At 36.0% G+C, this 70,726-nt stretch overlaps 7 protein-coding genes across 22 annotated transcripts in view; 2 read left to right on the top strand and 5 right to left on the bottom strand.

Moving 5' to 3' along the window:
- Positions 1–4,999, top strand: part of LOC130985965 (uncharacterized) — a 16,536-nt gene extending 11,537 nt beyond the window's left edge. For 6 of the 11 annotated variants that reach the window (XM_057909208.1, XM_057909210.1, XM_057909211.1 and 3 more), the window contains 10 exons: positions 800–926; positions 1,005–1,099; positions 1,580–1,703; positions 2,438–2,518; positions 2,692–2,790; positions 2,876–3,061; positions 3,801–3,935; positions 4,072–4,137; positions 4,226–4,357; positions 4,603–4,999. In XM_057909208.1, the coding sequence (XP_057765191.1) occupies positions 800–926; positions 1,005–1,099; positions 1,580–1,703; positions 2,438–2,518; positions 2,692–2,790; positions 2,876–3,061; positions 3,801–3,935; positions 4,072–4,137; positions 4,226–4,357; positions 4,603–4,821 (1,264 nt within the window). In that variant the 3' untranslated portion in view covers positions 4,822–4,999. Of the gene's footprint in view, positions 1–799; positions 927–1,004; positions 1,100–1,579; positions 1,704–2,437; positions 2,519–2,691; positions 2,791–2,875; positions 3,062–3,800; positions 3,936–4,071; positions 4,138–4,225 lie in introns of all 11 variants that reach the window. The other 5 variants (XM_057909207.1, XM_057909206.1, XM_057909204.1 and 2 more) reach the window with 1 other exon arrangement.
- A 74-nt stretch (positions 5,000–5,073) lies between these two features.
- Positions 5,074–9,386, bottom strand: LOC130985967 (myb family transcription factor PHL7-like). 2 transcript variants are annotated; one of them, XM_057909216.1, is made up of 7 exons: positions 8,927–9,386; positions 7,509–7,739; positions 6,897–6,973; positions 6,759–6,801; positions 6,564–6,621; positions 6,265–6,334; positions 5,074–5,839 (listed from the first exon to the last, which is right to left on the bottom strand). In XM_057909216.1, exons 2-7 carry the CDS (start codon positions 7,726–7,728, stop codon positions 5,300–5,302), a joined length of 1,008 nt encoding a protein of 335 aa, XP_057765199.1. In that variant the 5' UTR covers positions 7,729–7,739; positions 8,927–9,386; the 3' UTR covers positions 5,074–5,299. The 2 variants fall into 2 exon arrangements, with proteins under 2 accessions (XP_057765199.1, XP_057765200.1); XM_057909217.1 differs by having other exon boundaries at positions 7,342–7,739; positions 8,927–9,249.
- A 25,490-nt stretch (positions 9,387–34,876) lies between these two features.
- LOC130985968 (protein PHR1-LIKE 3-like) lies at positions 34,877–38,713 on the bottom strand. The gene is made up of 6 exons (XM_057909218.1): positions 38,194–38,713; positions 36,635–36,711; positions 36,464–36,518; positions 35,819–35,888; positions 35,632–35,701; positions 34,877–35,494 (listed from the first exon to the last, which is right to left on the bottom strand). Exons 1-6 carry the CDS (start codon positions 38,393–38,395, stop codon positions 35,030–35,032), a joined length of 939 nt encoding a protein of 312 aa, XP_057765201.1. The 5' UTR covers positions 38,396–38,713; the 3' UTR covers positions 34,877–35,029.
- A 2,885-nt stretch (positions 38,714–41,598) lies between these two features.
- On the bottom strand, positions 41,599–44,343 carry LOC130985964 (probable E3 ubiquitin-protein ligase EDA40). Its single transcript, XM_057909203.1, has 3 exons — positions 43,741–44,343; positions 43,507–43,620; positions 41,599–43,024 (listed from the first exon to the last, which is right to left on the bottom strand). Exons 1-3 carry the CDS (start codon positions 43,864–43,866, stop codon positions 41,759–41,761), a joined length of 1,506 nt encoding a protein of 501 aa, XP_057765186.1. The 5' UTR covers positions 43,867–44,343; the 3' UTR covers positions 41,599–41,758.
- Positions 44,344–57,056: 12,713 nt separating this feature from the next.
- LOC130985963 (cell wall / vacuolar inhibitor of fructosidase 2-like) lies at positions 57,057–57,818 on the bottom strand. Its single transcript, XM_057909202.1, has one exon. It carries the CDS (start codon positions 57,717–57,719, stop codon positions 57,219–57,221), a length of 501 nt encoding a protein of 166 aa, XP_057765185.1. The 5' UTR covers positions 57,720–57,818; the 3' UTR covers positions 57,057–57,218.
- A 3,824-nt stretch (positions 57,819–61,642) lies between these two features.
- LOC130985962 (glucose-1-phosphate adenylyltransferase small subunit, chloroplastic/amyloplastic-like) lies at positions 61,643–65,080 on the top strand. The gene is made up of 9 exons (XM_057909200.1): positions 61,643–62,128; positions 62,803–63,099; positions 63,401–63,670; positions 63,788–63,967; positions 64,103–64,206; positions 64,283–64,394; positions 64,470–64,568; positions 64,647–64,766; positions 64,839–65,080. The coding sequence occupies exons 1-9, from the start codon at positions 61,883–61,885 to the stop codon at positions 64,953–64,955; spliced, it is 1,545 nt and encodes a 514-aa protein (XP_057765183.1). The 5' UTR covers positions 61,643–61,882; the 3' UTR covers positions 64,956–65,080.
- A 1,823-nt stretch (positions 65,081–66,903) lies between these two features.
- Positions 66,904–70,726, bottom strand: part of LOC130985960 (probable galacturonosyltransferase 4) — a 4,249-nt gene continuing 426 nt past the window's right edge. For 2 of the 5 annotated variants that reach the window (XM_057909195.1, XM_057909196.1), the window contains exons 2-10: positions 70,477–70,661; positions 70,304–70,338; positions 70,162–70,203; positions 69,921–70,047; positions 69,604–69,824; positions 68,943–69,175; positions 68,443–68,800; positions 67,735–68,310; positions 66,904–67,414 (exon numbers count right to left, since the gene is read on the bottom strand). In XM_057909195.1, the coding sequence (XP_057765178.1) occupies positions 67,139–67,414; positions 67,735–68,310; positions 68,443–68,800; positions 68,943–69,175; positions 69,604–69,824; positions 69,921–70,047; positions 70,162–70,203; positions 70,304–70,338; positions 70,477–70,585 (1,977 nt within the window). In that variant the 5' untranslated portion in view covers positions 70,586–70,661 and the 3' untranslated portion in view covers positions 66,904–67,138. Of the gene's footprint in view, positions 67,415–67,734; positions 68,311–68,442; positions 68,801–68,942; positions 69,176–69,603; positions 69,825–69,920; positions 70,048–70,161; positions 70,204–70,303; positions 70,339–70,476 lie in introns of all 5 variants that reach the window. The other 3 variants (XM_057909198.1, XM_057909199.1, XM_057909197.1) reach the window with 2 other exon arrangements.

Genomic DNA, 70,726 nt, shown 5'->3' with positions numbered 1-70,726 from the left:
ATCTGTTGAGGATGACCAACATGAATTTAGTTGTGTTTTATGGATAGCAAAGTATGAGAAAATCATTCAATAGTAGGGTATATTATGAATTCCAGCTGGATGTTTGATTTTACTACACATACCCCTGGTTGTTTGCAGAATCAAATCTTCACTTATCAACATCTTGCTTCTTTTGAGGAATCAAAATGGTCTATAACAGAATCACTTTACTCATTAGAAATGAGTTAATAGAAATCACAACATCAACAGAATAACTTCCCAACTACTTCCATCCCTAAAATAGCCAAAAAATTCCAAGACTTTGTGACAATTTTCTGTTTGGCCAATTCTTTTAAAATTATCAATGTTCCCATGATTCTGACAATTAAGTGCGATCTGGCCGATTTCTCACACTAGAAAATCAGCCGCTAATGCCAAAATGACTTGAAAGATGCGTGTGTGCACGCACATACGTCTCATTTAAGGTATAAGGGGTTGTATTAATGCTGGACTTCGTGAAGTGTTCCATCTTCCACGCCATTGCACATGTCAGATGATTTTGGCTAGCTTATCAAACCGGGCAAAATTTCACCGTCCAAATTATGGCTAAATTTGGTAATTTGAAAAGACTTCACCAAAATTCCAAAATTGTTAGGCCTCTTCCATCACATGTCGAATAAATATTCCCACAATTTAGTTAACCGACCAAACCAAAAATGAAGTTATTCCCAAATTTATGTGGATTAGAGAATGCAGAACGAGAGATTTCATCTCATTTGATGTAGTAAAAACTTATTGGTTTTTTTTTCTTATTGTGCAGTGGATGTCGGGCAGATGCAAATGAAGCAGCTGTAGTTCTTCTGCCTTCAAATATCACAGTGTTCACTCTTGATTTTTCAGGTTCTGGCTTGTCTGATGGAGATTATGTTAGTCTTGGTTGGCATGAGGTACCTTTCCTTGGTCATCTGTTATCTGCTTTACTATGCGTTCCATGACCGAAGTAAAAGTCCCTGCCTTAATTTCAGAAAAATGACCTCAAAGTTGTGATATCATATTTGAGGAGCAATGAGAAAGTATCTCGCATTGGCCTTTGGGGAAGATCAATGGGTGCAGTAACAAGGTTGGTGATTGATTGTCTCTCTGCCTCAGATCTATTGGGCTAACAAATCATCCATCAGGCCCCTAACTTTTTCAAGTTTGTACTTGTTTACCACCGGGGTGTCAAGTTCCCATTTCAAAAGTGAAACGTCCGGCGCCCAAAATATTTATTGTGGCAATCTCAAGTTTTTTCTTGATTCATTAGTTATTTAGACAGTTGTTTTCTAGAATGATATAACTGTCAGTATATACTGATTTGGTCTTTACTGGAAGAAAGGAGCAGAGCTCTGTCTAGCTTGCTTTTTGCTTTTTAATTCTTGCTCTTGACTTCTGATTATCATCTCAGATTAATGTTTTTTTTGTAGGAACTGCTTTTGTCAGATAACTTTGTCATGATTTTTGTTTTCTGTTCAGATATTCAATTCTTACCAGATTGCATTGGAGATGCTACTAAATAGATACTAGTTCTTACTTGTATAACCTTTCATCAAATGTATTGTAGCCTTCTCTATGGAGCAGAAGACCCTTCTATAGCTGGAATGGTGCTGGACAGTGCGTTCTCTAATTTGTTCAATCTGATGCTGGAACTTGCAGATGTGTACAAAATCCGGCTTCCTAAATTCACAGTATGGACTTCTGTTAACATTGTTTGCAATTAGTTGCCTCGCTGCCTGTGTCTGTAATCTGTATGTAGTATGTCAGGAAGTCTGGTCTTTTGCTTTAATCCATTTCTATTACATTGAGAGTTTGGATGTTTCCAGTTCAAACGTCTCAATTGTATCGTATAGTATACTCATATGTGAAGTTTGTGTAGCAACAAACAACTCCTGTAATTCCTTGGTATAGTAGTTAGCAAAGGACCAGACTTTATTATCCTATGTTATTCTTAAACAACCAGGACAGTCTAACTGACCGTCTTTGTTAGAGGCAGTTTAGCTGTGTAAAGTTCTAGAATTTTGTAAATAATTTGTAAGATTTTAAATACTCCCTCCGTCCCCAAAATAAGTTCCTCTTTGGGGACGGCACGAGTTTTAAGGAAAAGTGATAAAGTGTATTGATAGTGGAGAAAAATAGTATTGAGAGTTGTGAAAATGTGAAAAAGTGTTATAATTAGTATTGAGAGTGGTGAAAAAGTGAAAAGTAAGAATAAATAAAGTATTATTAGTGGTGTGGTAGTTGTCCAAAAATGGAAAGAAAGAAAGAGGAACTTATTTGGGGGACGTCCCAAAAAGGAAAAAGAGAAACTTATTTCAGGGACGGAGGGTGTATATTTTTTTTGACCAGGAGTAAGATTTTAAATATTGATTCTACTTGATTACTGATAGTGTGATACCACCTCGTCTCCCCATGCCATATACAGGTGAAGATGGCTCTTCAATACATGCGACGAGTAATACAGAAGAAGGCCAAATTTGATATCACACGGCTTGATTGCATACAGGTCTTTACTAATCTTTAGGAGTAGTGAGATTGTCATTTTTGGTCCTACCCTTGTTCTGTACTCTTCGAGAAATCTTGTTTTTATAAATCTCTTCTCTTTCTGTATTTATTGTGAGATATGGGGAGCCTTGATATAGTTTTGCTGCTAATGCATTATATTATCCAAACTGGCAGGTTGCTCCCAAGACATTTATTCCTGCTCTGTTTGGGCATGCAAAAGATGACAAATTTATTCAACCTCGGCATTCTGATGCTATCTTTAATTCGTATGCGGTGCGGAAACATTCTCTAGATCTTTATCTTTTTTTAATATTTTACCATTCTATGTGGACTGTTGTAAGTTTTTGGTTCTTTACAGGGTGACAAAAATATTATCAAATTTGACGGTGATCACAACTCATCGCGGCCTCAATTTTATTATGATTCTGTATCCATCTTTTTCTATAACGTCCTCCATCCTCCTCGGCCTCCATCTTCATATTCATCAAAGATTGAGAAATACTATGATCTGGGAGATGTTAAAGTTGGTGCTGGCGTGGAAGAGGTAGGTAGCTCGTGCTGTATATATATTCTTAGAATTATTTCTTTCACATAGTACATGGCAATGTTGAGCTAGAACTTGAGAAATTAATGTCCTCGCCCATGCTTATTGTGGAACTTTTATCTAACTTTGTGGTTTGTTTTTGTACCAAATTTTCAAAATGATATGGAAAGTTCTGTCTGAGAGACATGCTTTTCTGAAGCTGTAAAATGAAAAGATATGCTGTGTGTGTATATATGTATCTGCGCATGTGTATATATGTACATATTTCTGTGTTATCCCTTGCATTATGAAGTTGCAGATTCACTTATAAAATTGTTTTAAATATTAAGCCCGTGACAAGTATATATCTGAGAACTAATTTTTAATGTGCATGGCCTGTAGTTCAATTTGGATTTGACATCAAATTGCAGCTACATGAACATATTCTTTGTAGCTCATGTCTCCAGGCAGTATTCTTTCCAGCTTACATCGCGCCAATACTCTCTTGCTGAATTCATTCTATAATGTACTGAGTATAATTGAGATTACGTACGGCACATTCTGCTGATTATGACCTGATACTTGTTAAACTAGTTTCAGCCTTACACGTTATTTTCAATTAAATATCCTGAAATGAATCTGTAATATGCAACTTGGTAATAACACGTACTTGTATACTTTGCTTTGATGGCCATTACGCACTGTGTATTCTTGGATGCTTGTTTTTTGTATGTGCTGATGTAACTATTTTCATTTTCAGAATATTTTATATGAGATAATAGCTGGGCTTCGCAATGTAAGTGCTGATGCACCTAGTTCTTCTGCTGCACCTCGTAGCATTTCATCTACAAAATCTGTGGGGGAACTACTCTCTGACATAGCACCTGTCTGTAATGTAAATCTCTCCCCCTTCAATTGATCTGTCTTTGGAATTTTAGAAGTGTAAATTTCTGTTCAGATTTCCTGAAAAAATGTTCATTTCTTAAGATATAGAAAGCTGCATTTTCAATTTTATGTGATAATTATTGCAGGATGCTTTGACTTCTGAAGAAGCTGATCTAAAGATTCTCAGCGGCAGTAGCACATCACCTCAAGAGGTACTCACATTTGAACCTATTTCAAGTGAAGCATCATTACACTGAGCTACTTCTCCGAATCTAAAGCTCTTGAAATTCAATTTGTTAGGACAAGCAAACAGCCCAAAATGAAGAGTGTTGCTCCTACACGAGCTCAAACAGAGAAAGTTGGGGAAGATGCTCGTCTTTGGGCAGTGATGATCTACCTTCTATGGACACAAGCATCAGTAACTCCGACCAGGTGTCTTTTCATACCTCTATCATTTTCTCAACACCGGAAAGGCTAAAATGTGTGTGGCACATCTGCCACTCAGTGTTTTTGCAGTATCTCCTGTTAGTCTCTTCTCATTCGGTTTTAGTTCTTGAGATCAAGAACTTGCATTTTTATTTGGTAGCTCAAGCAAACATGTCTGAGTTTCGTTTAATTTTATTTGGTAGCTCAATTTCTTCATTTTTGCTGACAAGCAACTTTACTTCAATTTACAGACAACTATAAAGGTCCTTGCCACGCCTCTTCGAAATCCAGAACAAAATACATTAGACTCTCCAAAGGACGAGACAAAGAAGAAGAAGAAAAAGAACAAAGCTAGTTCAAGCACAAAGAAGTCGAAACGGGAGAAATTTGAGAAGCTGGAGGCTCTGAGCCAGCGCATTCGTCTCTGCATCTTGAAGAGAGTTAATCATAGGAGAAACTGCTCGACCTGACTAACCCTCATTGTAGAGTAGGATGTTGCATTCTTAGTTCTTCCATGTTCTACTTTGTATTCTCATGTTTGATATGTTGTTAGGAGGCTACCCGCTTTGCTTATTATTTTTCAACATGCTGCTGCCCGCCACCATTTTAACCACTGATTTTTCTATTACACCCTATTTCTTCTGCAAATTGAGTTCTGCTTTCATTACTTCTACAGCGAAAAAGGATACAAAAATACTTTAAAGGAAAAGTGGAGAGCAGACTTTCTAAAAGCTATATTAACAGAAAGATTAAACTGAACACTCTCATCCACTTAGAAGCAAAGTTTCAAGTGTGTAGTCCAACTGACACTTCTAAACCTAACTTTCTGCTTACAATCTAAATACTGGCGTGGTTCTTAATGCAGTTATATGTATATATATTAGACACTACAGATACATGGTGACGACTACGATGCCGAAAGATCCTAGTAATATGCAACTCTAGGAATTACATAATACCAGAGAGCTTTTCCAATTGGTTTTCATCGCCAATGGGTAGTTCTGATGAATGATCGAACTGCTCACTTGTTAAGAAAAGGGGATGTGGCTGTTGGTAAGGAGAGTTCAAGCTCGATTCCAGTATCGAATGGGAGAGAACCATCTCTTCTTTAGTAAATGCCACATCACTGCTCCCACGTTTCTTTTTCACTGGCCTCCCGTCAGGGCTCTCGACTGGTGAACTTGCATGACAGCCAGAATCAGGGGTTAGAGGCTCGTGATGAGAGGACATGGATTCATCCAGAGAAAAACTCTTCACAGAAGCATGTTCGTTGGCAGGCTTGTCCGCAAAAGGTGATTCAGATGTTGGAGCCGGGGTTGCAGGGTCAGTTTTATTATCAGATTCTGGGCAAACGTCATCAGTCTCAGGAGCAGAAGCTCCTGAGCCAGGCGCTTCTGAAACAACTCCACTGATGCGCTGCTGTTCTTCAATAATTTTTTTTAAGTACTTTCCTTGGGCTTCTATCCGTAACTGTAGCTGTCTTTGCACCTGCAAAAACCATCAGAAGTCTCATCAAAGAACAATTTTTCACAGCCAAAGAAGCTAGCATTCCCAAAAGACTTAGTAAATTCTCCCACAGCCTTCTCATGGTCTCATGTGGTAAAATAAAATGGTGCAAGTTGAATTCATATGAAGAACAGTTGCTGTGCCTACATCTCAGCATTTTTTGAATGAATTTCTAACAGTTCGGTGCTGTAACTAGTCGTCTAAATCCAGATTCATCTAAAGAGAATCATCTGTTGATGAATTAAGACAACCTTCATGGGGTTTAGAAATGTGAGTTATCAAGATATCTCTCATATACATTAAAAAAAAAAAAAAAAGATATCTCCCACATAATTAAATTAGCAAAAAAGAGTTTTAAAAAATAAAATAAAATAAAATAAAATAAAAAAAGAAATCAAAGAATATACCTCTAATTGCTCGTGCAGTCGCTTTTGGACCTCCATTTGCAATTTGAGCGCTTCAGTTATTTGCATTCCACTACAAACAAAAAGAACAACCTCTTGTTTAAGTGATTACTTTTTAATCATAGTACTAAAGTAGCACGTGGATTAGGGTAATAGAGTGTCCAGTTTAATCAACAATTCAACATATGAGAAAAAATAATCAATGAATTACCAGATGTCCTCTAATACTATAAAATAGTCATAAAAATTAAGACATGGTCCAAGAGGACAATGACAAAGACATGAAAGTGGACTCTACTTACGATGAACCATCCAAGCCGGAAAGCATATCGCCTGATTCTTTCTTATCAGCTTTTTTCCCTTATTATCAAATCAAGTAAAACTTATCAATAATGGAATACCAAAAATTCTCAAAAGCTGAAGAAGTTTCAAGAACTAAAATGACAATGGACTAACAGCTAGAGCATAGCATATAGAACCACATTATTATAACCTACCATCAGAAGAAGAATCTGGAAGATACTTAGCCAGCCGGTACTTCTGTTTGAGACAATAAAAGTTAGTCAAGCTGTGAAGGATCAAACATATCAGACACCAGCATGGTGAAAGCAGAAGGAATTTTATGGCATGGGTACCTGCAAGTGGCTTTTTACATGGTAAATTGTTAGCCCTTGAACTCCCATAACTCTGAGAACACCTTTAGGAGTAGCTCCTGAAGATAATAATAATAATAATAATAAAACATGAGAAGTTTTCCTACATGAATGAAGACTGCTATAAGCTTTTTCCATCAAATTCCTAGAATCCATTATTGCAGGAAATTTTTCACTTTTTCTAAAGAATTACATAAAGCAAACAAATTGAATGTCTTTCATGTATCAGGACAAGGGGAAACAATAACGGGTTGCTTCATGCATAAAACTCAGTGCTACGCGTTTCCCCAATTCAACATACTTATCGTCAACAAACCTACTCAATAGTAGAAGTGGCACGCTAAGCATTTTGTTATATCCACCATAAGCTCAAACTGTAACTTTACATAAGTAAACCATGGAAAATATTGTGAAGAAGCACTGCTACCTTTTAGTGAATGGGCAAACAAAGCTAAAGGAACATTTTTCTGTTTTAACTATCTCCAACCTTTACTACATCCTTTAAGTTGTTGAGTACTTATTACTTTTTCTTTTCTCTCCTCTTTGCCATTCGGATCAATGTGAAACTAATGTTATCAAGTAACAAGAACTCACGATCTGGCCCACCAAGCTGCGCAACAGCATCAACAAACCGTTCATGAAGCTCATGTGTCCAACGGAGCCGCTGCTTAGAGGCCAAACTTTGATTGTTGCTCCCACTGTTAGATCCACTGATAGGATCCATTGTGCTATCAACAGAGTCTAACGGCTGACTTCGAACAATTGGATTGCTGTGAACTAAACTTGAACTAGGAACACCCGTGGGCTGATACATATTTCATTAACCTATGGCAGGAAACAGATGTTGAAGTCAGTCTGATATAACTGAACAAGTGCATCAATCTTAAGATAAAAATTGATGATCTGACAAATACAAACACTAAAGAATAGCATCAATACATATAGTACGAATTTCTTGATTATCATTAGTTGGAAAGTAGTGCAACTATTCACTTCTTCTTTTCCCCTCCATGTGAACATAATGCAGAACAGGGAAATTATTGCAACCAAAACCAAATTCCATTCTTATGACTAAATCATGAAAATATGTTATGTCAGTAAGACAATTTTTTTTTAAAACAATTAATAAAACATCCTAACTTAACAAGCTTCAAAGAATTTAAATTTGCAAACCTGAAAATGTTGATAGAGCTCAGTCGTTTTCATGATAGGGAATTCAAAATGGTGAACAGACCTAAGTGGAATTACAGTTAACCTCTAGTTCCAACAGCATCACTTGAATTCAAATCTAAAGTAATCTAGATGACTAAGATGAGTTATAAACAAGCTGTACATGAGAGAAAATTGATGAAAGCAATCTACAACAGCCACATAGAAAACAGAGATGACATATATATATTCCTAGTTTCTATGACCTTTTATGAAGCAGTTGATATTGGTGGACCTGAAACATACCATCCATACAAAATGATGGGCCAGAAACCAGGAGAATGAGACAAAGCCACACAAAAAGAGAAACACTCAGTAAATTGCAACATCTGATTCCATTAAGTCCAAAGAATCTCTCTAAAAGCATGAAATAGAGCACATCTAAACCATTAAAACCAGAAGCAATAACCGTGGCGATTTCCAACATAAGATCAAATGGAGGAGAGGGTCCCAAATTTATTGGAAAGCCGTCGTTGAACAAGTGCTAAGAAAAAAAATTAACAGATTTCAGTTGCTTTGTTAAGTAAACTTGCCAGTTCGTTCGTCACGACAAAACGAAATAACGAACCATAAAAATTACAGAACTATGGCCAAAATACACAGAATCGGACGGCTTTGCTTTGTTCTTCCAGAGAAGCAGCAATAATTTGCAGTACGCATCAGAAATTAACATTCTCCAAATCCAAAATGCTCCACACAAATCGAAAAGGAGTTGACTCATGATAGCGTGTAACTAATCCCAGAAAAGCAGGTGCAGAATTCAAACAAGAAAAACACAATAGAACCAAAGGTAAAATTAGTACCCAGATCTACGAAATTCAAAGCAGCGATCCTCCAAATCTTTCACGAACACCAATTAAACGCAACCATGCTAAATCCCGGCTGCCAATTCGAAGCTGAGGAACCCGAACTCGTCGGGAAAAATATCAAATTGAGTGGACAATGATAGATTATATAATTAGGCGGATTGCAAGCTATGCAATGAATGAAGAGTGGAATTGAGGAGTAGTGAGCTGAAATATGAGCGTTAAAGGGCTCTGAATTCACGAAAAAGAATTAGCAATTTCCTTTTTTTAATATCAGACTCTTATATTATTCGAGGGGGGGAAAGGGAAAGAGGAAGAAGGGTGTTATTTTAACAGCACTTTGATATCATAATTAAAAGAAATAGAAAAATCAAATTATTAATGAAAAATATTATTGGTTCGAACAGTCTACTGATGGAGCAGGATCGAATTACACTTTTTTAGTACTCCCGTCCCCTCCTGGCTCCCTCCCATCTAGCCAATTTGAGGCGTATGTTTTGTGCACAAAATTTAAATAATTAATGTTTAGTGAAAAAATAAAATTAAAAATTACAATAAAAATAGTAATATATTTTTCAAAAAATAAAGTGTAATTACTAACTTTAATTTATTTCAAAAAACGAAAGACAATTCAATTTTATTTGGACGACCTAAAAATGAATACGACTCAATTTCGTTGGAACGGAGGGAATACTTATTATGGTGAGCAAACACGGACAATATCCACTAAACCGATTTGGACCGAAAGGTTCAGGGCGGGTTGGTCTCGGTCGTATGAGGCGCACGTGAAGGAATATTAAATTGAATTAACGTTCCACTTTGCCCGATGATCGTTTCTTGGTTATTATTAAGATTTATCAATCACCGAGATCTTGATTCTTCACTTAAGTCAGATAGAAGAATACATCTCAAACTGTGGTCCTATCAATACGTAATGACGTACCAGTATAGACAAGTAGCCAAGACAAACTACTTCCATCTATACTGCAGCCTAAACCAATAACTTGTCCTAGAGTTATTTCGGCTGTGATCATATTATATCTCTTAAGGTTATTCCAATTATATGGTCTTCTGTGATCTACAACACACCATATAATCTACTTATACAGAGATAAAGAACATACATATGCAATCATGAACACAATCAGATAGGAGATAGGAATAGTGAAAACAGGAATAATTGTATACAAGCATAAAGTTCTTGCTTTCAGTATACAAATCCAACAATCTCCCACTTATACTAAAGCAAAACTTTTAGTATACAATGTGTCTAAATACTAGCTATTACAAAAACTTCACTTCATCTCTCCCACTTATACTGAAAGTTTTTCTCTAAGTGGGTGGCATCAACCGCAATCCCATCCCTCGAGCATGCTTCTCATAGGTCTTTTGCGGTAAGCTTTTCGTGAAAGGATCAGCTAGGTTCTCCAATGTATCAATCTTTTCTACTAGCACATCTCCTCTGTTTACGATTTCTCGTATGATGTGGTACTTTCTCTCTATGTGTTTTGACGCCTTGTGGCTCCTGGGTTCCTTAGAATTTGCCACTGCACCCGAGTTATCACAATAAATTATGATACTCTTAGGCAAATTAGGGACCACTCCTAGATCCAAGAGGTAGTTCCGGAACCATACAGCCTCTTTAGCAGCTTCCGAAGCAGCTACATACTCGGCTTCCATGGTGGAGTCTGCAATGCACTTCTGCTTTGCACTCCGCCACGATACGGCTCCACCTCCCAAGGTAAACACATAACCAGAGGTAGATCTCTTCTCATCCCGGTCAGCCTGGAAATCCGAATCGGTGTAACCCAAAGGAAATAGACTGTCTGACTGGTAAACTAGCCTATAATCTCGAGTCCGTTTCAGGTACTTGAGAATATGCTTTACCGCAGTCCAGTGTCCTGGTCCAGGGTTCGACTGATATCTTGCAACCATGCCAACGACATAGCAAATATCAGGTCTCGTGCATAACATCGCATACATGAGGCTACCTACGGCGGAAGCATAGGGTATCTTCCTCATCTTCTCAACCTCACTAGGCGTCTTAAGACACATGTCCTTAGACAGGGGAATGCCATGTCTAAAAGGTAGCAAGCCTTTCTTGGCATTTTGCATGCTAAAACGAGCAATCACAGTATCAATGTAAGACGCTTGAGATAAGCTCAACATCCTTTTCTGGCGATCACGAACGACCTTGATCCCCAGGATGTACGCTGCATCTCCTAAGTCTTTCATTTGAAACTGTTCGGATAACCACTTCTTTATGTCCGATAATAGCTCAGCATTGTTGCCAATGAGGAGGATATCATCTACATAAAGTGCAAGGAAAACCACGTCACCATTGGCATCTAAACGGTACACGCAACTTTCGTTCTCACAACGAGTAAATCCATAGGATTTAATGACCTCGTCAAAACGTTTGTTCCATGACCTCGAAGCTTGCTTAAGTCCATAAATGGACTTCTTAAGCTTCCACACAAGATGTTCTTCGCCCTTCTTCACAAACCCTTCAGGTTGCTGCATATAGATGTCCCTTCCTTCTTCAAGGAAACCGTTTAGGAAAGCGGTCTTGACATCCATTTGCCAAATCTCAAGGTTCATGTGGGCTGCTATGGCAAGGAGTATTCGGATAGACTTGAGCATGGCAACCGGCGAGAAGGTCTCATCATAATCTATACCCTGTTCCTGGGTATAACCTTTCGCCACCAGTCTAGCTTTGAAAGCTGCGACTTCGCCATCCGAATCTCTCTTTCTCTTGTATACCCACCTACTACCTATAGCTAAAAAGCCATCTGGTAGTTCGGTCTTCTCGTATACATCCATAGCACCCATGGATTCTATCTCAGAAACCATGGCCTCGTACCAAGAATCTGCATCTTGATCTTTCATCGCTTGTCTATAGTTATCAGGGTCGACATCCTTTTGTTCATCAACAGGGAGTAGATCCGAAGATTCTCCCAAGAACATAAATCGATCGGGTTGAACTATAACCCTCCCACTACGACGAAGCGGTGGTGGTACAGCTGTGACAATGGTTCGTGCAGTGTCTTGTGGTGCATTCACTTGCACACTTGGCTGGGGTGATGGAATCGCCTGCCCATTGCCTTCGATTTCTTGAAGGACAATCTCGGACCTAGACTTGTGGTTATCTATATAATCCTGTTCCAAGAATCGTGCGTTGGTGCTAACAACCACTTTCTGATCCTTAGGATTATAAAAATAACCACCTCTCGTTCCCTTAGGGTATCCGATAAACAGCATTAATTCGCATCTAGGTTCCAATTTCTTCGCTTCCTTGTCTAGCACGTATGCAGGACAACCCCATACCTTTATATGGTGCAGGCTGGGCTGACGCCCTGACCATAACTCGATAGGAGTTTTAGGAACCGATTTGGACGGTACCTGATTCAGCAAATAAACCGCTGTTTCCAAGGCATATCCCCAAAACGAGATAGGCAAAGATGCATAGCTCATCATAGATCGTACCATTTTCATAAGAGTTCTATTTCTTCTCTCCGCCACACCATTCTGTTGGGGAGTACCCGGTGCAGTCAATTGGGATGTAATCCCTGAATCTGACAAGTACTGCAAGAACTCATTCCCGAGGTATTCGCCACCGCGATCAGACCGCAATGACTTGATAGATTTACCCAATCTCTTCTCCACTTCCGCCTTGAATTCTTTGAATTTCTCAAAGCATTCAGACTTGCGTTGAAGTAGGTAAATATACCCATATCTTGAGTAATCGTCAATGAAAGTGACGAAATACTCATACCCTCCACGAGCCTTTGTGGACATTGGTCCACACAAGTCAGAGTGAATCAATTCTAACACATGCGAGGCCCTATTCCCCTTGGCCTTAAAAGGCCTTGCCGTCATCTTTCCTTCTATACAGGATTCGCAGGTTCTAAATGGAACAGCTTGAAAGTCTTTCAAGACTCCATTTGAAACGAGCCTTTGGATCCTATTTAGATTGATGTGGCCTAATCTTAGGTGCCACGCATGTGTATATTGTTCATGAGAATAATACTTCCTCTTATTTGGATTTGGAAGAATTTGTGATGTAGATGCAACATGGACAGAGTTATTCATTGGACATGTAATAGTATAGAGAGAGTTGTTCAAAATTCCAGAACAAATAATCTTGTTATCTCTCATGATAGAGACACCCCCATCAAAAGTAACAGAATATCCATTCAAAAACAACTTTGAAATAGAAATTATGTTCCGCCGAAACTCCGGCACATATAAAATATCTCTCAAAACTAAAATGTCATCACCAAAACATAAAGATAAATCTCCAATAGCAACAGCTGCGACCTTGGACGCATTGCCCATGGAGATGGTGATCTCATCACTTGCTAGCTCCCTTGTTGGGTTGAACCCCTGCAAGGTGTAACAAACATGGTCAGTTGCCCCCGTATCCACTACCCACGAATGAGTAGAAAACGAAGCTAAACATGTTTCTGTTACCAAAACTTGTGACGTACCTTGTCCCTTTGCCTTGAGCACTGGACAATCTTTCTTCCAATGCCCAACCTTGCCGCACTTGAAGCACTTTCCCTTGGCCGTTGGCTTGTTCACGCCGCCGGTAGGGCCATCAACTTTGGCTTTACCGCTCCCACTAGCCTCATTGTCATGCTTGCCCTTTGGACCTTTCCACTTCTTTTTCCCGCCTTTCGACGAAGAAGTAGATCCCTTGGCAGCAACAAGGACCTCTTTCCCACGGCCCATCACTCCCTCTGCCGCAACTAGAGCATTCAACAACTCATTAAGAGTGTAGTTGACTTTGCTCATAACGACATTGAGACGGAAGTGCTCAAAAGTTTTGGGGAGAGTATTGAGGATGATATCGACCTTGGCTTCGCCTTCGATACCCCCTCCTAGCAGATCAAGCCTGTCAAACAAATTTGTCATATGCATGACATGATCGTGCACAGGACTGCCCTCGCTCATCCTACAAGATAAGATTTCTCTCATCAAGTTAAAGCGAGCAGACCTCTCGGACTCCCCATAAACCTCCTTGAGGTTTAACATGATGGTCGCTGCGTCATCCATGACCTGATGCTGGAGTTGCAAAGTTTGCGACATAGTCATCATAATATAGCACTTGGCCATATTATTCGACTTGTGCCACCTTTTATGCGCCTCACGTTCCGCATCAGTCGACTCATCAGTTAAGGCCGCGGGACGTGGAGTGGTAAGCACAAAACTGTGCTCATCAGCGTCAAGTATGTACATAATATGGCGTTTCCATTCGGTATAATTAGGACCGATGAGAGGATTGTTTGCTAGAATGTTAATTATCGGAGACATAGACATATCTGAAAGTAAACAAATAAACATGTAAGAACATGAAACTCATATAGTTCGTAACAATAATATTGTAACCTTTTGATAAAACAATATTAATGAAACCTCCAACGGCTCAAAGAATTCTATGTGCAAGCCACGATGGGTGGACGTTTACACATAAACTCCTTAACCAGACTATTAACCTAGTCGTTTAATTTCCATACATGTCAACTTAACCTTTTGACAAAGGAAATTAATAGTTGGCACCTTAACTAGACCATATCATTATCAAGAAGGGACTCCGATGGGGAGTTGTACATTGTACTTGAAATGATATCTAAGCAATGACCACAATTTAACCTTGAAAATTAAATTCTCGAAATTAACATACTCACGCGGACCATGTCGCTTTCAATTTAATTTTCTTGGTTATCTTATTTAATTCCATTCTCCAAAGTACTTGTGAAAACTATACAAGTAAGCCACGATGGGTGGACGTTTACTGCATAACTCCCACTACTTTAATGGTTTAAATATTTTTATAGAAACCTCTTCTGACAAACTTATGAAAAACAAATGTGAAGTAAGCCACGATGGGTGGACGTTTACTCACATTGCTAATCACTTTGTCTAGAGACCGCATGTGGAGGTCTAAAAATAATTTTAATTGCTTAAAATTATTAAAACTGCTTAGTCTTTTTAACTTCAAAAGGTTTGTACATGCTCAAGCACATAATCCTAATCATGCTTTTCTAGAACGCAACATGTAAAACATGCTCGCAGAATTCTAAAAAATGCTTAGGAAAACGATAAACCTACTAGCATGCTCGTCTAAGCGCAATTAATAAACAAAGACGTGCAAAAGCAGGTAAAGAGCATAAGGGATTAACAACCACGACATGCAAAGAACATAATTAAAGAATTAAAAATTCTTCGTGACCCATTCGTGGAAACCCAACATCTATTCTATTTTAAAAGAAAATAAAATAAATAAAAAAAGGACAAAAAAAGCCCAAAAACGCCTAAAAAAGGCTGAAAAACTGATCCAGCCCTTGTTTGGGCCCAAAAGCCACGGCCCAGTCGCCCAAGCCCATTCAGCAGCCCAAATTCGCAGACACTGTTCATCAGCTAGGGCTTGCAGAGAACCAGGCGCCGCCTAGGGTTGCGCGCCGCGGCGCTGCATAGCCTCTTCCCCGCCGCGCTGCACAAACGTCGAGCAGCACCAGCACACGCCGATATCAGGCGCCGCCCCGCCGTCTCTGATCCTGCTGTGCCATCTTTGTTTTTTCAACCGCCTAGACCACCCCTGCCCCTGTCACCGTCGACACCCCTGCACAGCATGCCGGAGCGGCTGCTGCTGTGGCGACGCGCCGCCGCAAAAACAGCAGCACAAAACGACGCCACATTTTAGGGCCTTTCCGCTGCCGATTTTTCACCATACGTCGTGCCTGTGCCGACCACCGTTGCACGACAGTCAAGCAAGGAGAGATTGCCGGAGCAACCTCAGCCCTTGACGTCGACGAATGGCACAGCAACAGACGACATATCAGACAGCAGAAAAAAAAAAAAGAGTCGCGAGTCCAGTGGGTCTGTGCGCGTCCAGCGCGGTGGTGCTCGCCGGAGGTGCGGTGACACTTGCTGGAATCCGGTGCCGGGCGACCAGCGGGAGCCCGGAAAGTCAAGAGCAGCATCCGTTCCTAAAACTCTTGTTCTCCGCCTCGTTCTTCGCAGTTACAGATTACATTCGAAAACAAAATACAGAATTCGAAAATCTAGTCTAACCACGGATTTTCTCGTGGTGAAAAACAATTACAACGTCAAAACGACGTATCCCACGAATCAACAAGCCACGAAGAACAACAGCAGTAAAAACAACGCACATTATTAATCGTACATAAATTAATAATAGAGCCAAGAAATTAATCCCGGGCTCTGATACCAATTGAAGGAATATTAAATTGAATTAACGTTCCACTTTGCCCGATGATCGTTTCTTGGTTATTATTAATTTATCATACAACGATTAAATCCTAACATGCTCCTATGAATTTAACAGCTGCACACAGGTGTTAGGAAAAACTTACTTGAGAATCGGATGCACAAACTGTTGATGATCGTGTCGAAAGAATCTGACTCCAGCTCTGATCTTCTCGACTGTATCCCGCTCAATTCCCAACGTTGGATGGACAACGAGCTATGGAAATTCGCAGAAAGATCACTCATGTTTCTGCGCCTCCCTCTGCTCTCAAAAACCCTAATTTTTATCAGTGTATTTTCCTGAGAGCTGACAGCTGTATTTAATAGAGAATTAAATACGTATGGGGCGCTCCTTTCTTGTGAGGGACGATTTCTGGCTCTTCTAGGGCTAGGAGACATTGGGCCAGCCCAGGGACCAGATACAAGGAATAAAGATGGGCCTCAAATAAATTAATTTATCTATGGTCAGCCCAGACCATAATTAATTTATAAATATCAGTTCATTCCACTAGAGAACCGATACTGACTTACCCCTTTATTGCCGGTGATGAGTCGGGGCTTGTATTTAGACTTATTAAATCTCCGTATTTAAAATATCCGACATCCATTAATTAATTAGAGCTCTGACAGCTTAAATTAATTAATCTCTTAATAATTCCTTAAGCAGTACCACTCAAACTTTATTATTACGCCTGAACTTAATCAACCTGCAGGGTTTAGCGTAATAAACCTTATTGAGCTCCTTAAGGGGATGTCATTATCCTATACCGGATACGGGTACTAATACAGATAATCAAATATCATATATTAACCGCTATCACCCAAGATACAGAGTACTCGAGTTAGTATATAACTTTCACCCATAGTAAGTCAAAGTGATATACGAATTAATATATATATCTGAATACTTATTAGTATTAAGATTTATCAATCACCGAGATCTTGATTCTTCACTTAAGTCAGATAGAAGAATACATCTCAAACTGTGGTCCTATCAATACGTAATGACGTACCAGTATAGACAAGTAGCCAAGACAAACTACTTCCATCTATACTGCAGCCTAAACCAATAACTTGTCCTAGAGTTATTTCGGCTGTGATCATATTATATCTCTTAAGGTTATTCCAATTATATGGTCTTCTGTGATCTACAACACACCATATAATCTACTTATACAGAGATAAAGAACATACATATGCAATCATGAACACAATCAGATAGGAGATAGGAATAGTGAAAACAGGAATCATTGTATACAAGCATAAAGTTCTTGCTTTCAGTATACAAATCCAACAGCACGGTCTTGGTCGAGCCATTTCTTAGGGACCAAAATATTTACGGGTCGATCCGGTTCTAAAGTCACTCCGTTGAACTCAAATGACTCGTACATGTAAAATATATATTTATTTTTTATTTTTATTATAAAAATAATACTCTCTTCGTCCCCCAAATAACTTACTAGTAGGGAGGGACACGAGTTTTAAGATAAAGTTGTTGAGTGTATTGGAAGCGTAGCTTCAATAGAAAGAAGTTTTTCAAAATTAAAATTGATAAAATCATATTTGCATTCTACTATGTCTCAAGAAAGGTTGAATGGCTTAGCGATTTTATGTATTGAACATGAGGTATTAGAAAAGTTTGATCTTGAAGAAATTATTGGTGATTTTGCTTATCAAAATACTAGAAGATCTTATCTCAAATAAAAAAATACTAGAAGATCTAAATTATTTCTATAATTATTTGATCATTGTTATCTACTTTATTGCACTTTATAGTTTTTTTTTTTGATCAGGAAAAAAGCAAATGAAATTAAAGAGGGGTACCAGGGGTACCAAGAAACCCAGGTTCAGAATACAGTAGAGGAGAAAAGGGGAAAGAAAGAAGATGCAGCCAACAGGGAAGGAAGAAGAAGGAAAATGGAAAAAAGGAAAGAACGAAAACCAAAAGCTAACTGTAGGAGATCATCCAAGCTTTAAAATCTCCCGCTGCAGGTTCCGAGCCGAAAGCCGAGCTCCACGTCCATGTTCTTGATTTGATTTCTCTAATCAGATTTTCCTTGCTCCAAGAAGATTTGTTGAACTTGCACTCATTTCTCAGGTTCCAGATGCACCAAACCGAGCAAATCCACAGGCTTCTAAGAGTGCACGCATCTTTCTTGTTGCCGAGATTAGAGAAAGTGTTGAAGTGCTCTTTGGCACGTGGTTGCAATGCCGTCTGGACTCCGAGCCAAGAAAGCAGATCATTCCAGATTTCAGAGGTTTTTTGGCAACCAAAAAACAGATGGTTTGAGTCTTCCTGTTGTGATCGACAGAAAACGCATTCTGCTTCGACGTTCGAGATGGGGATCTGTCTTCTAATCAGATTTTCGCACGTCGCCATCCTATCTTTAAGGATTCTCCATGCCGTAAACTTTGCCTTTTGTGTAGCTGCTGCTTTCCAAATGCTTCTGAATTCCTTTCCGTTGCTGGACTGAGTGTTTGATGAGAGCTCCTTGCTGATCTCTTTGTAAGCTGAGTTAACTGAGAAGAGTCCATTTGGGGATGGTTTCCAGATCCAACTGTCATTCTTCCCTGAAATCAGAGGCACGTTATTGATAAAAGACGTTAGTTCCTCAAGGTTGGACTGCTCCCTATCCCTCAGGTCCCTCTCCCACTCCAATTTCCATTTCCAGACGCCTTGATCCCATTCCCCCATGTCTCTAATGTATCCTCCCTTGTTTCTATTTATGCGAAAGAGTCTAGAGAACCTATCCTTCAATCTAATTCCCCCTTGCCACGCATGATGCCAAAACTTAATCAGATTACCCTCCCCAATTTTAATATCCAGATTTTCTCGAAACCAACTCCCTTTCTCACCCTGACTCAAGCCCAAAACCTTCTTCCACCATCCCGCCTCCCTCACTCTACTCTTTTCAAGCCTAAAACCCTCCTCATCCCAAAGGATATCACCCTTAAAAGCTCTCAAAACTCTGACCCACAAGCTGTCACTCTCATTAAGGAACCTCCACAACCACTTCAACATGAGTGTCTTATTGAATCTCTCAAGATCGATGAAACCCAAGCCCCCCTCTTTTGGATCAGCACATAAGTCATTCCATTTAAGCCAATGGATTTTCTTTTGCCCCCCTCCTCCTCCCCCCTCCCCACCCCCCCACAGAAAATTGCTCAGCAAGGACTGCAGGTTACGCAAGACTCTTTTTGGGATAATGGAGAAGGATAGATGGTATATCGGAATGGAAGTAAGGATTGAACGAATAAGAGTTGATCTCCCAGCCATCGACAACTTCCTGTTGTTCCACTTGATGATTTTTTGTTTGATCTTCTCCTCGACAAAAGACCATTCACTCGCTCTGTTAAGTCTCGATCCGATTCTAATACCCAAATATTTTGTCGGAAGAGAATCCAATTTGCAGCCGATGACCGAAGCCAACTGCAAACAGATAGGGCTCGGGATTCCAATACCGAACAGACAGCTTTTCTCAAAATTAACAGAAAGTCCCGAAAGCTTCTCAAAAAGAGTTAAAATACTTTTAAAAGCCCAAGCATTTGAAGCCTTACCGGAGGCGACGAACATGGTGTCGTCCGCGTATTGCAAGTGAGAGACTTTAATTTTTTCCTCCCCAATTTCCACTGGTTCCAATAACTTCTCCTTGACTGCTCTTTCGGTTAAGAGGCTAAGGCCTTCGGCAACAATTAAGTAGAGAAACGGTGAAAGTGGATCGCCTTGCCTCAGGCCTCTTTCCAGCTGAAATTCGCCCGACGGGCTGCCGTTGACGAGTACGTTAGCTGTGGAAGATCTAAGGCAACCAGAAATCCAGTTTCTCCACCTTTGGCTAAACCTCATCTTGCCCATCATAATATCCAAAAAGTTCCAATCAACGGTGTCATAAGCCTTGGCGAAGTCGACTTTGAAAAGTAAAGCCCCTTTCTTTCTCTTCTTTGACTCCTCAATAATTTCATTTAAGACGATCACCCCATCTAGAATGAATCTACCTTCGATAAAAGCACTTTGGCTGTCGGAGATAATGAAATTCATTACCTGTTTCAGTCTTCCGGCGAGAACTTTCGCTAGGATCTTATACATGCAGTTGATGAGGGAGATGGGGCGGTAGTCCTTCAAACAAGAGGCCGAGTCCTTTTTCGGGATCAGAACAAGGAAAGACGGATTGCAGCCTCTAGCTAAAGCTCCATGAGAGTGGAATTCTCCCATAACTTTCATGATATCTTCTTTGAGGATGTTCCAGCACTTTATAGTTAATCTTACAGGTTTACAACTATCTCAAATTTGCTACAAGTTCTCGAAACTTCATCTTTTAAGGGGGGCCTTTTTTTCCTTTTCGCATAGGGCCCCCGAAATGTCAGGGCCGACCCTAATTCCAAAAATGTTGACAATAAAATGTTATCAACATTCAACTCATCATTGTCGGAGTCAACATTGACTCAAACAAATTTATTTAGTTTTAGTTATATGTTTGTCTATAAACTATTTATATAATTATATTTGCTATTATCTTTTATCAAATGAATTATATATATATATATATATATATATATATATATATATTAAAAATGAAATATGTTCTACTTTTTCTTTATAATTTAATTATTATCATACGATATTTATTAAATTTAAAACTTCAGTATGCTCATTGAGTTGATAATCTATATCTATACATAATATTTATATATACAAATTCAAATTTTTAATAATTTATTTTCCACTAAATTGATGACAAATTTTCATTCATAGATATTAATTAAGGACAATATTTTAGAATGTAAAGAGATAAGAGAGAGGAGATAGAAGATATGATAGAAGTTAAGCTCGGAAAATATGAGAGATGCAAGAGGATAAAGAAAAAAGAGTAAGGAGCAAAAAAGAGAGGGAGAAATATTTTTAAAACTGTAAATAACATATATTATTTATTTTATTTTAATTATTTTTATATTAAATTAAAAAATTTGTCATGACTTTTAATTTAATATGTATATTGAATATTTCTTCACAAATATAAAAATATATGCAATATAAATATGTTACATATAGAAATATAATTTCCCAAAATAATATTATTTTACTATTTACTTTTTAAAAATCATGAAATTTGATTTATGAAAAAAAATATTCAATATACATCTTAAATTAAAGATTACGAAAAAAAAATCTTAATTTGGGATAAAAAAATTAAATTTAAAATAAATAAGTTATGATTATTTAAAATTTTAGAATAAACTTTTTCCTTTATCCTATTTTCTCTCTCCTTAATGTGGAACATACTATAAGTTTTTCTTTAACTTCTTTACATTAATTTTATTTCTATTTTGATATCAAATTTTATGATTTTATTTATATATTTTTAAATATAATACTCCATCCGTCTCATTTCAATAGGCTCATTTTCCTTTTTTGGGTAAAAAAAGTTGTACTTAATTGGTGTGGACCACACCACTTTCCTACCAAAAAGTAAATTTTCTTAATTTCTGTGTCCAAAAGAAGTGAGCATATTGGAGTGAGACGAATGGAGTAGTTTTTAGTGAAGTAAAAGAGAAATAAATTATGGGTAATTGTCACTTAATTATACGTAGGCAAGCAATATAGGCTATCCGGCAGTCCACATCAATTTTCGATCTCCGAAAAATTTTAATAGGACACGAACAATATTTTTTTTAGTAGATTGTATATCGTTTTGTAATATCGTTAAGACATTTTATTTAAAATCCTCTAAAATGATGGACATGAAGTGACATTTATCCATAAATTATTGATCCATTTAAGAATTCTCTTTCCTCTCTACCCACTTTAATGCTTATTTTTTTTTCTCTTTAATGATACATAGTTTACTTTTTTTTCTATCATATTAATTTTATTTCTTTTTCAGTTTATATATACCATGTCTTAGCAAATAAAGTAATATATTCGTTTAAGTGTAGGCGATTCAAGTATAAAATGAATTATTTATAATAAAATTAGAAATAAAAATAGTTTATTAGGGATATTTATGTTAATCAAGTACTTAAAAGAGAATGCATGTAGAGAATAACCTTTTTGTGATGTATTGTACTCCTTCAGTTCCATTATATGTGGCTTATTTCTTTTAATTCTTTACAAAAAATCAGTAAATTAAATAAAAATAGTCGGGCTCACACAATTTCATGAATTAATTATTATCTTTTATAGAAATAAATTATAAATAGTAGAACAGGCTAAAATGAAAAACGAGTCACAAATAATAGAACTGAGTAAGTATAATTTATGAATTGTGCTTGTTTGTTATGTGTTGAATGTTCCAAGATCGAATATGACATTTCAAGTGAGAGGTCAACTAGGAAGTAAAAATAGTACTCCCTCCGTCCCAAACGAAATATCATGTTTTCCTTTTTGGGCTGTCCCAAACGAAATGTCATGTTTTCTTTTTTGGCAATGCACCCTCTCTCTATACTTATTTAAATAATTTCCACCAACCCACTTTATCTACTTTATACACATTTCTTAATCTCCGTGTCGAAAAGAAATAGGACATTTTATTTGGGACGGAGGGAGTAGAACTGAGTAAGTATAATTTATGATCTTGTGCTTGTTTGTTATTTGTTGAATGTTTCAAAATCGAATATGACATTTCAAGTGAGATAGGTCAACTAGGAAGTAAAACGTTCCAAATGAGATGAATGATGCATTTAAATTATTATTATTAATTAAAAATTGAACTTGAGTCAAGTGACTGATAGCACTAATTATTAAGACTAAACTCATTAATTATGTTTACTAAGAGTGCGTTTATTTTGATTGTAAATTTTTTATTGAAAAATGATGGATAAGAAAATATGAGAAAATATTATATTTTTATTATTTTTTTTATCATATGTTTACTAGAGATGAAAAGATGAGAAAATGTTGGAATATATTTTCAAACCTTTATCCTAGGATAATATTATCCAACATTGGTGAAAAAATAAGTAAAAAAAAGTTGCCCGTAAACATGTGAAAATGAATGAAAATATATTGTTTCTCTAATTTTCCATTAAAGTAAATGCCCCCTAAGTATGTGCTTCTACGAAACCCTTTCAATTTGTTAATAATTGAGAGTAAATATCGTAGAAAGGCATAGTACGTGTTGAGAATGGAAATTTAGAATGATAATATACAATAGTGTTGAATTTTTTTCTATTTAGTCAAATATATGATCACTTACCATAGTGTTAAATTTATTGTAATACTAATACTAAGACATTTGTGGCCTGTGGGGGCCCGGCCCAGCCCGGCCCGGCCCGGGCTGAGGACCACAAACCATCCATTCATAAAAGGAGACTGTGCTTCTGACGAGAGTCGTCCATTTGTGAGAAACCTATTCAACCAATCAATCATCAGCTGCCAACATCTTTAATTTCCATTTTATTACTATATGCACGTTGATTCAGCTAAGAATCTTATCTTTTGCACAATAATTATATATGTTGCCATAAAATGTGTTACCTAATGTGGTTATTCAATGTATGATAATAGGCGCTCAAATAAGTATATATAGGGTTAGGTTTTATGGAGATTTTTTTTTTTTTTTTTTTTTAAGTTAGGAACGTTGAATATGTCAATAATTTTTTATGAACATAGCAATAATTTTATTGAACATTTGAGAATCGAATCTTGAAGCGCGAAATTTTAAACAAATACATCTTTCCAACAAAGACGTCCGTTCATAAAAAATTACTGATATGTTCATCACATTAATTATTGATATGTTCATCAAAATCTGGACACGAGATTTATTCTTAATTCTGGACCGTTTGATGGATCATGATCAATGAATGAAATTGTTTCTCACTTCTTTAAATATTTGTCTTTCTCAATAGAACTTTTCTCTCTCTCTCTCTCTCTCTCTATATATATATATATATATATATATATATATATATATATATAGGCCAAGGTTCAATGAAGAAGGCCTAAATGTAAAAAAGAGGAGAGAAGTAATCACATCCGTTGATCTTATCTAATTTAACGAACATGATTTATTCACGTCATGTTCAACGAATTTTTTCGTTGAACATATGGGAGGTCGAAATCTAGAACCCCAAAAATATTGTATATGTTCACGAATGTTCAACGAAAATATCCGTTGAATATGATGTGAATAAATCATGTCCGTGGTTAGATAAGATCAACGGATGAGATATTACTTCTCTCCTTTTTCTTATATTTAGGCCTTTTTCATTGAACCTAACGTCATCATATGTAGGTTGGTTGATCTTATTCATTGGATTAATTTACTGCAAGCTAGCTAGTTTTGAATATTATATTGCACCTTTTGAGATTTACATGGACTTTCTTCCGACTGCAAAAGTGATGGAAATTAATTTAGAGGATAGAACCGACTTACTCATTATTAATGATATAATTAATTGAGATTGTGAAGATTGCACGTGAAAATATGTTTATTGGTGTTTTTTACATAGTCCTGGATCATGTGTTTGACAATTTTTCTTTTTGAATCTAGACATTGTAAATAAAGAACACATTTTTAAAAGATGCATTTTATATATACAGTGATGTATCTTTAGATGACAGGATAGATCAAATAATAATTTGTATTCATATTAGATTTTATATTATACGTAAAGAAAAATTTCTACTTAATGGTGCATTACTTATATATATATATATATATACAGGGAGAGGTTCAGGAAAGAACCATAAATAAAAGAAGACCGGAGAACCATTTTCAGCCATTCGATCATCAAGATCTACGGTGGATGCATCATCTTGTTGGATGAATGCAGATCCTGGGTTCGAATCCTGAAGGGAACATTTATTTTTATTTTTTTGAGTGCATTAATTTTAACAGCGGATGCATTAATTTTTACAGTGAATGCATTAGATTTGATGGTTCTCCCGTTCTCACAAATAATGTAGTTCTCTCTAGAACCACACCCTATATATATATATATATATATATATATATATATATATATATATATATATATATATATAGGGGCGCGCTCTAGTGAGACCCCCTATTTTTCGTGTAACATGAGTACAATGAATAAGACATATAATACTAATGAACAAAACGTATATCTAATGAACAAGATGCATATATTGATGAAAAATAAAATTTAAAAAATTCGTAATGAATAAGACATATATACTGATGAACAAGGCCGTATATACTGATGAACAATGCAGTATATACTGATGAATAACAAAATTTAAAATATTCTGCTCCCTCCAGGATTCGAACCCTGCGAAAAAAAATCATCCTCCAGATACAATATCAGCCATAGAATTGATAAAATAAACGAACCAGATCGTGCCCTAGATCTCATTAAAATTATGGGGTCTCATTGGAGCGGCCCCCTATATATATATATATATATATATATATGGGCGCGCTCCAGTGAGACCTCCTATTTTTCGTGTAACATGAGTACAATGAATAAGACATGTAATATACTAATGAACAAGACGTATATCTAACGAACAAGATGTACATACTGATGAAAAACAAAATTTTAAAAATTAGTAATGAATAAGACATATATACTGATGAACAAGGCAGTAGATACTGATGAACAATGCAGTATATACTGATGAATAACAAAATTTAAAATATTCTGCTCCCTCCAAGATTCGAACCCTGCAAAAAAAAAAATCACCCTTCAGATACAATATCAGCTATAGGATTGATGAAATAAACGCACCAGATCGTGCCATAGATCTCACTAAAATTAGGGGGTCTCATTGGAGCGTCATCCTATATATATATATATATATATATATATATATATATATATCATTCACCATATTATCACCTTTCATTATTACAGCTCATGATATTTAGAAATACTAATCCCTTATTTACTTTGATGAATTGAGACATAGGGATATCCCAAGGCCCTTGTTTATTTATATCAATTAAGCTAGTTTTGCTTAATTCTTATCCCATGAAATTAAAGGGTGAGATTGGAGTAATCCTATTATTAAGGATAAAAATACTCAATCATCCATTTTATTAATCATGCAAAGTAAAAGCTCCCTCAATGGAATAAGAATCAAGCAAAACTAGCTTCAATGCTATAAATAATCAAGGACTTTGGGATATATACCAAAGTTTCAATCAATTAAAGTAAACAAGGGATTAATCTTACTAGTTTATCTATCAAGGCTAATTCTTCAAAGTAAAAGTACGTCGTCTTAGATGATTCTAATAGTACTCCCTCTGCCTCTAAAACATTTTTATTTATTAACGTAGGGATCTACAATAAGTTGGGGGGGGGGGGGGGGAATTGGCGTGCAGCGGCAGCACAAGTTGGGGGGAAGGGGCGCAAGCGAGGAGAGAGGGAGTGCAGCGGCGATGCGAGAGGGGGTGGCGGGCAGCAGGAAGGGGAGGGATTAGGGTTTGCATATTCAAATAATTTTGTTTTTTTAGTTTAATTTTTTAATATGCATTAGGTACATTTAGCATATTTACAACAAAAATGGTTATTGTTTTCAAAATTTTATCTTTATGTATATTTAATGTATAAAGTTATCTATAACTCTATTAAACAACCAACATAAATTATGCTAAATAATGAGTGTGTGGCCATATTTATAAGTATCGACAGAAACAAAGCAGTGAAGTAGTGGTGAATAGTGCGAGCAAGCTTTAGTATTGGTAGTTGGAATGAATGTGCCCGCGGTCAGGAAAATGGTGCCCGGGCAATGACAAAACGACGACGCTGACCGGCCCCCGCGGAATCTTCTAGGTTATATTCCGGCCTTCCTTGTATGCTCTTCACAACAACCACCTTCTCTCATTGTACTCATCTAACTAACCCAATCACTTTTATCTCTTTATTATATTCATTTAGTTTTCATAAATTTATTTTATTATTTTTTCTCGTGATTTTCTACCAAATTCGTGACTTTGTGGACACCAAATTCATCATAGATCGTTGTCCAATTATCTTTTGCCATCTGTCTTATTTTATCTTCCGAGATTTTGTTTCAAGTGAGATACATTACATTAATTACAAACCTACATTTTTTTTTACTTCGACGATGCTAAACCTTTATCATTATTATTATTATTGAACAAATATATCACTGTGATTGGGATTGAGTACTAACTAATTTCTAAACTTATTGGCCGGGACTTATTATATAAAAAATTGAGAAATGGCTGATGAGAAAAATGACATCTGAGAAGAAAAATAATTTATACTATATTTTATTTACGTTGTTTGTTTTCCCCAATTTTTTTAGTAATAAAATTTACGTCGTTTCAGAATAAACATCAAACAAACTTTGTCGAACTATTTTTTGAAAATTTTGTAAATGCAGAAAATGTTAAAATAGTGTGTAATTGAAACTTTTTGAAAGTCTGCGAAAATCGCAAGCTTAAGCCCAAACGGTGTTATATATTTCAGACAATTAAACCCATTTAATCATTGATAAGTTAAAATATTTTGATCAATTAACATGATTACGATGTGGTGGATTGAAAGAAAATGAATGAGAAGGGAAATATATATTTTTGCCCAATTCTTTATGGAGAATTATGATGCCGTTTTAATCCATGCAGGATGCAGCGATCACTTTCCATACATGCAAAATTTACGAGGTTAATTGGAGCTATGCAATCAAATGGATTAAAACATGTACATTTAATTAGCCACACCAAGATATGTTTTTTTTTTTTTTTTTGACAGAACACCAATATATGTTTTTTTCTCAGATTATTCCTTAATAATTTAATTATAGTAAGAGTACTGATTCATTTTTGTCGCTCCCAACTATATGAGATCTTTTTTTTCCCCTTATTGAGTTGGAGATCTTTTCTCTTCTACTCTTGAATTGGTTGGGAGTTCCTATAATTTTAGGTTTTGTAATTTTGCTATCGACTTCTCTTTCTTCTCTTATTTTGCTTTGTTCTAAACATTAAATATGACGACTTTAATTTATTTATTTACTTTCAAGGTATGATTGAGATCATACCTGATTATTCACAATCATCAATTGTATCAATTCTTATCTTTTATACATGTTTGCTTTTAATTATATCAATCAAATTCCTTTATTTATTATACTCCTCGTCCAGTGTTCGTTTCCTTTGTCCTCATTTGACCTTTTTAGAATTTCAAGTTATTTATCCATATTATAAGCGAGTTTGGCCCTTTAAGGGATTTTTAAAAATCACGTCAAGATTAATTCCAACCGACCATATTAAACTAAATAGGTATAAGTAGGAAAAATACCTCTAATTAATATTTACATAAAAAAGGCCCTAACGTTATGTTTTATGCAACTTAATCTCTAAAATTTATAAATTGGTGCAAATAAATCCTTACACGTCTAACGGTTATTAACTCCTCGTTATACGGATGCAGAGAAACTTATTTGTGCAACTTTATAAACAATAAGGAGTAAGTTGCACATAAAATAGCTTTAGATAACTTTTATTTTTCGTTATAAATGTTAGGAGTGGGGACGTGCATCGATCGATTCGGTCGGCCGATCGATCCAAAAATTCAAAATCGACGAACTCATCGAACGAATGTTTCATGGGCCAAATCGGCCGATTTTGAGCAGACCAACCAATCAAAAACCGAACCGGCGGTGTAATCGACTTTTCAGTCAATCCATCGACGCAAAAGAGGAAAAAGAGAAAGAGAAAGTTGCGCGACTAAGAAGAGAGTGATGCAGAGCAGAACACAACGCAGAGGGCAGGAGAGTGAGGGACATGGGGAAATATGAGAGGGCGGAGAAACAGCGGTACAGAGGCGTGGCCGTGATAGGAGAGGGTGGAGGTGCGGCAGTGTGGAGGCGACATGGGAATGCAGAGGGACAGTGGGAAAGGGGGAGAGAGGAGGCGTGACGGCAGTTGGCACTTGGCAGTGGCAGGTGAGGCACCTCCCTTCAGCAAGTGCGGCAATGATGCCTCTCAACTCTTAATATAATAATTGGGCGAGGAGAGAGAATGAGAGGGTGAAGAAGTAGCGGCATGAGTGAATTAGGATTAGAAAAATAAATGATTAATAGGACATATTTATAGTATCGGTCGGTTCGATCAAAATCGGACCAAAATTCATAAACTGAATCGATCGCAAAAATCGAATTAAAAAAAAAAAATCGAACCGATTTATCACTGATGATGAGTAAAATATGTACCAGCTCTATGCACCCGTGGGAATTTATCATTGGAAGCTTCCACCCTTGGGAGACCACCCGTGGCAAGCCAGGTCAACATCATCCATGGGAGCTATGCTAAACGCCTTCCAGCTACGTTAAAGTCCACATGTGGAGACTTAGCCTTGACAGCGCAGCTATGACATTCCACCCATGTCAACTTTCATCTATGTCAAAGTCCATCCGTGTCAGAAGTCACATTTGACATCCATGTGTGCCGAATTCCACCTGTGGCAGCCTCCAGTTATGTCATTTTCCACCCATGGCAGTCTCCAATCGTGTTGACGCCACCCTTGAATTTCCAGCTATGTCAATATTCCAACCATGTCAACGATCTAGGCTTAACGTGTTATTTAATGGGCTTTAGGGCTAGGCCCACTTAGTCACTTATAAATAGGGCTCTTATTATTCACTATTCGCTCTCAAGCTTTGTAATTGTAACTCAGAGAAGTATAATGAAAACTCAGACAACCTCTGTGGACGTAGATCATTATGATCGAATTACGTAAATCTTCATGTTCTTTATAGTTTTATTTATTACGTCGATTTTAGTTTCATCAACCACCATTTCAAAACCGACTGAAAATCAATTAGTGGTCAGTTTAATCGACCGGTCCAATTTTTGCACACCCCTAGTTAGGAGTGTTTTTGCTACTTAACATGTATTTGCATGTATATATATATATATATATAATGAATTTATATATAAAATTATATAAATTATATATAAAATTATATAAAGATTTATTATGTTTATTTATGTTGATCAATTTACATCTTAAAATTATACTCCCTCCGTCCCATTAAAAGTGGCTCGTATTCCACTTTGAGTTGTCCCATTATAAGTGGCTTGTTCCATAAATGACAAAATTTAACACATAAAAAAGTGTAGGCCCTATCACTTTTAACCACTTTACATCTTTTTCTTATTGTACGTGCAATAAAGCAACCCGCCACTTTTATTGGGACGGAGAGGGAGTACAATTTTCCTGAACAAAAATTTGATATAAAAATATCAAAAAATAGAGAGATTAAATAGAGAATTTAGATAAATAAGAATAAAAAATATGTAAATGCCATGCAGCTAGTATAAATGATTGAATTATATTTTAATATTATTTTTATTATTAATTTTTATATAAGTTCTTCATGCGGTGATGACCACTAAAAATTCGATGTGTGATTAATTATTTTAAAATATAAAATAAAAGATACAAAAAATGAGAATTTTAATATAAATACGAATAAAGGATATATGGGATGCAACGTATAACATTGAGTTAAAAAGAGAGCTCGAATTACCAATCGTATTATATATAAAAGATATGGTAATACAATAATTTATACATAAATTATCTTAAATAAAAATGCTCAAAGTATGATGAATGCAATAACTTTTTTCATAAAATTATTAAAAAATTATGTAATTAAGAAGGCATAAATTAAGAATCTAGAAAAAGAAAAAGTGAAATATAATACTCCCTCCGTCTACGATAATAAGTGTGATCTTTTTGTTATTTTCGTCTCTTTACAATAAGTGTGGTCTTTTTATTTTAAGACATATATACTCCATCCATTCACAATTACATTTCTATTTTGTGTACGGTACAAGTTTTATAAGAAAATGATGAATAGTAATTGATAGTAGTGTGTATTGTTGTGAGTGGAGTTTAAGTCCGACTTATCGTGGACGGAGGAAGTATGTAATTAAAAAGATATAAATTAAGAATTTAGAAAGAAAGAAAAACAAGAATATTTGAGTAGCAAAACCACTACTAATGTTTACTACGAAAAATAAATAGCTCCCTAATATTGTGGCTTTTGCAATTTGGTCCCTAGCGTTCGTAAAGTTCGGCAAATACGTACATCTGTCTAATGGGAAGTTAATAATTGTTAAATGGAAGGACTTTTTTATCCTAATTTGTAAACATTAGGGATTAAATTTTATAAAATATAATGTTAAAGATTTATTTGTTTTTCACTATAAATTTTAGGAGTGCTTTTGTTATTTAAACCAATTTTGAAAAAAAAAATGGGTTAATTACGCCAAAAATCATGAACTTTGGGCCCATTTCCAAATTTTCCATGAACTTTGTTTTTTATCAAATTTTCCCTGAACTTAAATGCCTGAACAATTTTTCCATGATTTTCAAAAATCCCCAAATTGAGTGCTGACATGGCATTTCTAAGTAGCCTGAAATATGACGTGGCACCGCCGGCCGGAAATCAAAACGACGTCGTTTAGTAGGGGTAAAACGACGTCGTTTTGAGCCCAAACCTGATAGGCGGCGGATCTGAGGAGCCTTCCTCTGACGGCACTGAGACGACAAACGGCGATTCCAGCCAAGGAAGACGTCAAACCAGGGCGGCAATTTTTCCAGAGTCGAGAGGACTGGGGGTTGCCCTTTTTGCTTCGATTAGAGAGAGGGGCGACAGATCTGGTGATGGTGGCAGATCTGGTGGGGGAAGGCGGTGGGCGGTGGAGAAAGAGGGGGGCGACAGATCTGGTGATGGTGGTGGGGGAAGGCGGTGAGCGGTGGAGAGAGAGGGGGCGAAAGATCTGGTGATGGTGGTGGGGGAAGGCGGTGGGCGGTGGAGAGAGAGGGGGCGGCAGATCTGGTGATGGTGGTGGGGGAAGGCGGTGGACGGAGTTGGTCTGCGCGTCGATTTGGGTCTGCGCGCGGTGGGCGGTGGACGGAGTTGGTCTGCGCGTGGATTCCATCTGCACTGATTAGGCCTTTGGTGATGGTGGTGAGGGAAGGCGATCGATTTTGGGAGGAGGATTTTTTCTAGATAAAGAAGATGACGGCGGTCGACGGTAAAATGGAGGGAAGAGCAATGGCTGTCACCTCATTGTAGAGGTAGGAGAGTCAGGCGAAGGCGTCGCCGATCGAACGAGGTCTCTGCCTCGGCGGAGGTGGTGGTCCTCGGCGCTGCTTCGCCGGAGGAAGGCAGCGGTACATCTGTTCGGTAAAATAATTGATTTTTTTTTTGTTTTTTTTTCCAAGTAGGCGCCACATCTGCTCGGTTATTACCACGTAGGCGCCATGTTAACTCAGTATTGCCACGTAGGCGCCAGCTAAGACCGGACCTTCACCGGAGGTAAAAATCGTGGAAAAATTGTTCAGGCATTTAAGTTCAGGGAAAATTTGATAAAAAACAAAGTTCATGGAAAATTTGAAAATAGGCCCAAAGTTCATGATTTTTGGCATAATTAACCCAAAAAAAATCTACGTGTCTGTCTGCGTGTTTCTTTTCTCCCGCTTTTTTCTTTTCTCATCATGCTTAATTATTTTAGAGAACAACCATCTTTTAACATTTGTTAGCATAAATCTTTAAAAAAAAGAAAAAAAAGAAAAGAAAAAGAAAAGCCATTTGTTGGCATACATATGTCATATGTGCGCGAGAGAAAGCCATCTAATTTAATAATTTAATTTGTACTTTTTTTAAAAGTGTATCTTCATATATATGCTTAATTAAAAATTAATATTTATATTATAGTTGATGTTATCAAATTATACACTAAATGTTAGTATTTCTTGCCGCACCAATTTCAACTATCCTATCGCTGAAATAAAAACTATGACCGCAATCCCCTTGACTTGTAAATTTTTTTTCAAATCAATTTCTCAATTTGACATGGATTTGAGGTCGAAATTATAACACAAACAACAATTATACCTTAACTTGGCATCGTCAGTTCCCATTACTCCGTCAACAGACATTCAATGGCAAAATTAAAAACTTGGATAAACAGCTCAGACAATCAACTCCAAATTCCTTCAATTAAATTGTTAAGATTTAGACTCCAAGCTTGCGCACAACCTTGCATCGCCTAAATTTAGGGACCGGAATGATTATCCTTGCCCGATGGGACCAATAACTCTAACGATTGATGTCTAATTCGAAGGTACAGTTTAAAAACTTTTTATGATGACATTATTTATAACATAAGTATTAATTTGTAACTTCGTATATGTTGAAACACAATTATAAAAAAGCTTAAACTTTGAGAATAAAATAGGATATTCCCTAAATATGGCCGAATTTATCACTTAAGCGCTTATTTGGTATAGGTGATTGGGGGTATAATATACCTGGCTGCGACACCCTACTATCTTGTTTGCTAAGAAATAATACGAAATACACAACCTTTTATAAATTAAAAGCTCAAAAATATTATACTGATTTGAGGAATTCTATATACCACCTATAGAGGCATTATACATATACAAATCTTAAATATAACTATTATTAATTTCATATAATCTTAATATATAGTACTAAATAATATATTACTCCTAGACTGAGTAATATATACATTGTACAACGGGTATAAATAACGAGAAACTTTTATAAACCAAAATATAAACACAATAGTAATCAACATAGCTTGTTCGACTTTGTAACCATTTTCTCAGAGCCGGCCTACTTTCTTACCATTTTTGTGGTGCCGCCCTTCAATTCCTAGACCGAGTGAGTCGGCTATATCCCTCACTCAAATTTCACCAAAATAAAAGGGAGACATACAACATTATCCCTTGGACTTAGGCGTTTCTCTCTCTCTCTCTCTCTCTCTCTCTCTCTCTCTCTCTCTCTCTTTTTTGACTTAGGCGTTTCTCTAAAAAAGAAGAGAAAAGGAAAGAAGAGAAGAGGAGAAGAATTTCCCTCGTCAAAAGAAAAAGGGAGGGTGGGCAAAAAGTAAAATAAAATCCAAAATATAGGGAGAAAGGGGGGGAAAATGCAATAGGAAAAGGGCAAAAAACACACAAGGCAAAGATCAATCTATACCATTTGCAAAGTCTTGATTTATAAAATTTGGTTTGTCTATTTTATTTTTATGTTATATATCAATAGCATAATATGATATACTACTTCCATTCCAAAAGAGTATGCTTAATTTATTCGGCACAATTATTAATAAATATTGGGGGAGTGTTTTGTGAATGAAGAAATGGGCCACTTTTATGAGTGGAGTGGAGAAATAATAGTGAGTTATATTGATAAAATTGTCATTAAATGTTAAAAGTGATGATAAAAAAAAAAGGGATTAATAGTTGAATCATGCCCATAAACGGGTTGTGCTACTCTCACAGGGACAACAAACAAGAGAGTGAGTATACTCTTCTGGGATAAAGGTACTAGTACTATATTTATCTACTCTCTCCATTCACAAAAAATAATTATAAAAATAGACGACATAAATTTTAACAAAAATGATTGAATATATTGTGAGTGGAGAAAGTGTTCTACTTAAAAAATAGTGTTAATGATAATAAATAATTGTATTTTGAGTGGAGAAATGGAGCCTTCAAGCATTGTGTAGTAGTAAAGGTAAATAAGTAGTTATATTAAGGATAATAGTAAGTTATAAAACATTGTCCAAAAATAAAAATGGACTTATTTTTGTAGAAGGCTAGGAGGATGTTAATTAACCATAGTGTAGCATAGATTCAATACTTGAGAAAATCCAAGAGAATGTGGGCAAAAAATGGCAATAATGAAAAGGAGAATTAAAGACTTAAAGCAAAGAGGTCCATTCTTGAATGAGAAATACATCTTGAGCTTTGATTTACATCTTGAGATGAGTTAGACCTAGTAAGTTTCAGCCATTTCCCAATAAACAAGCAATTAAAGTCAAATGGCAACACCTAATTAGAAGAGTTTTATACACCACATCCAGCTATTCCATGGGAACTAACTCGTACTAAGTGTAAATCAGATTCGCCTCCCCATATGAATGAGTTATTTGTCGAATCCACATTCAGTAACGCTCTCTTCCCTCCGGGAGGCGACGGCAGTCCTACGGGACTCTCGTGGGAAGTCAGGCAGCTTTCCGTGGAGCAATCAGCGCATTGCTGTTGCTGTTGCTGTTGCTGTTGATGGAGATTGGGGGTCAATTCTACAATGCCGGGGGCTCCCAACTCATCTGCAGATTGTGAAGGAATTGATCCCAGCGGGGTCTGAGAATTATTAGGCGACGCCTTTGTTCCTTTCCCTTCATACCCATCTCCATCGTCGTTTGTGACTGTTGTTCCAAGAATCTGATCAGCCAGCATCTTGCAAGCTCTTTCAAGCATGGCCAAGTATCTTCTCTCAGCTTCTTGACGGATCTGCAAATGTTTTTCAGCCTGCATTGAGTTGGCATAACCAAGTTAAAAAGCCAGACTCGATCAGAGCATATACTTCACCATGCTCATTACGGATCACATATACAATTTGATATTTGAAACCTCTGAAATATTCACTATTTAATAATGATGCTTACTTCAACTTGCAAATGTAGTTTGCTCTGAACTTCCATTTGTGCTCTCAATGCCTCCTTGACTTCATAACCCCTGCGCATATCATCCAATCATCAATATAGCTTCTAAATTTTGGGCAGCCAGCAATAAATTGAAATTTGAAGCACATACTGCATAGCTTCGTTATTTGGTAAAAGTTCAAATCCTTACTCATTAATGTCAGATGCTTGTAAGTTTTGAGGAGAGTTGCTCGCACGAGGGCTGTCCAAAAGGTACGCACCTGAAAGTCTCATCATTTGGAAAATGAACAATTAAATTATTATAGCGAATACGGAAAAAACTAGCCAAAATTATTATGAAAGTAGACAACATGGCAAGTCATTTTGGTACGACAAATGTTTCTATTACTATCCTTCCTCTCCCTCTTAAAGTGAGGTTCAATAGGATTACTTGCATTCTCCTCACTGTAATATGCTGTAATCTTCTATAGAAGCGCCAGGGCTAGGAGGATGTTAACCATAGTGACGAGGTTAAATTCAAATTCAGGCAATGATTCATCAATCAACCCATCTTAGATGGACTAAAGAAAAAGAGTCATATTCTAATTCAGTTGACCGAGGAGTCGGATGACCCAATCCGAAAGTAAACCTTGGAAAACTTCAAGGGTGAGACTTCTAAGGATAGCAAGCACCACAGCTGGATGATTCATTTACTTACGAAGAAAAAAAAAACAGATGATCCGACTCCATGACATATCCACATCCATATTCTCAATAATCAAAGATATCACATTGGAACTAACTCCAAGGTCGTCAGTCAATGATAGCAAAGATAGCCTAAGGTAATTGGACCTACCATCTTTTGAAGCCTCACCAAGTTCCTTCCCTGACTGCTTTCCTAATCTGTATTTCTGCAAGGAAGTATGAAATATGATGTCAAACAAGTTGAAATAGTATGAAAAGAAACAAGCTTGATGGATATACAAACAAATGATTTGGCTGATCAGGAAAAAAAGAAGAAAGAAACCTGGAGGTGACTCTTTAAGTGAAACAAAGTCAACCCCTTGACACCCATTGTACGCATTATAGCCTTAGGAGTGGCCTCTGCAAAAAAGAGCCAAGCTCAGTCAATTAAAATCTCAAAGCTCCAACAGGTGGAAATGGTAAGTACGAGAAGTTAAAATCTACAAAGCCTCACATAAATATTTCTTTTAAGTTGCCCTAAAATTGGATTAAAGTAGACATTATTGGCGCCACCGACATTCATGATACATATGTATAGCCTGCCTTGTAAGAATACAGCTGGGTTTCCTAAATTAACTTGGTAATTTTGGAAATATCCATATTCCACAGCAACTCGTATAATTTTGCAAGATTTAGCGAAACGTCTTTGAAATAATGGCTTACACAAAAGGAATGAGGGTCTAGATAAATCTCTCATGATTTTGGCCCAAAGCAGTATCTTTGGATTCTTTTCGTTCTCTCCCCCTAGTAAGAGGGCTCTCATTTCAAACACAGATTCCAATGTACTGTTTTGTATACCCTATTTTCGAGTTCTATTTACAAGATCTAATCATTGATCGGGTTGCTTCTTGTGGACAAACTTAGTAAGGTGCACTATCAGTTCTATGATGTGTCAGGAGAAAGGAATCATGGATAAAGTGGGCAACCAGCGATTCCTCCGGACCCGTTATTCCACTTACAAAAGATCCGGAAGAGAACCCGCCATGGGGATCACAACCCCATGTCCACAACAGCAGTCCAGAAGAAGAATACGAAAAACAATGACTTACATGGCAAGATCTATCATAACTCATATGAACAACGGAAATGGAAGAGTTCTTCCAAACATGAACAACACAGACTGCCTTACATAACTAGCCATTAACAATCACCCTTCCATAGAGCTTCTCCTACCTTGTGAGGAAAGGATAACCACTGGTCCATCCTGTATACACGCCTAACTAAAAATCACACATTTAAAGGTAGAAAGACATCAACAAGGGAAACGATCAGTTTTCCCGATGATGATTGTTCTTCTGGTTGGTGAGGGGACATGTATCCACGTGTCGTAGGAATGTGAGTGAACTGTTGATAGCGAACAGCATAACTGACTTAACTAACATACATCAGCTACTCCAACTCCAGCATACCAAAATAGAAGATCTTGTAAACATATTTATACCATTACAGAGCAAATTCCTTCCAATTGGGGCATGTTAAACAGTTAGGCATTAAATAAATTAAGCCTGCGGCCACCAATTTTTACAATGCCACATTGTTTCACATAGCACATGATGCAAATCTTACAGGAAGCTACAGCAAAACTAGCACAAAAATAGCCATAACTTGCCAGCCCCTTTTTTCTTTTCTTTAGCTTACAAGGTTCAAAAATCCGTATTCTTCCTAATCTGAAATTCGAATTCATATTGCCCTAATTATACAAACTCAACAGCACAAACAATCGAGAGATTGAAGCACTAAAGACACATAGCACAAATTATCCCTGAAATTCCGGTATCCGTAAATTCAAAATATACGAGAAAGAAATCAATAACAGCAAGGAAAGGGAAAAGGAATGCTGACTGCTGGCGCCACCGAGCTGAGCGACGGCGTCGACGAAGCGCTCGTGGAGGTCAGCGGTCCAGCGAAGGCGGGGCTTGGGGTCGGATGTGAGGACCAAGCAGGGGTCGCCGCCACCCCGTTGACCGTAGGAGGCGGCGTTAGGGAGCTGGATGTTTTCCTGGGGTAGCATGGCGTCGCGTGGCTGAATCAACCTGGGAAACATCGGAGCGGCGGGGGAAGAGATCTTGGTTTGGTTTGAGCAGTTTAATAATCTGGGAGATGAGTAGACAGGGCTTTTGGTTCTTGGAATAGTTTATTGGCTGCCGCTGCCATAGCTTAGCTTTATTTTTTGCATAGCAGAAAGTAGAGAAATGATGGAAGTGGCTGAAGATTGGACTGCCTCGGCGACTCGGACCCTACCTAACCCCACGGTGAAAATGGAGGGCTGTGTCACGGGTAAGAGAGAGAGAGAGAGAATAATTGAAGATGAGACACAAACACTACAGTAGACAGATTGGCCGGATCACTGTATTTGTCTCTTGGTTTTAACTTTTATGTTGCTTGTAATAAAACCATGCGGATTTACATTTCCATCTATCTTAAGTCTAACCATCATTTTTTCAGTCAATCAAATTTAATTTTTTTATTTATTTTCCCGAATTCTGAATTTTCTGTCATATTTTTAAGCAGTTGATTTTCGATCTGGCCTTACATGTCATAAAATTAACGATTTTTTTTTAAATGTATAACTTTTTTCAATAACTCTATTTTTTGTAGAAAATAAATAAGTTGTGTTTTCTCATTTAAAGACACCTAACCACGTAATCTAACAATGAGTGTCATTCTAACTCCAACTTGTAAGTTTTCCGTTAAGTACAAACATAGAGAAGTCAATATGATGAATACAATTTTCACGTCAGCTTGCTTCGAACTTGATTAGCAATCTTACTTACAAGAATAGATGATCTTATATATGCCAATTCTCTCGAGTCATAGAACTATAACATTAATTAATGAGATATGATTAATAAAATAACTTAATTAAATATTTGAATTGCACAATTTGACTCCGTAATAAATAATCCAACCCCCACTTTAATCATCTATTTAAATAATTATTTATCACCATAAAATCAAGTGAATTATTTAATTATATATATTATTTATTAAATAACTTAATTAAATATTTGATTTTGCATAATTTGACCAGTAATAAATAATTCAGCCCCAGTTTAATCATCTATTTAAATAATTATTTATTACCCTATAATCAAGTGAATTATCTAATTATTATTCAATTATATATATATATATATATATATATATATATATTGATTATCAAATCAAGTGAATTATTTAATTATTATTCAATTATATATATATATATATATATATTAATTATCAAATCAAACGTTCCCTCAGAAGTTATACGTAAGGATTATTTAGTGATAGATTATGGCATGTTTCTCCTCCGTTCTAGAAGTGATGGAAGTATTCTACTCCATATAGTTTATTGATTATGTTGCTTATTTTAGTTTGTAATTCAATAATTTCTGAGATGACGTCTATTACCAATACAATAATTTATAGAGTGTACACCGCAAATTCATTGTATAAACTTGATTGGTTTAGTATGGGGTTTTCAAAAAGTATGAATGCACCTATCAGTGTTCGGTGCAAACAAGCTTAAATATACATCTATCATACATGAGAAGTCACAATGAGAATTTAAAAGTCATAATTCCGCACTTTTCTAAAGTGGAGTTCTATTGAAATCCCTTATTTATTCGGGTATTTGATTATTTTCTACGCGATATACAATATTTTTTCCATATGGGCCTTTACCGTTTGGGCTTTCTTTGTATCAAAAGCAGAACTTGATTAAGTTCAAATGAAATTTCACAGTTATAAAAGTGGAAGCATACGAGTTCAGTTTAATATAGGGTGAAGAACATATATAGCCAATTTTATATAGTTTAAGACTTAATTAGTTATAAAAATAAAATACTATAAGTTTTATATCCAAAATCTATTAAAACGATTAAATTACTCTTAATAATCAAAGTCAAAGAATAACTTCTCTCTACCCTCGCTCTTCCATCTCTTTTCTCTCTCTAAAAAACATAACTCTCTCTTCTTCATTGTTTTGTTTTTGTTCATCGCAGGTTTGAGATATTCCTCCCTTTGATTCTTCATACAATGACTTTAATGGACAATGAATGCTAATGTAGGGGAGGTTGGTGAACGAAAACACATGAAAAAGTGATTAACACTCGTTTTCATTTTTCTTCTATCATCTCTTTCTTTTTTTCTTTTCTTTTTTTTTTCGTTCAAGAATCCACGAAAATTAGGAAAGAAAATGCCGAATTTTTACATGAAAAAATATGAATCAATCGGAACTCTTTGGGTGTTTGAACTATATTTAGGTATGTATGTTAAACTCTTTGAGTGTTTGGACTGTATTTGGGGATGTATGTTAAATTTATAGCAAATGTATCAATTGTAGCAATTTTTTTTATGAGTTGTACACAGTAATCGTGCAGTACACGGTTGTGTTCGTAAATGAAACAGTTAAGAATATCTTGAGATAAACGTCATGATTTGTTATTTTATAATGAAACTTTTATTTTTTCAGGTATAAGACTATATATTTTTCATACTCAATGTCTTATTTGAGTATTTGATACTGGTGTCTGGATTTGGCAGGCAACCAACTAATATAGTAGTATGCAGAATATTCAATTTACACTTGATTTTCTCTCTTTCCCTGTCAACGAGATTTTAATTTCCTCTTTGCCTTTTATTTTTTAAGGTGCGTTCTCTTTGATTGTAAATTTATCATAGGAAAAGGAAGGATAAACAAAATTTCACCCTTAAATCCTTCATTTCTTTTTTCACATTTCCTACTTGACCATTACTCATTCCTTATTTACACTACAAAGGAGGGATGATATTATCCCTCCAAAATGGTGTGATAATATTATTTCTCATTTGTAGTGTAAATGAGGAATGAGTAAGGGTCAAGTAGGAAATGTGGAAAAAGAAAGGAATGATTTAAATGATGAAATTTTGTTTATCCTTCATTTTTCCATAATAAATTTACAACAAAAGAGAACGCAACTTAAATTATTAAATTCCCATCACATCCAAATGATGACAGTATTTGCAGCTATAAACACAAAAGTTTTCGAGAAGTTAGTCCATTCCCTTACACATTATTCCTTACACAGACACATACATTAGTCATAGGCTCATAGCCTTTGATTTGAGTACACGCTGTACACTTCATTATACTTTGAGGCGTTCTTTAATTTTGAAATCGATTATTATTCTAGAATAACGTGTATGGTAATATTTTAGCATATAATAGAGGTTTAGAAAAGAAGAGAATATATACTGTATGTTAGAAAACAAAGAGTCAATTAATTTAGTTAAATAATGTGATCGAATCTGATCAAATTGATAACACTCTTGAAAAAATCCAGAATACATTTGAACTTAAACCACATTTTCATAAAGAAAAAGATTAAATGAAATGAGTAAAACATGTGTGTGTAGAATTACAATGCATGCAAGAAAGAAGAATCTAAAGCCTATAACCATGCAAATGTTTAGCCCATCTTCTAGCCATGAAAGGATCATGAAAATCCCAGCTCTCAGCACTGCTCATCCTTCCACCTATGCCCACCCCATCTCCATCTCCATCGCCACTCCCATCTCCTTTCTCTGCCACGCCCACCACGGCCTCCCCTCGTCTCACTCGTTCCCCATCGCCTCCGCCTTCCGTGTAGCTGTAGTCCACACGCAAGGGTCCATAATCCGGTAGATATATCGGTATATTCCTCTCCTCGCCCCCCCTCAGCTCCTCAATCCTAACGATCCTCGTGCCTTGATCGATCCTCACCTGCACGTCCCTCACTGCTCCTCCCAGCGTCCTAGCCAGGAATTCCTCGAACTGGTGCATGATGAATCCGTTGGACGCCCCAAAACCGAACCCAACGTGAAACCTGTGGATCGTGACACCAACCTCCATGTCAAACTGACGGTAGGATCTCGAAGGGCTGTCTGTTAGATGCAGGATACAAGATTGTGTGTTCTTGTGAACGCGGTCCTCGAGTATCTTCACCCCTTTCTTGAGCCCCTCCATCGGGTCCGCCTGACCCATGTAGAAGAGGCGATCAATGACCTGCAATGCGGTCCTCTTCCCGTATGAAGTCATGCGCCTGAGGGGGAAGACGCGTGCAGCAGCAGAGGAGTAGGTCACAATGGCCAGGCGGTCCATGGGCCGGAGTGAGAAAACCACCAAGGCCATGGCCTGCTTCATCAACCTGAGGTGTGGGCCGTTGGGGCTTGCAACGAGGACCAGGTCCGTTGCAGGCTGGTGGGCTAGTTTCACACGGAGATAAGCCCTGCTGCTCGGGGAGGAGCACAGCAGTGGGGTCGGTGATTCAGCCATTGAGGAGGAGGTGGAGGAATGGAAGGCGGGATGGGCGAGAGAGAGATGGAGACGAGGCTGGTTGGTGGTGTGGTGAGGCTCGATGGGGTCGTCGTCATCATAGCGAGCAGAGCGCAGGAAGGATCGCCTGTGGACACGAGAATTGGCGATGGAGTCATCGAGGATCTGCAGAATGGGGTCAGCCTTGTTGGAGTGGAGGGAGCATCGGGAATTCAAGTTGCGAGGCAGCTGAGTCCAGTTAGCGCGGCAAATGGGGCAGGTGACGCTGCCGTGGCGGACATTGGAGGAAATGCAGGCGAAATGGAAGGCGTGGGAGCACTGCGCCGTGAAGATGGCCTGCCCCGGACTGCTGCCCGACCTGTAGTTTAAAGCCTCCAGACATATTGCACACAAACTCTGCAAAACAAAAGGATTCAATTACTTACCACATTGCATTCAAAAATGCTTTCTATTGCAAGACAACTCATAAATTTTGTCGGTTACATTACATGTTATGTTGTTTTCTTTTCTTTTCTTTTGTGTTACAACTCAAGTTCAAGAGTCATGACAGCATATATCCACCAAGGCCTTACTGTTTGTGAAGGATACATCAAAAGCTCACTAATGGGCAATTCTGATATTAGAATTGTTTTTCCATAGAGGTTTTGCCATAGAGGTTTTAATGAGGACTGTTTTTCTTTTAATAAATACTAGCTCAAAGTTACTTAATTATTACAAAAATCAATTAAAAATTGGGCTAAATTAATGGCTCAACGGATTTTACTGTAAATGGATTTCATAATCACACAGGTTTTGAAGTTAAATGCACCGAAAAAAGGCTCTGAACAAGAAATTAAGATTTGAGTGATCATGAAAAAAGGGTGGCGAATAAAAAGCACCTTATTAGAAGAGGGGCTGGTAGTTAAAGTGGCATCCGGCGTCATCTTCTTGCAAGAAATGTTCCTGCTCGGATTTTCCGGTGGACACGCATAATTGGGTGAATCGCAAGAAATCTGTTTGCAATTACAACAAAAACAATGAAATGTATTGTGAGAAACTTGTCCACGACAATGGCAGCATCCCACTGATAAAGTAGATTCTTGAAAGAAAAATGAAGAGAGAGAGAGAGTCACAGTAGTGGCAGAAGAGGCGTCAACATGGGTTTGTTGTCTTTGGCAGAAAGATCCACATGTCTGTACAAATAGTTTCTTGGCGGCTCTCCTGAATTTCCGGGAAGCGCCACCACCTTCTCCGCCCATTTCCACCACAACAAAAATCTTGTAGCCACCACTATAGGTAAGAATTGTGAATACTCACAAAAAAACAGCAGCTTTTCACGGTTTGCGTGAACCGAGATTTTCACGCAAGTAGATTGCAGAAGGTGGAGTGAATAAAATGTTGAGCAAAATTCCCTGCCATTCTCAATTTTCTCAGTTCAACAGACACTACTTCTTTCTCTCTCTCACTAAGTTTAATGCGGCCCAGAGAGAGAGAGAGAAGAGAGGCTTCTTCTACACTGATATGATTGAGGTTGAGGGGCCTCTACTCATCCACTTTTTTGGACTGCTACTGCTAATAAATACAATCCCACTAACCAAATTCCCATATCGAGTTAGATTGCTTTTACCATTTCTCACATTATTAAATCTTGGGTTTTTTAACCAAGAATTGGTTTCTGCTTTAGTATTTATTCTACTTCCAAGAAAGGGATCTTTCTTACTAATATTTTGTTTTTCAGGACTAAATTGTCGCATTTTGTATTCATTAGTCACAATTTGACGCTCCAACTTCTGTGGGGTCTCCAATATTGAAATTCTTCTCCATTGCAAATAATTACCCTTTGGGGTAAAAAGGAATCTGATTCTTCTCATTTCCACGGAATTATATTAATTATTGTGATTCCACACGATGATTCAAATATTAGTAGGTGTTTGTAAGAATAAAAGATAAAACAATAATGCTATTTGGACAAAAAAATTTCGAATAAAATATGGTTAAATATTTTATAAAATAAAATTTTTTAAATTTTTTATTCAAAATAAAATAGGATTTAACTAGTTTTATTGTTTTCTTTATATTGTAATTTTTTTGTAATTTTTTGATAACCTTTTAATTTTTATTATTTTTAAAGTACACAAACTACAAATAAAATAACAATAAATAAAAAAAATTGTTAAAAAATTACGAAAAAACTACAATATGGAGAAAACAATAAAACTAACTAAATCCTTTTAAATTTGAATCAAAATTTATAAATAAATCAATTTTTAAAAATTTGTAACTTTATTTTTGTCCGGACAAATTTTGTCCAAATAGCACTACTCAAGATAAAAAGAAGTGGTGGGTTATGTCTTAAATTGAAAAGTGTCATAGTTTTTGTGGACACCCAAAAAATGACAAAAGTGTCGTACTTTTTGTACACGAAAGGAGTATTATATTAATTTTAATTTTAAAAAACTTATTTCAACAAAAGCAAATGTTAGAGATATGGTTAGTATTAATATTCGACAAGGGGATAAAGTGTCCAATATTTCTCCCAACACTCTTAACTCTAAAAATAAAGCATCGACAAAGTCCATCAATATCTAAATGTTCTTCAATTTTTTATAATTCTTCAAGATTTAAACATCACCAAAAATAGTTTTATGGAGTATTCTTTAAATTGGAGTATTTTCTTTGTCCCAATTATATAAATTGATTGACTTTTGCAAAAAAATTAAAAAGTTATTAAAAAATAAAATTATACAAGTAATATCCTAATATGCCCATATTTGTTCTATGTCATTGCATTAATTCTAGAGTTGATAAAAGAGTTAGATTGTGGCATGTTAATAAATAAGTTAAAAGAAACACTATCTATATATCTATATATAAAAGCACAATCACTTTCAAAAATAGTAAGTTATATTTTTTCACCAAAAATTATCTTACTATTTTTGGAAATAATTTTTTTTCTAACTTTTCTTATTCATTTCGTCTACTCTAAATTATACAGATATTTGTTTTGTTATATTTTTTTCTATTGATACAATTGATCACATTTTCATAGTTTTTACCATGTAGTTCTTATTTAAAATGGAATTGTAGTTTGACACTATCTTATATGACCAGTGTTGCATGTTTATTTAATAAAATATGTAACAACATATTTTTGTTTAAAAATAAGGACGTATACAAATAAATTCAAAATACATTACAATTATCTAATTAAAATACTTATGGTGTATAAACTAGATTGATAAAATAATAATAATAATAATAAATTAATAAATAAAATTTTTTTCGACATAAAAAATAAGGACGGAAACGAGACCGATCAATAATTAACGACATCTCTTGGATATCATCTCGACTTCTAAGGTACTAGATTTATCAATAATACGAGTGTTCTGTATTGGTGACCACTCGAAAGGAACTTCAAAGTTAAGCGTGCTTGACTTAGAGCACAATTAAGATGAGTACCGACTGGAAAGTTCGTCTAACGTATGCACTACTATATAAATACAAAAATACTTGTGGGGCATAAATAAATAAAAGACAAATACCGGCGGCAATTAGCCGCCACTAATCACTGGTGCCGCCAGTATTACTCCGGCCATCCGGGAAGGGGCGCCACCGTCCGGTTAACATTACCGGCGGCGGTAGCGCCGCCGCTAATCACCGACGGCGTTGTCCAGCGAAGCTCCACCGATCAACGACGAGATTTATCGACGGAGTCGCCGCCGTTATTTACCAGCGGCGGTCGTTTGCCGTCGATAAACGAATCACCGACGAGAAAATTACTGGTGGCGGGTTGCCGCCGGTAATCGTTTTTCCAGCGGCCGTCTCACGATTACCGACGACAAATGTCGTCGGTAATCGTGCGTTTTTTTGTAGTGAATTAATGATACAATTCAAAATTTTCATAATAATATACACATCGAAAATATAAAAAGAAATCACATGTGTGTATATAAAAATTAAATATGTGTACATCATTTCAAATAACAAATACATAAATGCAAAATGAAAATTCTCAATCGTGATTCTACTTTTGAATGTGTATATAATGAAATTAATTTTCTAATATCACCTTTAATTTATCTTATAATCTTACGATTTTTAATGAATCTAACAATATAAGATTTGTAATTACTTTTTATAAAAGTTAAATTATAAAAAAGATACATATGTATAAATATAAATAATGAAAAACAAATAATAGTACTCCCTCCATCCACCAAAAAATGGGGCACATTCTTTGGGCACAAGTTTTAATAAAATTGGTGGTTACTGGAGAAAGTGTCCCACCATTATTTTATAAATTTGAAGTATTTTAAAATTTAAAAAATAGTACCCCATATGCAATATGAAGTTCCACACGTAGTGGTACAAATAATAAGTTAAATGGTGGTTGCCAACTTTTTGCATTCATTTAAAAGGATGATTTAATTTATTTTAAAAAGTTTATAAGTTTTAAAATATAAACTCGACCTCGTAGAAAATTCGTTTCATAATTAATTTCTCACGATTTACATGAAAATGTAAATCACGTTAGACAAATCTTGCGGTTACAGATTCAATTTGCAGCTTACTTGAATAAGCTTACGTGAAATATGGATGGAGCGTAGATTGTGAAACCTACTAAACCAGCACTTAAGTTATGTACTTTCTCCGTCTCATAAATATATGAACATTTTGTCATTATGAGTCGTCTCATAAAAATATGAATATTTCTATTGTGATAACACTACCTCATCACAATCCCTTTACTTTTCATCATAAAAATATGAATATTTCCATTTTTCACTTATGTTGCATAGGTACGGAAGTGCGGATGCGGGGGCGATACGATACGAGTACGGGGATACGGGTTTTTAAAAATTATAATGTGCGATTCGACAAGGATACATCTAATTATTAAAATTTTATGATATATAATGCTTATAAAATATATACAATTTAATTTTTTTTAATTAATTATATGTAATTTACATTTTATTTTACCCAAAAATTAAGCATTTTCAATTATATAAGTTAATTGAGCAACAATATAACGATTCAAATATTATTAGTCCAATATATAAGTCATAACTGAAAATAAAATTATCAAAATAACCTTGTGTAGGCCTTTCGTGCACGAGATACGTGAATTTCGCTTATGGAATTTGCGAATCCGGTTTATTTTTATAAATTATTTTAAAGATACGCCACGTAGTGAATCGGGTGCGAATCCGACGAGAATTCGAGAGAATCACACCCTAAAAGAATCCGATTCGCCATACATGCTAATTTGTGAAGAATCCGTGCATCATAGTTTTTCACTCACAATACATTTTTATCTAATATTTTTTAAAACTCGTGCCATTTATAAATGTTTATGTTTTTGTGAGACTTTTTGCAATAAAATTTCATGAAATAGGGCCCACCACCAATCCTGAGCTCTTCTACTTCCAATTTAAGCTGTATGATCGAAGAGCTAATTACATTAAATTATTGATTACCAACCTACTGTTATTTTATGGAATTACCAACCAGCCTAACGATATTGATTATAATTTTTCAGGCAAGAATTAATGAACTAACAAAAATTTGATAACTTACTAGACCAATGAAAAGGCAATTTGGAATAAAAAAAAGAGTATTGTTATTTGAACAAAATATATAATGGGCAAAATTGCCTCATCCCTTATGTGTATTTTGAAAAATGCCCTCCCTTATCATAGAAAGCAATCTATGCCCTAAAATACCAAATTACCCTTAATTGGGTCAACATCAAATGTAATCATTTCGGTCTTCTTACACAATCTTACACACTTGTGAGTTTCAATGCATTTTTTTACAATGATTTGTGATGTTGATCGAATTCACGGTTTTGAGTGCATACAATAATTTTTTTTACAATATATATATATATATATATATATATATATATATATATGTGTTCATATCTTTAAATTGAAAATATTATCGATAAGGACACTAATTAACACTTAAACAATATAATTAAATTAAATTCAGCAAAATAGTAAAAATTAATATAAAGATATAAATAGATAAAATAGAAAATTTTATGTCGATATAGCATCTGTCCGGCCGGTGAAGTGGCCGGAAAAATGTGTCCGACCGGGTACATTTCAGGTAAACAATGATCCGGCCGGACACATTTTTCCTTGAAAATTACCGGCCGGACAAATTATATTTAGGCATAAAATATTCTATTTTATTCAATTTCATAAAAAAAAAATATTCTATTAATTGAAGGCTAATTAATCGATGGAATATAAATACTAAAAATTAACACAATCGATATTAGCACTCAAAACACACAATGGAACCAAAAAAACATCTGTCCGACCGGAATAAATATGTGTCCGACCGGTGAAACATTGTGTCCGGTCGGACACTTGTTTTTTCCGGTCGGACACATTTTTTTGTTCCAATGTGTGTTTTGAGTGCTAATATCGATTGTGTTAATTTTTAGTATTTATTTTTCATTGATTAATTAGCCTACGATTTACTTCTAAAACCTTCGATTTTAATTCAAAAATAAATAAATATTTTTTTTTGTTTCAGTCTTTCACTTTTTCCAATACTTATTTGACCGATTTCAATCTTTAATTCATTACATTGATGTTTTTCTTACACTTTAACAACTTTTGTAAGACTTTGTCATAGATGTGTAAGACCTTTTGTGGAAAACAATGCACAACCATCATAATCTATGGGCATTTTCGGCAGTTCACACATTTAGGGCATGGATTGCTTGGTATAGTAAGAGAGAGCATTTTTCAAAAAAAACATAAGAGTTAGGGCATTTTAAATTTGGCCTCCTAATTTGTCCAAATAATTTGTGTACATTTTTATAACAAAAATTACAAAAATAACTATAATGTGTATAAAATAATAAAACTTAATTTTTTTTTTCTAACTAAAAATTTATATAATTTCTTTTATATATATTTGACTAACTTTTTGTCAAAATAACATTATTGATAAAGAAAATCAAAAGATTAGTAAACAAAATCAAAATTTTCGTTGTAACGAAACCCAATATTTCGAAAATTAATTTTGAGTGGCTCATGATCCTAAAATTGTTCATTCTCTATAAAGAACTAGTGAGACCCAAAAGTGTAGTTCTCTAATACTTTATTACGCTCCAAATTTGAATTTCTCCTATGTTCCTAACTTTAAATTTATTACATCTCGCCTTGGATATATGCAAAAAATACAAGTTCGAAATTCAAACCGTTAGGATTTAAATTTAAAGTTGTGAGTATTGGCATCAATAAATCATGATGATGGGGTTATGGTCATGCCCGGCCAATTTACAACTTTAAAGTCAAAATCAGTTTGGACACGAAAGCACAAAATTGTGTGTGTGAGAGAGAGAGCAAAGTTATAGACTTTTGTAGTATTAGTATTTTTTGGAGTTCGGATTGGAACACTACACTATAAACAAGATGATGCTTTAGAACAGTTGCACTTCATAATAATTACAAAAAGTGATAACCGTGTTGTTGATTACTATTATTTTAATTATGTTCTGTGTATGATTTTAACAACTAAACATAGTTTTTTCTTTTCACTACTACTTTTGTGAATTCCAAATTATTTAGTCTTAATTTGTAAGTTAGTCTGCAAATTACTGGCCCAATATGTCTGAAATTGTGAAAATCTTAGCTAAAGAGAAAAGAAACCGTGGAAATACTCTTTCAAAGATGTTTGAAATATGTGGAAATTGTGAAAGATGTTCCAAACTGTGAAAATCTTTGTTGAAACATGTTTAATGGAGTATATTTTTTTTTTCAATAGATATTTATCTACAATATATTACTTTTGAATTCTACCAAGTGAATAATTTTTTTACCAAAGTTAAGTGAAGAAAAAAAAATCCACTAAAATTACTGTGTTAAGTAATTAATTTTTTAGTTATTAAATGTGAATGAGGTTTGAAATATAATAATAGATGATTTTTAAAAAAGAAAGATTACAATTTTCATTAGCTCAATTATGCACCAATAAAATGGTGTCATTTGGCAACAAGTGGTGAGATGATTATTCATCCAATCTATCATCCTAAATCGAGGACTTATTTTCTTTTTTATTTTTCTTTAATTTTGTTTTCGTTGTCTTCTAGCAAAAATGGATCACCAAAAATCATGGATGATGTAGCCTAATCATCCAGAAAATATGTGAAACACAAAAAATCATCTCTTTTAAAGATCTCTGCTCTTCAAACACCAGAAAATATATACTAACAAGCTGACAATATAAACAGAATAAAATTTCAGCTAGCCATGGATACGAAGATATGCTATTTTAGATCAAATTAAAATATTTAAAAACAGGCCTTTATTATTGCTTCAGAAATAAATGTTTTATGTCCTAACTACTTATAAATATATTAACTCAATCTTGTTTCCAAAAATTTACATTGTTTGAAGAATATGTTGGAATTTTAATTAGTCAACGATGATGTATCCCTTTCAACTAATATTTTAGAAATGTTTGGTTCATAACAAAACTCAATTATGTATTAACGAATCACCCGCCACACCATGCATTATTATAATTTTAATTATATTTAGCATATTGCCGGTCTTACATGTGTAGGTTAACCTAAATAATCAACTATTAAATATTAAATTATCTCGTGAATAAGCATGACCCATGCTTGATATTCTTTTAGAAAAATAAAATATATCCACAAAAATAATATAATCTTGTTGAGGTTACATATTCATCAATTAAACGATTGCTGAGGTTACATATTCATCAATTATTTGGATAAATGATTCGGTCATCTAACATATACTAGTACTTTTTAAGATTTTATAAAATCATTTGCCTAGATCAACATTCTTTAACTACTTCAATTTTATATGTGTAAGTTTGATTTATTCATAAGTTAAACGATTTTTTACAAACTTTATTTAGAAATGGAATTACTAGTAAATGGTAGTTTAAATATCACCATGTCAATGCATCTCTAGTAATTTTGATTTTAATTTGATCTCAAAGAAAACAAAAGAAGATGGGCAAAAGTTGGTTAATGGACAATGGCTAAAGTATATATATATATATATATATATATATATAGGGAGAAGTTCAAGAAAGAACCATAAATAAAAGAAGACCGGAGAACCATTTTCAGCCATTCGATCATCAAGATCTACGGTGGATGCATCATCTTGTTGGATGAATGCAGATCCTGGGTTCGAATCCTGAAGGGAGCATTTTTTTTATTATTTTTTTAGTGCATTAATTTTAACAGCGAATGCATTAATTTTTACAGTGGATGCATTAGATTTGATGGTTCTCCCGTTCTGACAAATAATGTAGTTCTCTCTAGAACCACACCCTATATATATATATATATATATATATATATATATATATATATATATATTTGAATTACAAAGTATATTTCTTGGCAGGATATAACTTAGTCCTTTTTTTAGAGGGTGCGCCAATTTCTTTATCACTTTCTTTTTTTCTTTTTCTTTTCATTTTTCTTTTGAAGGTGATGTGTGGTGGGGTCCTCCCATTTTTGTCCTGTCCCTCAAAAGAGCAAAAATAGACCAAAGATTTGCCCTTGGCCCCTTGTTTTTCGATAGCCTGCCATTTTTTTTTCAAAAAGCAAGAAAATTCAATGTAATAATCGAGGCATATGAAAGCTAGTGAAGTTTGACCCAGTCAAATCAATCTAAATAAATTGATATCTCGATAATTTCTAGAGTTTGTCACACTAATTTGTTTACAATCGTCACGATATCGCATTTTGCTTCAGGATATCCATATTGTATGTAGTGGAACTTATATGTATGTTGTATATCTAGTATGTCTTGATATATAAAAATCGAAACAAAAATATCTATAATCAAATTTGAAAAATCATAAACTATAAAGCATGTATCGAAATAATAGGGATTTCAATCGGACCAGTCCATCGGGTTTCGGGCTAATCGAGTTGAAGATTTTGTCGGATTATAAATTTTCAACCCTAACCCTAAATGTTTGGGTTTCGGGTTAGCTCATCGGACTAATCAGAGGTTAAAGGCGTAAAAATAAAATAATCATTTTTATTTTGTTATTCTTAATGATATAATGTATAATGTATAAAATATGCATAGAAATCAATGATATAAATTATATAGCAAACATGGAATGCAAAATATAAGATATTGAAGAATAAAAAATCAAGATTACATAACATATCAAATAAGTTGGTAACAATAAAATGTTCAACTTTGTTAAAGAAAAAATAATAAAATATCCAACAATAGTTTGAACTCATAGAATCAAAGCATCTAAAAAATACAGAAAAAGTGAAATGATGAAACTTTAAAATAAATTGTCATTTTTTATTTTTTTATATCTAAATATTTTATGTTATATATTCGGGTTTTGGGCTAGCCCATCGGATTAGTCTGGGTACCGGGTTATTCGGTTACGAACTAATCGGATTGTAATTTTTATTGGGTTAAAAATTTTCAACCCTAACCCTCTCGAGTTGACGGATTAATTGGGTCAGCCCACAAATTTCAGTCTGAATTGACACTCCTACTAAATTATAAAATTCAAGTATATATTTTTAACTAATCTGCTAAAACCGAACCAATAAATAACAAGCAAATAACTAAAAAAAGTAGGAATTTGTCGATTTTAATTTAACGTTAGTTTAAATTCATTTTTTGTCGTTGCAATAATTGGTAATTTTCTTTTCCTTTTTTGTGGGTTTAAACACATCTTTTGTATTTGATGAGGAATAAATAAACTTTAATAAAATAAAGGCCCAAAAATTTAAGGCTCAAACCAAATAATTATTAAAAGGCCCAAAGCCCATTCTCTTTTTGACCTCTTTTACTACTTACGGGTAGGAGGGGAGAAAACTAAGGAACTCTCTCTCGGCCCAAATAATTATTAAGGAACTAAGGACCTCCATTGGGATGGCCTAGTGGTTGAGGTTGTTGCCTGTTGTCCAAGAGGTCACAGGTTCGAGTACTCTCGGCCACAATAACCACTAGGTGGGGTGTGTGTGTGGTTTGTATTATTTATATTGTAATTTCATCAAAAAAAAAAAAAAAAGAAATCCGAAAAGTTCTCACAGATCATTGTGTGCGAGAAATTATATGTATATTGAATAGGTATAATTTTAAATCCAACTTTAAATTTAGCGGTTGTCTTCACCGATTAATACGAGTCTTTTTTAACGTGCTTTGCCCTTATTTACGTGCTCCCTAAGAAATTTTTTAAAATATCACCATCATGAAATTGCTCCGAACTTTTAAAAAGATCATCATCATGAAATTGCTCCAAGCCAAACACATTTAATCTTAAAATTTCTTTCATGCAATAACTAGAAATAAAAGATGTATTTTGTTAATGTGAATAACACCTTAAGCTCTTTTCGAATATGCAGTCTCATTCTTACATTTTCTTGTAATTCATATCTTTCTTGTGTGTTTCGATTCGTTCATGTACCCTCCCTCCACTTCAAAACATTAACATGAGCTGCTCTTTGTATGTGTCTTGTACATTGGCGATCATTCTTTACTTTTGCCCCGGACATTGCATTGTGTTCTTTTTTATTCATACGTGTATATTTTGTCTAAGTATTGTGGTTAACTTTATATTGGGAGGTGTTGTTATGCATATGTGTGTATCTACATTACTTTAGCTTCAAAACAATTATAAGCTCATATCTAGCACCTCCAAGTTTCCTTTTCATGTTACCTCGAGGGATGAGTTGATTACATTGAGGGATGAGCTGAGCTCCACACAAAGGGAGCTAGAGGCCAGGAGAGCGAACGAGGAGGCTCAGAGCAAGGCTATACAAGAGATGCAAGCCCAGATTGCGCTGCTCATGCGAGGATATCGAGCACAATCCCCCTCTGACGCCTCTGATGGGACCCACCCGGACCTGTGATTATATTCACTCTCGTTTGTTGTAGATATACTACTTTGAATACTGAATTTCTAAACTTGTTGACGTATTTTATTATTTGCTACTTTGTTATTTGATGTCTTTCTACTTTGATCATCTTCATTATTTTGAATAATTTATATATTGCTACATTACTGAAAAAAGGAAATATAAATTCTGAAAATAATAATAATAATAATAATAATAATAATAATAATAATAATAATAATAATAATAATAATAATAATAATAATAATAATAATAATAAAAACTAACGACCAAAATTACGGTTGATAATCGGTAAAACGGTCGTTATAAGTCAACGGCAAAAAACAGAAAAAACAGCCATTAACGATCGAAATTCAGTCGTTGACCAACGACCGAAACAAAAACGGTCGTTAATACTCGTCAGTTTCAAACCGTAAAACCGGTACTCAACGACCGAAACGTAAACGGTCGTTTAATCATCGCCGGTCACTAACGACCGTTTCATTTTGGTCGTTGAGCCTCCAACTCTGTCGTCCCCGTATGGCTTCGCTACGGTTTTAACGACCTATTAAACGGTCGTTAATATTATATTTCGGTCGATGTTTTTTAACGACCGAAAATATTCGGTCGTTGAATACCGCTCGACGAACAAAACGGCGACCACAGTTTTCGATCGTTAAGACTTTAACGATCGAATTTTCGGTCGTTAGAGCCGCGTTTTCTTGCAGTAATTCATATAAACCAATCACCTTATTTAGCGTTTATAAAATATATAGTATTATATTTTTTTAGGATATGATCATACGTTTTCTTATATTTGAACTCTTCAAACATATTTTATTTATGCAAAAATGATCACTTTATGTCTCCCTCTCAATTCTTATAATTGAATCTCAATCACTTATTTTTATATGGTGAATTTTTTAATTTATCTATGTATTTCACTAATTATTCTATTAAAATTTGTGTTGAATTTAATATTATATACTCCGCGAACGGAGGAAGTATATGTATATACATATGTATATTTTTGAACCAAAAGGAAGTATATATTAATACATACGAATGAATATACATGCAGTGCAGGGGATGATGTTGGACACCATTTCTTCTTTCGATTACGTTGATTTCATTCTTGATTTCTTGACTTGGGGCTATACTGATGGACTTTTTAGGATTTATTAAATATAAATTGGAGGTTAAATGGTAAAATAATACAATAAAATATTTTTATTGTTTTTTAAAAATGATGGGCTATAACAAATAAACTGGAAATTATGAATATAATCACCCAAATTAAAAGATAAGCAAAAGTCGAAGATATTTTAGGTGAGTGATTCTATTTATAACTCTCATGTTACTCTCTATAATGTCTATTTAAAATAATAATTAAAAGTAATTAGAAATTTACTATTTTATCCTATACTTGATAGTCACCAAATTAAATCAAATTTATAAGAAATTAACAATTTTATTTAAGTAAATCTAAAATAATAAACATGTATAACCCTCAATAGTAATGTGAAAATATTGCCAATATAAATCATATAAAAAATTGTATAGCCCCCAAATGACAACAAGACAAGCCCCCCATTTGCAGACCTCGCTCCATGGACAACAACAAAGCCCATGAGCTCATATGCACCAACTCCTAATGCTAGCTCAAAATCATCGGCTTCCACGGCGATGAACCCTCAAAACCATCACTTCAAAATCACTGTAACTCTCAATACAACCTCTCTCTCTCTTAAAAGCGAGAAATGTCAGCGGCGACACTGCAACGTGCCTCAGCTGCGACGAGCAATTTCTCATCTCTCCGAATATGCCGGTAGGTTTAAATATACGATGCATTAATTCATTCTAATTGAGATTTACGATTAAGGTTTATTAATAAAAATTTATTAGGAAAGATGTTGTGTGATGAAGCTAGTGGAATGCGACTCATCAAGGAAGATAATAGCAATCATCTGCGGATCAAGCAAGTGGGAGAGACACAACGTGAGAATCGAGAGTACGATTAAGAGTCATATGTGTTCATTCTTTTTTATTTACTTAAATAAAATTATTACAAATATTAATTTAATTTTAAGGCTACCAAGTATGGGTAAAATAACAAATTTCTAATTATTAGAGGCTAGAAAGAGTAAAATGAGGTGTATGAATAGAATCATTCATTCTGAATAGATCTCTTTGATATTTGAATGAGATTGAGTCCATTGGGCTTGTAACAATGACATTGGGTTACTTCAACCATTAATTTTGTGGTCTAAAGTGGAGTCTTCTTCTATTTCTCTCTAGTCTCTATTTATGTGATGTTGAAAACTCTGATTAACAAAACAAGAAGCAAGTAAAAAAGCATCGCTATTCCAAATTGTGGGGTTAACCACACTCCAATTCTTAAACTCACAACCCTTTAATTAAAACGCACTTCTGTTAAATTGCACACACATACATTTTACTAGATGATTCTTGTTTCAAGAAGAACATAAATTATAGGAAGAAAATAATGAGATATACCTATAAAACAAAATTGTAAAAGGAAAGAGAGGTGCGTTTTGGGAAAAAAATAGTCAAACTACTTGTTTTTTACTTGTGAGAATACTCAAACTAATACTTATCCCACAAACAATACCATCTACGCTCTTATTTTCACGACCAACAAAAGCAAAGAAAAAACTAGAAACAACAAGTAGAAAATCAAAGTTAACGATGATACTAAAAAAGCTTAGAAACAGCATAACACATATTTGCAAATTTAAGCATGTTTCGGTTCCTCTGCGTGAGTGGCGAGCGCCCCCGCAATCCCTTCACGCAATCGCTCACCCTGCGCTGCACATCTAGAGACCGCGAATCCAAATCGTAATACGATTCCGAATTCAAATCGTTGAGCACCCCCTCCAGGATCTCCACCGCCTTATCGTAATCTGCGAGGCATTTCCTCAGGCTGTTGGCCCCCGATTTGATCTCTCCTGCTATGTAACCTCTGGTGTCAGACGCGTTGCGATACGCCTCGCGGAATATGATGTCGATGAGCTCGTAGCGGTCGGCGCCGGGAGCGCGGGGGTCGGAGTAGACGGCGGCGCGGCAGAAGGCGAAGTCTCTGGTGCTTCTGCAGACTGCGATGGCTAAATCTGGTTTCTGCGCGGCGGCGGAGGGGAGAAGGCAGCAGAGGGCGGCGACGGTGAGCATGAGGGAAATAGTGTGAGAAGCGGCCATTTTGGATTTGGATGTGGATGAAGGTGAAGTAGTTGGGAGGGGAATTTGAAATGATATAGAGATGGTTTGTACGTAATACGGGGAAGGTACATGCAGTCTATGCGGAATGTACAAGGTACTCGTAGTTAATGCATATAGGTTGCACCTCATAATTGACGGAATAATTCATGCGCATCCCATTTCAATTCTACTTTCTATATATTTGCTCCAAAAGGAAATAACTAAAGTAGATGAATATGACACATAACGTAATTCAAAAAAAAAAAAAAAATGACACATAACGATAAGCTTTTAAGCCGTTCGTGAATATTTTTTTTTTCGATTTTTTAAGAGTGGGGAATTCTTAATGTGAAAACACGTAAAAAGAAATGATTTTAATAAATAATTTTCTATAAGTATAAATTTATAGTAGTATTTTTTTTCATTTTATAGTAAAATTTATTATTTTAATATATTTTAAAACTAATTATTGAATAACGATTGAAAATATAATATTATAAAATTCATAAAATTGAAAAAAGTCATCTAAATTTAATATAAAAAATCATTTTAAAGCATCACCTAATTTTTTCTTCATTAGAAAAAAAATATATGACAAAAAAGAAAAGAAGATTGCTATAAAATTTGTGTTTATTTACTAAGTTTCATCTTTACATAATTAATTTTAATTCCAAGGACTCTAGTAATTTAAAGGGTTAATTACGCGAAAAATCATGAACTTTGGTCGAATTTCCAAACTTTCCATGTACTTTTTTTTTGTTTTAATAAAAAATTCCCTGAATTTAATCGTCTGAACAATTTTTTCATGACTTTTTTCTCCGATGAAGCTTCGGGCTGACATGGCAATTTTTAGGCAATACGAGCTGACATGGCGCTTACGTGGACCGAAAATTGACACATGGAAAATAATATATATAAAAAACAAAAAAAAAGCAAAATTGAAAAGAAATTCTTCTTCTTCCCCAAACAACCATCGCCGCCGTCCACTTCTTATCCCCCAGACCCCCACCGCCACCGTCCACCGCAGACCTCGCGTCATTCCAAAAATTCTTCTTCTCCCCAGATCTCCACCGCCGCCGTCCACCACAGACCTCACGCCGTTCCATAAATTCTTCTTCTCCCCCAGACCTCGCTCCGCCGACCTCACACCTCACTAGGGTTTGCGCCGCCTAGGGTTGTGCCCCCTTTCGCTCGGCCGCCGCCTTCATCGTGTTCAGCCTCACAAATTGACCAGAATGCAAGCTTTTATGTGAACAATAATATAGAACTATACAATTGAAATGCCAATAACTAAAGCATCAGAACAGAATTTGAGTAGTGGTGTTGTTGTGTTGGAGTGTGTATCAAACTTGTGTCTTGTTGTGTTGTTAGTATTGCTATCATGTGAGAGTCGAGAGTAGAGGGGAGGGCAGCGACGACTTCTCGCTGTCGTTCGTCGGAGAGCAGGACACGATTGAAGGGTGTCGAGTTGGACGAAGGGGCTGGTGGGCGGGCGGTGTCGGGACGACGGCGGTGGCGTGTAGACGCTGCTGTCTGGCCGAGATTAAGGAATGAGAGATATGGGGGAGGACGATAGTGACCGGATCTGGGAAACTAGGGCTCTGCAAGACTGAGGGCAGGGGGTGGTCCGGTGGGCGGCTCATCGCCGGAGTTCAGAGAGGAGAAGACGGGGCTGGAATTTGAGGTAAAACGGCGTCGTTTTACCCCCAACTAAACGACGTCGTTTTGGTTCCCGTCCGGCGATACCATATCATATTTCAGGTTACTTAAAAATGCCATGTCACCACTCAATTTGAGGATTTTTGAAAATCATGGAAAAAATGTTCACCACTTTAAATTCAGAAAATTTTTGATAAAAAAAAAAGTTCATGGAAAGTTTGAAAATCCGACCAAAGTTAATGATTTTTCGCGTAATTAATCCTAATTTAAACTTCTAATAAAACTAATAAATAAATTCTTTTTTATTGTAACTCTAAATTATTAGATTTACATAATAAAAGTAGTAACTTATGTGGATGAATAGTTTTAAGGGTTAATTACATCAAAATACCTGATCTTATTCCAAAATTTAGTTTTTTGACAAACTTTTTAATTGTAGCAAAAATTTAAACGAGCTTTCAACTGCTAGCAATGTCCATCCGAAGTAATTTTCCGACCAAACTAAATCTGAATTGGCAGCCGGAATGCTAATGTGGCATCAGAAATGCCAAATCACACCCATCCCCCTCCCACGTCATCTCTCTCTCTCTCTCTCTCTTCCCCCATCCCCATTCCCCTCCAACCCGGCGACGCCGCGTCTTCTCCAGCCGGCGAACTCTCCACAGCAACGGCCGTCGCCCCCAAATTCCCAACAACTCGCCAGACTTCCTCCCTCCACTCAGAAATTGAAGAATGAAGAAAAACTTTCAATTCTAGAAAAAACTTCAAAAAAACGCGCCTAAATAAAGGAAAATCGGGGATTTCGGGGGTGGTCTCAGAGATATTATCATCATCGACCTTTTCCCGATGAGGATTTCAAGGAAAATCGAGGTTTCAGGGGTGGTTCGCGGCGAGTAGGGTTTTTCCCGTCGCCGCCTCCCCCACCGCTCAAATACATCATGGCAGTGGAGGGGTGGCGCGGGAGAATGCTACCACCGCTCGGAGGAGCCGAAATAGGGAGCGACGCTTGGTTAGGGTTCGCAGAGGGGCGGCGCTTTGTTAGGGTTTGCAGAGGGGCGGCCGCGCCCCAAATACCCTTCAACCCCGTCGCGACAGTCCTAGGAAGTCCGCGACAGCCGCCCGCGTTGGAGGAGGGTTCGCCGGACAGAGAAAACGCGGCGGCGCCGGGGTGGAGGAGGGGGAGGGTTCTGCGCAGGGGGAAGATGACCGATGTTTTCTGAGGAAAGAGAGAGAGAGCCGACGGGGAGAGGAGGGGAAGGGGATGTGGGAAGAGAGAGAGAGAGAGAGAGAGAGAGAGAGATAAAGGGTAACGTGGGAGAGGGATATGGTGTGATTTGGCATTTTTAAATTTGAGTTGGCATTCCGACTGCCAACTCAGATTTAATTTGGCCGGAAAATTACTCCGGACGGACATTGCTATCAATTGAAAGCTCGTTTAAATTTTTGCTACAATTAAAAAGTTTGTCAAAAAACCAAAATTTGAAATAAGGTCAGGTATTTTGGTACAATTAACCCTAGTTTTAATGGATACTACTACTTTATTAAAATACTATAAAATATAAATTATATATATTTTTAGATTTATTATATTTATAATATCTCACCCATATATTAAATTACACAATTTATTTTAAATTAAGTATATATAATACTCCCTCCGTCCCGCGAAGCATGACACACTTTCCATTTTGGGTTGTCCCACGAAGCATGACACGTTTCCTTTTTTGTCAATAATTATTACATTCTCTCTCCTACTTTATTACCTTTATTATATTCTCTCACCTACTTTATCACTTTTATTACCTTCTCTCTCCTACTTTATCAATTTTATACTTTATTAATTACACACTTAAAACACTAATCTACAATTCCTTAATTCCCGTGCCGAACTCAAACGTGTCATGCTTCGCGGGACGGAGGGAGTAAGAGATATAATAGACAAATCAAATTTTGTAAAATAAGGTTTTCTTCTATAAATTTGGAAAAAGAAAAGTTGCAGAGAGTTAGCAATCAACTTGCAGCCCATACTTAAAGAATTGAGATATTTAAATTCAGGAAGATCCACTTTTTACACTATTAGCCCATTTCAAAAGACTTTTTTTTTTCCTATTTTTGTCCTCAAATAGTTAGTTCTTTTCATTGTTTTGAAATATGTAGCTTAAAAAAAATGCTACTCATATAATTTGATAGGAAACATTTGATACAGAAATATCATATGATAAGCATAAGTGCGAGCGAGGACCCCTTCAATTCTAATATAGGAGGAAATATCGTAAAATCAGAAACAGCCTTCCCTTCCCAATAAACAAGAAATTTCCAAAAGAAATAAATACAAAATACGAAAAATATAATTTGTGGCGTGCATTGCATCACAGCTCAAAGTCGTTATCGAAAAGATCTTACATTCAATTCATTCCTCAACACACACATTTCAGCACCCGGATTTCTTAAATATAGAGTCGATTCACCAATAAAATAGTTGTGGGTGTAGCAAGGATTTACAAATGGCGGCGGTGGCATCATCATCACCAATGGGCTTCAGCAAAATTTCTGAGCTAAGTGGGAGCAAACCGCAATGTAACCGCACCATTGGTTTCGCAAAATCGGAGCTCTTTGGCGGTGCAGTGCGCGTGAGTGCTAGTGGCAGAGGCAATGTCAGGGCTAGATTTCCCGCTTCCCGTGTTGTTTCTCCCAAAGCTGTTTCCGATACCAGCTCCTCTCTCACTTGCCTTGACCCTGATGCCAGCACTGTACTCTCTCTAACCCTCGCTCTCTGTGTTTGTCATGTTTTCTTCTATTCATATGCATGGCGGGATCATCTATGAAAATCGTGTTTCTGCATATGAGAGTGTTGTGGTTCATACGTTGCACAATTCTGCAGCAGAGTAAAGAATTTGGGTTTTTTTTTTTAATTGTAACTCGAGATATTAATAGTATATCGGTTGCAGTGAAAATTATGGAACCAACACAATTAGATTCAAAGTTTTAGTGTTTGTTTACAAATCTTGTGAACTTCCTTCTCTGCATCAGATGACATTTTTATGAAATTGGGTGATACAAGATATTTTCATGCGTGTATCATCTGATTTAATTTAGTGTAATAATTTAAATCTAATTAGGCCATGAGACTAAATGTAATTCTAATAGATTGTGGTTTAAATTGAACGTTTGTAGCAGTGTTAAAATTATGAACTCGAGAGACTAATGCATCTCACTGGCTGATTCCAAAGGTTGAATGAGGTCGCAGTTTAGAAGTAACAGAAGAAAACTTCTCCACCATAATGAAATATTTGTGTGTTTGCTTATCATATGCATCTGCATAGCCAATAATTGCATTTGAAGAATGAGCTAACACTTGAGTTTCTGATGTCAGGACTCACTTTCTACATCATCATATTGAAAAACGCTTTTTATCCTTACACAGAGTGTGCTAGGCATCATTCTTGGAGGTGGAGCTGGGACGCGGCTTTATCCTCTTACGAAAAAGAGAGCAAAACCTGCTGTCCCGTTGGGTGCAAATTATCGGTTGATTGACATCCCTGTTAGTAATTGTTTGAACAGCAATGTATCAAAGATATATGTCCTTACTCAATTTAATTCTGCATCTCTTAATCGCCACTTATCACGGGCCTATGCAAGTAATATGGGAGGCTATAAGAATGAAGGTTTTGTAGAAGTTCTTGCTGCTCAGCAAAGCCCAGAAAATCCAAACTGGTTCCAGGTATGAAAATAAAGATATGCCTGTCTGTATACTTTTCTTGCATGTCTGCATTGATCAAAGAGGTGGTGTCTTTCTTTAAGTTTTGTTGAGGAGATGTTTCATAGAAGAATGTAGACCTCAAAATATTAATATTCCGTGGAGATAAAATCTAATTTTGCATATATAATGTTGATTAGTCATAATAAATTGTAATTTTGCATATATGTTGTTGCTCTAAATCCTGTACTAGATTGCCCTCTGTCTATTGTACTGACCAGACCTGAATTATTGTGTCTTTATGTTTCACTTCTGGATCCATTAGGGAACAGCTGATGCTGTGAGGCAGTATTTATGGCTATTTGAAGAGCATGATGTTCTTGAATATCTGGTTCTTGCTGGAGATCATTTGTATCGGATGGATTATGAGAAATTCGTCCAAGCACACAGAGAAACTGATGCTGATATAACAGTGGCGGCTCTGCCAATGGATGAAAAACGTGCTACTGCCTTTGGTCTAATGAAGATTGATGAGGAGGGAAAGATAGTAGAATTTTCAGAGAAGCCAAAGGGAGAAGCACTAAAAGCAATGAGGGTAAATCTGCAAACAACCATCATCTTTTGCTTACGTTATTATTATTATTTGTTGTATAATTTAATTAGTCGACAACCCTGTGTACTGATACCCTTGATAATTTTATAACCATTCAAGGTGGACACCACAATTTTAGGTCTAGACGACGAGAGAGCAAAGGAAATGCCGTACATTGCAAGTATGGGTATCTATGTTTTCAGTAAGGATGCGATGTTAAATTTACTGCGAGACACGTTCCCTGGAGCCAATGATTTTGGAAGTGAAGTTATTCCAGGGGCTACTTCAGTTGGTATGAGGGTAAGTTGTGGTTGAGGATCTGCATTTTTTGGATGTAAATATCGAATCTCATTTGCAAGATTGAATTATTGGAAGACAGGAAGCATTAATTAAAAGGTTTATCGTTTTCTCAAAAGATTAGTATTTTTGTTTCAGGTCCAGGCCTATCTATATGATGGTTACTGGGAAGACATTGGTACGATTGAGGCATTCTACAACGCCAATTTAGGGATCACCAAAAAACCTGTCCCAGATTTCAGGTTGGTTGCCTTAACAAACAATCATTGCATGCCCCCACCTGTCTGCAACTGTATAACCTCAGTCCATCTAATGCAGCTTCTATGATCGCTCCGCTCCCATCTATACACAGCCACGTTACTTACCTCCTTCGAAAATGCTCAATGCTGATGTTACTGACAGTGTCATTGGTGAGGGTTGCGTCATAAAGGTAAGGTTTCTTTACTCCTACACATAATTGTTGATGATAGGTAGTGATTGAAGGAGTCGTTGTTTGAGGTGTCAGAACTGTAAGATTCACCATTCTGTAATCGGACTGCGATCATGCATATCGGAGGGTGCAATCATAGAGGACACCCTGCTCATGGGAGCTGACTATTATGAGGTAATATCAGTTTTTTAGTTCCACTAAAAAACAACAACACAGCAAAGTTATGGTGTTTGATTGGGTTGTTTGCACCAGACTGATGCAGACAGAAGACTCCTAGCAGCGAAAGGCGGCATCCCAATTGGCATCGGAAAGAATTCACACATTAAGCGGGCGATAATCGACAAAAATGCACGTGTTGGAGAAGATGTAAAGGTAGGTAGATTGATGGTTTGTTAGTTATGAGGTTTGTGATTGGGTGACGAAGGTGGCGGTGTTGGGTTGCAGATCATAAACAGTGAGAATGTGCAAGAGGCAGCGAGAGAGACGGATGGGTACTTCATCAAGAGCGGCATCGTCACTGTCATCAAGGACGCCTTGATTCCCAGCGGAACTGTTATTTGAAACACAGATACCATCCAATAAAATAGAGTTGGATTAATTATTACATCAACACAATCATAAATGTTTTTATGATTTCTCCTTGTAAATCTGAACCACCTCATTCAACATCTTCTCCTTTCTTGCCACTTTTTCTTTAACACTTCTAACAACCTACAATTAACCCTCACTCGTAAATGTATTATCCACCATCTTATCTAACATTCGCATCGCCTGGAATCAATTTCTCTAGGTCTCTGGAAATAGATGGTTTGGAAATTTATAAACTCCCCGCGTCCCACGATTTAGTATCCATATTTTTATTTTAGTATGTCCCTTAATTTAATATCTCTTTCTATTTTTAGTAAAAGTACTACACTACACACAATCTTATGAAATGTGGAATCAGTACTCCACTTTTTTAATCACTTTAACACCAACGTAAATGTGAGACTCTTATTCTACTCATAATACATCCAACCACTTTATTAACACTTGTGTTGTTCTCAAATGAATACTAAATTTAGGAATATTTGTTTATTTCTAGTCGGGAAGCAAGAATGTTAAAGAGTTTCTTAATAAAATAAGCACTTAGCTTTCAAGTTTGTATTGCTCCCTTCGTCCCATATATATATAGGCTTGTTTCCATAAAAATTAGTACTCATTTATTATTATATTCATATTTAATTCTTTAATTTACTCCAGCTTTAATTCATCATTAAATAATAAATATGAGCATATTATTAGGAAGTTTACTTGTATATTTTCATTTTCAATGGTTTTTCTTAATTTTTGTGTAAACTCTAATCAGTCTATATATGTGGGACAAATTAAGTTAATATTTATTCAAGCCTTTTACTACTCCAATCGTGTTGACTGATAAAGATGTCTTCCTCTATTTTTAAATAAGTGTTCCTGCCATCAAAACATACATATCAACAAAATAAGAAATTTTACTCTTACTGTCCCTAATTATTAGTATTTGCGTTGATGAGAAGGATAAAATGAAAAATATGACAACCTTTTACCATGAAATTTTGAAATATAACACTTACTTTTTTCTTAAAAAAGCATTTTTAAATATATCACTTATTCCAGCGACCACAGAAGTAACTACATAGTTGAACTAATTGAGAATTCTGAACTTAAAAAAATAGTACTCATCGAAGTAAAAAAGACAACCATTCCTAGAGAAAAGGGTAAGAAGCTCATGGAATTGTCAAAATAATTAATCTTAAGGAACACTTGATACCATGTAGAGTCGCTATAGATCCTAAACTCTCGTATGAATCTTATCTTGGCCGACATCATCCATAACCAACCACTCCACTTAATTACACCAAATATGGCCGCAAGTCTCTACATCTATTTTCCCCTTTCCCGAAAGGGCAGATTTAGAATTTCTTAATCACTTTTAAGACTTTTTTTTTTGAGAACCAATTTTCTTATGATTAGTTTGGTGTTAAAAATTGGATTTTCCTAATCCAAGAGAGTTAATTAAGATTTGAGGTGTGCAATCGTGGGATGAGGTTGATTTATGAATTACATAATACACAAAAATGTTGAAGTATAGGCCTACCACGACCGACAATCATAATTTGCGTATTAATGATGCACGTGAGCAAAGCTGGATGTTTCTGGTATCACACATATATAATTCATCTCCCATAATTTAATTTATGCGTAGCTTGGCCTACAGCCTGTCCGCAGCTATACCTATATGTGCATGAAATTCAATATCCACCAACAACGATATTACACTTGTATATTGTACATTGAAAACGACGTGCTTTGAAAACCATAATCCTATTACAACAGAAGACGAAACACAGTTGAAACTGAAGAGATAAATCGCAGTTGACAACATGAAAACTTGCATTGATAGTGTCCCATAATCTAGGGATTTATCTCAACTGAAAAAAAGGTACAAGACAAACTAGTAACTATAGGCAACATATAGGCACCATCAACAAACTCAAGCAAAAAAATGAATATAAATTGGGATTGGAAGAGGGAGGGGAAGACTGTGCTCAATCATTTACAATACATGTTCATTTTAAGCACATTTGCAACAATCAAGGCGAAAAATGAATGGTGGAGAATCATATATCTAACACGACTATGCTCCGCTAGCAAGATATATTACTAACAGCTCCGGCCTTCGTCAAACCAGGATGGCAGAAGCACATACCTCGACGACAGCAAACTTAAGGAGTGATATTGCACTCCCGCAAATATGCTTGATCATAGTCCACGAATTTCGCCCAATAGTTTCGGAACTTTGGTATGCCTATCTCAAGCCACGGCTTTAGGTTGCCATTATAATGTATAACTGCTGCCCGCTCGATATCCCTCTGCCCTACATTTGGGTTATAACCAAGTCCCAGAACATGCCAAGATTTCTCCAGAGCAAAAGTGCGATTCCAGAAGGTTATCAAACCAGGTGGCAAAGTCCCCAGCTTCCAAAGCAGCCTGTCATGATTCTGAGCACAAAAAGATAATGTAGCTTAGAATAAAAAATTTAAAAATAAAATACAAGTCCCACGAAGAAATACAGGCATAATGCTAAGACAGCAAAGATCGCAGCTAAAATGGTGTTAACTGTCATGTGAATATGCGTTCAAACTTCAACTAATCGAGACCACATTATTCTATTATAGTTCCATGCATTATCACACACTCATAAAATCCCTAATATAAGATTGGTTATACTGTATACTTCAATTAGGAAGCCCACTTATTAATCAAGAGTGAAGATGCTATCAAGAAAAGGTGTCACAAGACAAACTACAATGGGTCTTACCAGGTTCTGCCATTTGTGATATACTTCTGTAATATTTTGCTTCTTCCATTCGTTCAGATCGAAGATATTCATTCCAAATGCCCAACCACAAGCACGAGGACTAAATGTTTTTGAAATAAGTGGGTTTGAAAAATTGAGGTAACGATCAAACCGGTGGAAGCTCTCTCCACATGTCTCAACCACACCAATGACTTTGCCCCTTAGATTAAGAGACCATAGACCAGTAAGATCTCTCTGCACCACAATATCATCATCTAAGAATAAAACCTTGTCCAGCTTTGGGAAGATCTCCGGAAGGTAAAAGCGAAGATGATTCATCATCGATAGGTACTTTGGATTTCTAAATTTAATGTTAGAATCAGATTCACCGTGGCGATTCTTGAAGTAATAATCAATCATGGTGGGAGAACCCAGCTGCCTAAGAACTGGACTGTAACTTGAATTCAACCATGTGAACTCCTCAATATTCTGGACCTGAATGGTTGCTTTGCCAGGAGGATTTGCCAAAAACCACATTCTCATCGCAGCAAAATTGAGCCTATCAGTCACAATATGGAAGACATGTTTCGACGGATCCTGGTCAAGACAGAAAAGTTATCATCAGATTTTGAGGCAACAGTTGAACTATTTTCGATTACATTAAAGATGAACAAGATTGCTATTCTTGCATTGCAAATAATAACACTTGTGTTTTAATAATTCTTTCACCTTTGTGTGGGTTATCGTTGAGTTCACAACCACTGCTGCTGCCAATACATTATCTGAAAACAAGGCATAGTGGTATAGCTGGGGATCTTCAAGTTTTTCTTCGTTCTGGAATTGCTGTTGGGATGTGTTCAGCATAAAATACTCTGTTGAAAGACGCAGAGGAAGACAATGAAGCCCTTTAGGCACTGTCTTGGCAGTTAAATGCGTCAAAAACAAGTTTTGTTTCTTATGGACTCGAAGCTGCTCCTCAGCAGAATGTAGCATGGCACGAAGTTTCTTTACTGAGCCAGCACAATCATCTTCTAATTGTTTGCCTCTCAAAAGTGTTTGCTCCATTGCGTTCAACCTTTCTAAAGCACTAAACTCAACCAAAAACCAAAACAGGGCAGAAATTAGAGACTGCAAAAACTAAAAGAAAGGAATTTAACATGCTTCAGCTGCAGGGGTTTGAGGCTTCCTGAAACAATCAAATCTGATACACATACAACAATATAACTTACTTTTTTGGCAGCTCCGAATCCTTGGTGGCATCTCCAAGTACTTTCAGAACCTCTTTCATACGCAAGCGCAGGTCCCTTACAAAGTGAGGATTGGTACGAGTCACAGAGAGGGAAAGATAAAGTTTTGCTCGAATGAGTTGATCCTTCAGCTGGCGTATACGAGCATCTGGCATTATTATCTGTTCATTCTGTTTTTCAGTTCTAGCCTCTCTAGAATTATCTTTGACAACCGCCTGTGAAGAATGTAGTAGATGTTGTAGTTTATAAGGGTGAAAATAGAATAGAAAGAACGGAAATATAAACTGCACAAGTCAATTTTGACCTGCTATCCGATGACAAAATCAGAAAATGTGCAAACATGTGGTCTTCTATATATATAACATAAACTACCGACTGTTTCTAATGGCCATGGGAGAACTAGAAAACGTATGAGGTTCAATCGACAGGAAGCCAACGCAAGATGATTCCAAGAACTCCTACAATGTGACTGATCACTTGACAAAAGAACTAGCAGCTTTCTCTAAAGCCATAAAGTTATGCAAAATCCCTTTACGTGGAGGAGTAATGAAAGAAGCTTAAAACCAAGAGAGTATTAAAAGTATGTCATAGACATAGTTACTCTTTCAATCAAAGAAGCACCAGCAGTAGATAAAAATCTTACTATTCTTTCCGATGGCCTTTCTGATCTGGCCTTGGAACGCCGGGAACCAATTTCTGTCTTCGCTTTATTTTGTTCAACCTCATTTACTTTCCCAATCAATTCAGCCTCCCTTGAGTTTTCTTCCTTCTTCTCCAGCGCAACCTCATGCACCTGATCAATCACCTGCCTTATGGTATTCTGACCACTGCTCAAGTTGGATAAACTTGAAATTCCATCCTCTGCTGAATATATGATTAATTCCATAAGTATAATAAAACCATAACCTAGCATTCACTTCAGCAGGCAGATGCAAAAGAGAATACAAGTAAAATAACAACCTTCGGCGAGTTGTCTAGTGATATGAGCATTTTCTCCGGATGAAACACTAGAGCCTTTGGAACCAGAATCGGCTAAATTTTCTGAATAAACTACACCCAGAGGTTCTTTCAACGCAGCAGACGACTCCTAACAGTTAGAACATTACTTACAGCAGATCAGGACGACAAAGATCTAAAATCACCATAACAAAAATACACATCAAAGGAGGAAAGGAAAAGAAAGAATTCAAGAATTCATTACCTGAGGTAGCACATTTAATGGTCTGACTTCACCAGCGAATGTCTAAAAAACAACAAATCCAAGAATCAAAACCCCTCTTCTTTGAAAAGAAAAGGGCTAATAATACAACAATAGCCACAACAAGTAATTGATAAAGACGTACAAAGGTTGAAACATCTTCCACAAATTCATTCCTGGCTGCAAAAGAGCAAAAAGGAAATCACAAATCAATCAATAATGCAATAAAGAAAAAGAGAGCCAGTATAAATCATTACCTACTAAATAAATATACAAAAAAGGGCTTAAACAATAATTAAAAGAAAGACGGAGAATTACAAGAAGAGGAAGCGAGATACGCTCCAAGAGTGTTAGTGTATAGAACAATTGGGGCGAGAACGGTCACCGACAGCAAAAAAATCACAGACTTCCGCAGCTTTATCTTCATAATTAATCAAGGTTTCGAGTTCCAGGAACGAATCTCGCGGTGAAACACATTAATAGAACAACCCAGAAAAAGAAATCTAGATTTTTCAAAAAAAAAAAAAGAATTAAAACCACAAATGGGACATTCTAGTGCAATTTTGGG

Source organism: Salvia miltiorrhiza, chromosome 5 (genome assembly GCF_028751815.1).
Source record: "Salvia miltiorrhiza cultivar Shanhuang (shh) chromosome 5, IMPLAD_Smil_shh, whole genome shotgun sequence".
Taxonomy (NCBI): Eukaryota; Viridiplantae; Streptophyta; class Magnoliopsida; order Lamiales; family Lamiaceae; genus Salvia; species Salvia miltiorrhiza.
Note: the sequence above shows the minus strand (reverse complement) of the source record. Positions and strands in the feature narration are given on the sequence as shown.

Excerpts from the sequence above, each read along its gene's own strand:
- LOC130985967 (XM_057909216.1), bottom strand. The coding sequence starts at position 7,728 with ATGTATCAGCCCACGGGTGTTCCTAGTTCAAGTTTAGTTCACAGCAAT. Across the intron at positions 6,974-7,508 it reads GCAGCTTGGTGGGCCAGATC|GAGCTACTCCTAAAGGTGTT; the intron begins GTGAGTTCTTGT and ends TATTATCTTCAG. Across the intron at positions 6,622-6,758 it reads TCCAGATTCTTCTTCTGATG|GGAAAAAAGCTGATAAGAAA; the intron begins GTAGGTTATAAT and ends TTTGATAATAAG.
- LOC130985963 (XM_057909202.1), bottom strand. The coding sequence starts at position 57,719 with ATGGCCGCTTCTCACACTATTTCCCTCATGCTCACCGTCGCCGCCCTC.
- LOC130985968 (XM_057909218.1), bottom strand. The coding sequence starts at position 38,395 with ATGTTTCCCAGGTTGATTCAGCCACGCGACGCCATGCTACCCCAGGAA. Across the intron at positions 36,712-38,193 it reads TCAGCTCGGTGGCGCCAGCA|AGGCCACTCCTAAGGCTATA; the intron begins GTCAGCATTCCT and ends TCTTTTTTGCAG. Across the intron at positions 35,702-35,818 it reads CAAGCATCTGACATTAATGA|GGGTTATGAAGTCAAGGAGG; the intron begins GTAAGGATTTGA and ends TGATATGCGCAG.
- LOC130985964 (XM_057909203.1), bottom strand. The coding sequence starts at position 43,866 with ATGGGCGGAGAAGGTGGTGGCGCTTCCCGGAAATTCAGGAGAGCCGCC. Across the intron at positions 43,621-43,740 it reads ACGCCTCTTCTGCCACTACT|ATTTCTTGCGATTCACCCAA; the intron begins GTGACTCTCTCT and ends AATTGCAAACAG. Across the intron at positions 43,025-43,506 it reads CCAGCCCCTCTTCTAATAAG|AGTTTGTGTGCAATATGTCT; the intron begins GTGCTTTTTATT and ends TTTGTTTTGCAG.
- LOC130985962 (XM_057909200.1), top strand. The coding sequence starts at position 61,883 with ATGGCGGCGGTGGCATCATCATCACCAATGGGCTTCAGCAAAATTTCT. Across the intron at positions 64,207-64,282 it reads AAACCTGTCCCAGATTTCAG|CTTCTATGATCGCTCCGCTC; the intron begins GTTGGTTGCCTT and ends CATCTAATGCAG. Across the intron at positions 64,767-64,838 it reads GTGTTGGAGAAGATGTAAAG|ATCATAAACAGTGAGAATGT; the intron begins GTAGGTAGATTG and ends GTTGGGTTGCAG.